Below are 57,500 nucleotides of genomic sequence, written 5' to 3'. Positions count from 1 at the left end.
CAGAGCTTGTTAGTGAGTGATATGCATAGCAACTATTGGTTTTGACAAAGAGCATCTGAAAGGCCACAGAGAGAGAGAGAGAGAGAGAGAGAGAGAGAGAGAGAGAGAGAGAGAGAGAGAGAGAGAGAGAGAGAGGGAAAGAAAGAAGGAGGATCCAAGCATATCACAAAAGATTCAACACACCCTTCTGAATCCCTGAAGTTGGAAACAGTGCCCAGATCGATCAGGGCACAAGATTAAGACAAACAATAACCGGGTAATGCTCGTGCTGACTGTGGTACATGTGGGATTACACACTGTGATTTACAGTGAACAGGGGAGGAACGCAGATCTGGGAGTAACACATTCACAAAAATATGTCCATGAAACACATATGAGCACAGAAAACACACATAAACATAGAAACAAAATCACACTGCCCAAGGTGATGCTATAAATCTATTGAGTTTGTCGTACCTGTGGACAAATGTGCGTGTGCTTGGTTCAATACTGAACACGCCTACTGGAGCTTACTTTAATCCAAGACAGCTGTCAGCACACACATTCTGATAACACCCTGTAAAGAAAGCTATTTCTAAACAAATAAAAAAATCCAAATAGTCTTGCACCGAACCATACAAACACATTGTCCGCGTTGGATCCAAGTGTATTTATTCTTTGACCTTCAAGAATTAGGCAGTGTTTACTGACTGCATAGCTGACTAGCTTACTGCAGCAAAACTGAAGCCAGGGCCATTGTTTGGAGAAAAAAAAGAATTCAAAAACGCAAACAGGTCGAATTTGTTCCACATAAATCCAGTTGTATTACTACAAAGGGTGAATTGTATGCTGCAGATATGGTCACTGAATCAATAAGCACCACCTCACTGCTGTAGAAAAAGGAGAAAGTGCACTGCAAATAGAAGGTAGGCTATATATATAATGACTATGTACCTGTTCAGTTGGTGCAACTTGAAAGATTATACATACTACAGTTATCCAATGTAATAAGTAAAAATTCATTATTTCATAAGAGCAAAACTAATTGTGCTTAAGCTGTGGTCCAAAAATAGCAAGAAGCTCCGCATGTCTTTATAACGTATGACTCTATTAACTGGTGGAGTTGAAGTGGTGTTTCTGTGAGCAGTCAGAAAACAGTTAATTCCACATTAAAGCCTTCACTTGCAATTTAATGGAACAGGATGCATTTGGTGATGTAAGCCAAATAAATTACCCCTCTGTTGTCTGGTATTAAATATAATCAAGGATTGCAACAAGCTTAAGACGACTCTCGATTCAGGATGCTTGGCTGGCAAGTGGAGAGAGCACACAAACGTAATCCAGTGATGGTAAAACAGCAACTTTTAATTATGTTACATAACTGCCACTATATAAGGCAACCCTACAGACTAAACTGAATGCGTATCGCTTGAAAAAGGAAAGCAATTTCGTAGATGACAAAGCGGCTCTTGTCTTATTACAGTCCATCATACATATTTAGAATGAATGGATCAGGAGGATGTAGTTTGTGATTTGAAAGGGAACAGATGTGCAAGTCAAAGATCTAAAAAGTTGAGGGAAGTCTCTGAAGGAAGGTGAGTTGAAAGGGAAAGAGATAAGTCAAAAGGACAACGCTGATTAGAGACTAGCACAGAATACAATCAGCCTTCAACAATAATTACAGTATATTTTCACAATAACTTCTTTGAGTTTTTTACTTTTATGTGGTACAGTGGCATCATACTTGATAGTATAAAAGTGGCCCTACACTCCACTATCTCTGCTCTCTGTTCTCCAACGATTGTTTCTGGGCTTTCCTGTGCCCTGCTCTCAACTCATTCTCATTTTTTTTCCCTTCTTTTCCTCCTTCCATGCCACTATTTTTGCTTCCCTATTCCCTTCTTCTCTTTCACTTTGCTCTGTAATTACCCTTGATTTTATCATTTGCCTTCTATTGTGTCTGTCTTCTGCTCTCCCTTTTCTTGCTACCATCTCTGACGTTTTTTTCCAGTTTTTTCCTACATGCCCTTGCGCACCCTCCTCTCACACCCTACAACCCGCTTTCCATCCACCCACTTTTATTCTATTCTCTCAGTTCACCTTTAGTTACTTGTGCTCTCTGTCTGCCGTTCCTCATTTCAGTCTTGGCACAAGTTCACTTCTTCTGGAAAGCAGAGCAACAAAACATCAACTGCTGTCAGAATGGATGGGATGGTTGAATAGGAGATCAATGGTTCAGTGGAAAGGTCGACCCTGGCCGACCCTGGGCGCCAACTTCAAAACAATGAGAGAGACAAGGAGAAAGGGAAACAAAACGCAACAGAAATACAAAATTGTGGAGACAAATACGCATCGCTGTAGTCCTAGAAAGTACATTTAAATGTAAATGATAGGAAGGGAGATGACATAAGAAGCAATTGTGTTCTAATGAGTGCTGCAGGAGGAAACAAAGACAATCTGCTGATGATATCATGATGGCCTAGAGGATATGTCCCATTCTCCAACCTACCATCACCGAGTCTTTCCTCTGGACGGACGAGTCCTGCCTCTGGCTGCTTCCACCATCATTAGCTGATGCCTGATATTCAGCAGCCGTGTAACAAGACCTAATGTCTAGCTCGTTTAGATAAACCTGTCACTATGGCGGCTCTGCAAATGTTGTGTTGTATGACTAACATTACCCTTATTGCAAAAGGTCAGCTCGTGGGCTTAAGTCTGCATTGCTCTGCTTACACAAGCTTGCCTGGCCGAGTTTAGCAAGTCATTTTCTGTGTTCTCTGCAACATCATGGCTCCAAATGGTAACATTCCCCAAGAGGGACTTCTTCTTTGTAGTAGTAGTTGCATCTAAGCACATTTGAGGTTGATGCTGTTGTTATAAGAGGCTGCTTTGTGTCTTGGTAATTTGTGTAAATCTCATGCAGTGTGCCAGAATCCCTCAGGGAAACTGTGCCGTCGTCCAATGAGGTTGAATTGAACAAAGCACAGTTCTGGAGTTATAACATCCTGCACAGAAAACACGGATGTGATAACTTCATTTTCGTTTTAGCATCTTTCAGCTCATTGTTTTGATTGTACGACCCCAAACGTCACTGTTCTGGCTGACTTTCGTGGCTCTCGTCAACCCAAATTCCATCCTCAGCTGCCAGAAGTTTTCAGTTAAAAGGGTTTGATAAAACCCCTGCACGCTACCTGCCCATCGTCAAACGGCCGACAGAAAAAGTTAAAAACTAGCTAGTGATGAAGCATGTAGAAGCTACAGAGCCAGGAATTTTGGTGGAGAGCAAAACATGGCTAAAAGGAGAGTAAATATTGGGCTTTAATTCATCGGGTGGACGAAAACAAGACTCCAAATCAATGCTAATTTTGCTCTGTTTCTGCGGGATGTAGTGACATGTTTGCCACAAAAATATGCTCATATGTAAATGTGGTTTTCATATCTTGTTTAGCTGCCGCTAAGTGGCCAAAGAAATTATTTACATCCATTTTAGGTCACAGGAGCAATACCATAGTGTAAAAATGAACGTTTTACAATGATAAGTCCTAAAGCATATTCAAAAATGTACTCCTGTTAAAATATATAAGTATTGTCAGCAAATTGAACTTGATGTGGTTGTGAATTGGATTATGCTGTGTTAAGAACGGTGATCAATGGTAAGCATTTTTGTTATTTGCCTTTTTTGTACAGCTACTTCTACATTTTGACAGTGCTGCATAAAAGTGGCCTTGGTTAAATTACCATTCATTCCTGCAAAGAACACGCTTCATGGACATACTGTTCAATTCACCTCTAAGTACTAGGAGACAAGGAGAAGTGCTGTCTTTTCTTAAAAGGGAAAGGAGGGTTTGTACTTGTGACAATAACCATCCACACAATGCTTTTGTTAAATCTCATTGTGAGCCTAAAAACGCAGATCAAGAGAAAAACGCAGTATTTGCATTTAAGGCAGAAACAATTGGGGTACAATTCATCCTGTGCCCAAGACTGGGACATGTCTCCCTTATGAGAGAAAAAGTGACAGTCACAGAGAGAGAGGACGAGAACCAGGCAGAGAGAAAGAGAAAAAGCCTCCTCTCGCTGCTCTTCTGCCAGCGAGAAGCAGCTTTATTACATAACAGTCTAAGGGCTTGGCAGCTCACATGCTTTTAAGGAAGAAGCACACGTTCCCTTGCACCTGGAATCTCATGGTAGGGTGGGAGAAGATGGAGATGAGGTGGAAGCTTGAGAGCAGAGGTGGCAAGAGAAGAAGAGTGAGGAGAAATGCAATGAGCAACAAAATACACTTGTCAGTCGAGAGATGTTTGGATTTGCACACTGATTGCATCTACGATTGCTTCTCTACTGTCAGTTAAAATAAAATAAAATAAAATAAAATAAAAATAATATAGCCTGAAGTTGTTCTACCTTTGCTTTTATCAATGTTTATGCAATGTAATCAAGAGTAGAACTATTTAGAAGATATTACATTTGTGGTAGACAGGAATTGCAAAATGAAAAAGTTGTAATGCAAACAGGGATGCAGTAAATATAGCAATGCATGCCTGCTGCCTTGTTTGAAACTTAAATAAACATCTAAATTCATCATTAGAATATCAAAGGAAAAGGCCTTGGAGAGCCCTGGCAACACTATTAGACTGTAAATGAATCTCTGGAACTTTGAACCAGTTTAATGTCTTGAAGGAGATCTACTTACGTATATTTAGTTAGGATAATACAAAAAATCAAGAGAAAGTGTCTGATTTGAGTGTGATTGATTTACAGTAAGATATATTAATACACTATGATGTAATTAATATGAGGTTGGATGGTAAGGAAAGTTAGGGTTTTAGGGAAATATTTTTTTTTACTTATTAGTATAAGTATAAGTATAAGCATCATAAACAAGGGCTCTGATGTTGAGTATATTATACTTCAAACAAAACAACAGCCACACTAGCTGTTCTGTGAGGCTCTACTTTTTGTGCGGAGGCACTTTGAGGTAAATACTAACATGCTAACACGGAATGTGTTAACATGTTGCTGTTAGGCAAGTATTATATTCATCATGTTCACCATCTTAGTGTATGTTAGCATGCTACAATTTGCTAATTGGTAATACACACAAAATGCAACAACGGCTGATGGGAATTTCCTTAGTTATGCAAGTCATAAGCCAAAGTATTCAAGAAATCGAAAATTTGATCCAATGACTTCATGGAATCATCAAGTATATGTGAGTTAGTGGGGCTAAAGGAAACGTCAGTGGATAACAAGAGTCACAGGGATTCATTGTTTGAGGACCATGCATGTTTTTACAAAAAATTGTGTTAATGTATGTGATAAATGTTTAGGTATTTTACAGGTAAACTGAACTGCTAGTGTTGCTCGAGTTAAAGTCAAGTTAAGTCTTCCTAACTTCTAGGCACCAAATGTCTGTCCAAAGTTTCATAGCGATCCATCTAGTTAGTTCTGTTTTGTCTTGAACAAAGTGGTGGACAGACTGACAAAAAAATAAAACATTTGCAACAAATGGAGTGTGAATTTGGAATAGGCCAGTTTACATTATTCTCATCAGTTGCTCTTAGTCATCATTTGCTGGTTGAATACAAGATCATGTCAGATCTGCTGCTAATTTGAGTCCGAATACACATCTATTGTATAGCGTTCTGGGACCCCTGAATCATTCAAGACTGTCCCAAATGTTTCCACTGGTTTGTGTAAATGCAGCTTTTTATTATATCATATGTTGCTTAACAAAGCCTGTTATTTGTCTTTTTTTTTAAATATTCCTTCATCTATCCAGTCAAATGTTTACAGGAAAAGCTCTTATTGAAACGTACACACATTACAGATTAAATACAGTAAAGTGATTCTGAAATTGAGACAACTTTAAATCATATGCCATGTCATTCCTACTGTTGCTACCTGCCATGTAAACTGTGCACACACAGTCATATGTTATGCTTCCTGACAGAGATCTATGTGTCTTGGTCTTAGTCTGGTCATCCATAGCACAAGGACAGAGGTATAGCCACAGATTTCAGTTGTTTTCTTTTTATTTAAAGACTAATGCAGAGAATCAGATTCTACAGGGCCATATCATAACCAAAAGAAACAAAAGAAAACATTTACAGAAGGTTCACCATTTCTACATCCATTAGAACCCAGTATCATTGGACTATCAACACATTCCTGTGTATGTATGTGGCTATGTGTGTTTGTGTGTGTTTTGAGCGTGTGTTTGTCGATGTCCATATGTAGACAGTCTCACTCTAGTTTCTCTTACCCTAATCAACTTTTGTGCTTTAGAAAATTAGTTTTTTTTTTTACATTTCAGTGAAAATCAGAACATATTTTGCTTGATAAAAATACAAGAAAAACTCCAGTAGGTATCTAGGAATAACCAAAGACTCAATGTTGAAAAGCAAGTGCTGCTGAGAACTGCAATGGACCTTGCATCAAACATAATGAAAGAAATGACGGATGTGCCTACAAATGTGATATTTACATGTATGCTCTGCATATGAATGTGAAGGTAAAAGTTGGAAGCTCATGATTGCACTGTGCCTCATATTTCACATTCTCTCTCTGGAGCATTAAATGTAGCAAAACCAGACCTGGCTCAAAAATATGTTATGGTCTATAGCATTTGTTTGATCCTGCTTGGAGTACAAGAAAGGGGCTTAGCAAAGATTTTCCAAACTGAAAAGTTTACAAAATTCACTTACTCTGTCAAAGTCAAACTCTCTTGCGCACCCTGTAATATCATTGAGCTTTGGAAAGCAAAAGATAAACAAAACGATCCATTTCGCAAAGTAACATATTCACCTGCCTCCATTTTTGTAATGACAAACAAGCTCAAGAAATGAACAGAATATTATTAACAAGTTGATCTTGTTACAGTTTTGCTCCTGTTTTTTGTTTTTTTTCAGTTCAATCACTTTATTGCATGTCTCTGGAGAAAAAGTGCAATCAACAATGAAAGCCATTTTCCCTTCAACCACCGACAAATCCAAAGCGCAAACAAAAGAGATAATCCACTGTTTTCTTTGATGTCACCCTGTATAGCCATGGTTGAAAGAAAAAAAAGCTGGTGGGTGAGCAGCTGATATAAAAGCTAAGCTTATTTTAATTTCTTTTTTTTCTTCTAATAGCTTGTAAATCTAAAACACAATGGTCAGGGAGAGAAGGTCAATGATGTGGTTCAAAGCTGCCCTTGCATAGCACAAAGCTGACTACATAAATGTAATGTTATTGTTCTTCTAAATGTGCAAAATGCATAACAATAGGTTGATAATACAAACAATATTCATCATCATCTTAGCTAATAACTTCATTAATATAATCAAATACTGTATGCATTATGTATTTTACATATGTATATATATTTTTTCTTCATGATAATAAACATACATACACTAGTTTAGAATTCAAATATCTTTATACAACTCTTCATCCTGAACTTTGCAGTTCCTTGACCCTCTGCTTGTAGGTTAAGTGGCTGTTAACAGTGGACTTGCATATGCCTGCAAAGACGTCTGTCATTAGGGGATAGGTTAAGCATTGGTCATAATGATAATGCAAATAATAACAATAGCAACAACCAGCGGTCTCTTTTTCCATACTCCTCAGGCGACAGCGTGATCTCTTCACCCCAGCGCACTAACACTCAGAGAATTCTGCAGGGTTCTTAAATGTCATTTAACCTGTTCAGTGCCCTGTAAAACATATTCAAAGAAGCACACCCAGCACCCATGATGCAATACAAGACCAAGGCTTCGGAATCCAAGATGGACACACAATGCGATGCCTGTTATCTTTGACCAAATCTAAATAATTCCTAGATTTCCATGTATATCGCTGAAACTACAAAGGGGTCAGTGTAAAGCTACAATGGTTATCAGAGTGTCAGGTTCAGGTCCTAAGAAAAGCCCTTGCTAATTAATATTGCTACATTAACATAATTTAAAATGGACTGTTCCGAAACCTCAACGTGCCACATCAGAGAAGAAGCATGTCCTTAAAATGTGTGTTGTTTTTTTTAATAAGTTAAAAGAAAAAAGAGCAAGCAATGTTCAAGACAAAACAAAAGCATTTTTTTCACATTTGCGTTAGTTTCTGTTGGGTTTTTTTCGGAAGAGGGATTGACATCATGCTACAAAAATATATTCATCTCCGTCGCTATCGTGAAACTACAAGACAAGTCCTCTGTGCGAAACACAGCGCCGGCTAAAGCAAGATTACAGTGCCACTTCAACTCACCGTCTCCTTTCTCTCTCTTTGTCTCTTTCTGTCTCTGTCCCTGTCTCTCGCTGTTGCTCACCAACAAGCAGCAACAAATGAGTCCAAACGGGCATGTGATACTGAAGGCAGTGTAGCTGGTACTTTCTGAGTGTTATGTCTCAATTTTCAACTGAAAGGAGATGGGGACTAAACAGGGTCAGGGGACACAGTGGGATGGAAAATACAAATGCGCCATCAATCAACAAAGTAGTAGCCATCACAGCTTCAACTCTGAAAATTAAAAAAAGGCACTTCTCCTCCTTCTCAATGTGCCCCACCCATCTTTAAGCGATGCCTACTGAACTTTGCTATAAATGGCGTTTTGGTCCCACCATAAATAGAACAAAACAAAAGAAGTAAATAATGTGTGATTTAATTCTAAATGTCAAATGCACTCCAGGATTCGAGATGATGTTTACATTCTTACTCATAACTAACCAATCTTACACTGTTGAGTGTGGTTGCTGTTGTTGCCGTCAGTGTGTACACAAACACACAGTTGAATAATATTTTACTTCAGTGTGAAAGCAGCTTTGAATGGAACGCGAACAGTCACTTAAGCGTGAATTAGATCAGTATATACTCTTTTTGTAGAAAGTATCATGAACCAAAACAAAAACAAATTAAATAAAAAAGTTATCTTCTCCATGTGTTCAATAAACATACCTTTTAGTTACACTTTGCAAAGCTTAAACATAATATTGACATCTCTAACTCTTGATAATATTTACAATGCGGTGAAAGAAAAATAATAATATTTTAAATGCTGAGCACAGATATGATTGAATTTTTTTTAATTTTTTTATCTCTAAATAAATGGTGTGAGACATGTTTTATTGCTATTGCAGAAACCCTAAAGTATTTTCAAGAATGACATAATTAAAACATCTACAAAGAATTTAAAATTTGACAAAGAATGAGCGTAGCATTGTTGCTGCTGATATCAAATAAACTAAGCTATGTGTAGTCAGTGTGGATCTGTATTTTGAATAAATAAACAAATAAGAAGATGCCCTGCCCATGCATATACACAAGTGCCCTTTACCGTGTCTGTGATTCCATGTTTAATTAAAATAGAAACAAACATAAAAATAAAAGCCCATGAACAGGTTTGGGCTATGTGGAGTTGTAGAATAGCATTCTCTTGGCTATATATTTATAGTAGCATTTTCTTAGTAGCATCACCCGAGACCTGAACAACATCCTTTCAAAAGTCTGTATAGCTATCTTTCTTTTTTTCTCTATTTTATTTTTTCAAAATCTTCAAACTTTAGGTAAACATAGAAGCAATGCAACAACTGGGAGTTCAAACCAGCATGGACACCATGTTTGTCTGAAAATAAAAATAAACACCTGTTTTAGGAGGAATAAGAAAGGAAATGAAAAAAAAAAAATAGACAGGTATAATTTTAAAGGAATGAAACATGGATTAGTGTGGATCCATCCCCTGCAATTTGGGCTTCTTATTCAAGTAGGTTGCCCAGTAGACCAAGTTAAAGGTTCCAAAGAGCAACGGGAAGGCTATTCTGGCAATCCTGTCTATCTTGCTCACACTGTTAAAGGTCTTCTTGGCCTCTGGAGGCTTGGGCTTTGGCTCCTCCTTAGGCTCAGTTGGGGGTGGTGGGGCGCTTTTGGCAATAGTGGCCAATCCAGGGTCCCTGGCAATATTGGGGGCGAAGGCTGTAGCAGTTGCAGCTGGATAGGCTGTAGTGTTGTTCTTCTTGAGGAGGGACTCCTTCTTCTTCTTTTGCTGATTGTGTTTGTTGGGGAAAGCATTGGGAAAAGTAAAATGAATAACGTTCAGGTTCTTTAAAGATGTATTTTATATGTTTTGCGCAATCATTGATGTGAATATGCCATTCAATATGCCATTTAGCAGCTTGGTGAACATCCAGTTGAAATATGGATATTAAGTTCAGAAATATCAATTCCTCACATCAACATATTTCAAAGCAGAAGCAATATATATACAAAAAAAATGTGGTTTCTTTAAATATATATATATATATATATTTAAAAAACAGCATAAGATTACAGAGTATGGTGCTGCTAACTGCGGCATTGAGACAGGCGTAGCAGAAAGCACAAGATGAACATTAAACTATTAATGTTCATGTCATGTTACTCAGATTGCAAATTGAGATGATCTGGGGACAACATCTTAATGTTCCCTGCCTGGCCCAGCTCCCTCAACAGTTAAGTGCTAACTATCCTGCGTCTTTCCTTCCATAGATACATGGATGTCCTTTTGTTTTGGTTAAAACAAGGGCAGACACAATAACTGAAGAAATGCCTAACGTCTAATATCTCTATTCATTATATGAGTATAAGTAATATTAGAAAAAAAAGGCTTCAAATACCTTCTCTGGCACAACACTTTTTCCATCCCAGGCGTAACCCCTCTTGGTGAAGTAGTTGACTGTGGCAAACTCAATGAGGGCCGAGAAGACGAAGGCATAGCAGACTGCGATGAACCAGTCCATAGCTGTGGCATAAGCCACTTTAGGGAGAGAGTTCCTGGCACTGATACTGAGTGTGGTCATGGTCAGGACAGTGGTCACTCCTGCAGGGAGACAAGACAAGACAGATATGTCAAATCTGATCAAATCCCTGGAAATCCAGTTGCTATGATTACTCATTTGTCTACCATAAATGTATGACAAGAAAATATGTATAGGTTAAAAGTACATCAATTAGGAGGAATTAAACACTGTACAATAAGTAACTAGAAATAAGGCATTTCCAGAGCAAACGTGTTGTGGCATGATTGTGAATTTATTGTTAATTTAAAGGTTGTGTAGGAATTCTACAGTGTAGATGGTCTATATTTGCTAAAACGGAGCAATCAACGGTAGCATCATATAGGGATTTCGCAGAGCAAGTATTATTTTTTTCCTAAAGTCAAATGAGCAAGCAGTTCATTCACATTAATCTATGTGAGCAGCTGATACAGTCTTGCAGCTCGTGCTTTTAATAGACTCCGGGAGGTTGAGATTTCCACAGATGCAGCTGGAAGATGCAGTTGGCCTCAGAGATACTGCTGCTGACTAATACCAGGCAAAATAGGCTTTCTTTCTAAATGTGACCTGTACACCGATGATAAGCAGTTACGAAGCAAAGAAAAAAGCATAAATTAATACAGTTGACGCATGTTCACAGCCAACGTGCCTCATATTAAGGAGCGCTTGTCAACCCTGGAAAACTGAATCGCTAAGCTACGACATCAGCTACTGAGAGCTGAGATGAGACACAGTCCAGAGAGGGAGAGGAACTGGGTCAGAGCATATCTAACGATGCGGTGCTCATCACAGAACAGACTACTGCAGATGTTTACACACCAAATAACATCAGCCCAAGCAGCAAACAATCCACCAAGTCAGCCTGGGCTACCATGAAGGGAGCTGAGGAACAGCTGGCTTGTACAGGAATTATGAAATATGCAGAGAGGATCCTCCCACACATGTGGAGAGAGGTGTAAAAACACACATGTACATGATACCGCCACCATCACACTTCCATGTTTAAATGATCCATCCCATGGAAGTTTCATTTCAAATTTCAAAATATGATAATCTTATCTGAATGGTCTTTTTTTTTGGAAATTGCTGAGCAAATATTCCTTTGGATGCTTATGCAAGTATACACCTAAGCAGTTTAAGTCACATCTATATCCCACCACTTTGTCAGTGGACTTCTCTTATGTTTTGGTATATATTGTTATGATGTTTAGGACTTCCTTCTCTGTAATGGTGAGTAATGGTGACTAATGTACCATTAAGTCATGCAGCAAATCTCCAGCCTCTACTGTAGTTCTTATTGACTTCAAAAAAAATAAAGTAAATACAAATATAAGACCTCTAAGAAAGCTGCTTAATACGGTTAATTATTGTTAAACGAGTTGTTTTTAAGCTGCCTTTGTAATTTTCATGCCATTGTATGGACAATTATTACTTACAAATCTAAAAAGACAGTCACAAAAAAACCCGAAAAAGTCTTATTAAGTTCAGAAGCTTCATTATGACATACGTGAATGAAAAAATGTGTTCTTCTCCCTCCTGGGTTATGATGTAAGTGCTAAGTGGTGAATCACAGACTCCTCATCCTCCCACTCTCTTTTCACATAATTTTGGCATTACTGAGTTGGTGCTGTGACATGAAGCATAAAGGCTGATTGTTGTGTTCTCATTAGTCAGAGCCAAACAAATGATTGGTCATTAGCCATAACTGAATAAGACACCGCTAATGGATTAACTGGATAGGTAAAGTTGGTATTATGGCTCCAAAGGGGACTAACAATAATAAGTAATATATTATGTAGGTCATAATTATCTGTTCGGATGTCATTTATTGTCAAATTGTATTTCTGAGCTTATCAAGAATAACACCTGCCTCATCATCACACAAGGTGTATTTGCATAGCATTTCTATGCTACAGTACGTGTGTTGATACAGTTATGTGATGTCATAAAAAATGACCCATGACCGTGTTCTGCACTGCACCCACTGCAGGGCATTGAATCGTTTGTTGATATGTTATGGGAATGCATGGCAGCAGGAGATATGGAAATATTAAATGTAGCTTAGACACAAATTCATACCGGATTTCCCTACCCTCCATTTTAACACAGAACATTTTTAAAATACAGCTAATTAGTATTAGCTAAATAACATTTTGGGGGAACATATGTTTTATTTTTAAGGAATAATAAACAAAACAAAAAACAAAACATTGTTTTCCATATTGTATTTGCTCCAGACCACATGACAACGGTAGCAATGGACTAAGTATTTGCACTTGGTTGACATAAAGGGAAGAACTGTGGTGTTGGTTATAATAAAGGAATAGTTAATGCTTAAAGGATGAGATGAAGTATGAACTGCAATTTAAAAAGTCTAAGGCTCAAGCTATAAAAACTAGGGAACTAAATGCTGCCGGTTTACCTAAATTACTGCTGCAAATTAGTTGCCTGCAAATGTAAGTTGTAGAATCCACACATACTGTGCATCACATAAAGCTGTAATTGGATTGGAAGCACCAGCTTGGTGTCACAGTTTAAATCATTTTAGGAACGAGAACAGTGTCTTGAGATTTCCAGTGGAGTGTAACTCTAACACCGAGGTGTCACTGCTTATGAGGTGGGGTGCCGGAACATTCTCCATTGGAGAACAGCCAGTGCAAAGTGATTTTGCCAGCAATCATGTGTGCTTATGGCCTTAGCAGGTGCTGGAGCACAAAGGCATGACACCTCACACTTATTGCTTCCGTGCTGAGAGCTACGGAGATACGATGGAGTGAAGGAAGACGTAGGAGGAAATATCTGTTATAGGAAACAACTAGGTAAACCAAATACATGTGTGGGAAGAGAAATATGGCCTTTAAGGATATTACAGATGTATAGGGTATAGTGGTAGGAAGGGATGAAGGCCGGTAAGGGCAGGTGGATGGGTGGCAACAGAGTGGTGCCAATCTGTCAGGTATTTTGTTTGCCAGTAAAACATTTAATGGTGTGGGGGAGGAGGAAGGCAACACCACTGGGTATTACACAAGTCCTCACAACGGCGCCCTGATGATTGGAATCATATTTTCTTTACTGTGTTTGACAAGCTCCGTTGTCATGGAAACAAGTCTTCCAACACCAACATTGTCTGTATACCACAAAAGAATAAAGAAAAAAAGAGAATAACATCTGGTGATTGAAGTTGGAATTGACTGATCGTTGATTGTTGGCTTTGTTGATGTGTTATATGTGTGCATGTAAAAGTGTCTGTGTGTGTGTGTGTGTGTGTGTGTGTGTGTGTGTGGTTTTACGAACACGGTGGACCGGTATTCGTTTCCCACCTCCAGGAAGAAGAACAGTCCTCCTTTGTGTCTGTTTGGTGTTAGGCCTACTTAGGAATAATTTAGAGCACTGGTTAGTTGATTCATTAGAATGTGATTCCAGAGCTGGTTTTAAATGACTCCATTTGACATGTTGTAACTAATAGACTTGAGGCCTTGAAGGATGTTAATGAACAAAATCACTGATCTGGAAAGTTCTAACTGGATTAATAGTGGTGTAACTCAATTCTTGAGAGTCCCTTCCACTCAATTTAGCTCAGTGTGCACAAGCGCTGACACTTGATTTATATGATACATATCTTCTAACAAGTTGTTTGCCTCTGTTTGCAGACTCTCTGTCAAATACACACAGGGTTATGGGGAAGAAAAAGTCAAGACATAGAGAAAGATGGAGTGAGAAAGCAAATTCAGGGAACTAAATTAGAGATTTAAGGTGATGAATGACAAGGTGAGGCAGACTATTTCAAGGTGGGAAGTCTGTCACTGCTGCCTCAGGCAAGGAAAAGTTGGAAATGACTTCACGCAGGCAGACAGTGCAAATGTGCATTTTTGGAAAATGTCGGGCAGATAATGTTTACCTGGTTAATAGGTTCCTGACACAGCAAGGTAAAGCTTATAGAAATTTGATTTAATGTCTATCAGGGTAATCAGTTTGATAGACAATTAGTGCTCGACTGCCTGTAAGAGGCTCCAGATTAAAAAATAAATCGTTCCAGGCATGGCTAAAAAAAAAAATGAATAGGCTTTTTGAGTTCAACTTTGTTTGTCCCTTAGCGTCAAACAATGTGTCTGCATAAGGTGCAAAGTCATTGTTTATATCCATTATGGATTTTTTTTTTTTTATGACAATTTACAGTTTGACAACCCTTGAATGACAGGCTTCAGCTAATCTGACCAATCTCAAGTCAGTGAGTTCAATACACTGCTGAGCCATTGGATCGCAGCCAAGCCACACATCTCAAAATCTCTGTGGGGGAGAATGAGCCCTGAGGAAAATGGCTGCTCTCTCTCTCTCTCTCTCTCTCTCTCTCTCTCTCTCTACTCTTATGCTCCCTCGTTCCAGGCAGAAATCTGCCTCAGACAACATTTTGACTGAGTAGGCAACCAATCAAACATGACAATCAAAATGTGGGACGAGGTCAAAAGTACTTTGTGCCTGATCACTCAAAGAATGCGCAGTCCTTTATGTGTGTGACTTAAAGCATGAATACAAGCCGGGCGCTAAAGAGGGCTTGCAATAAAGTTGCTGTTAATTAAATGTTTTACAAACCGTTCACTGGACAGTAGACACAGTACTTGCTTTATGCTTACGCCTTTAAGAAAGCTTTTAAAAGACTCTTAGGACTTGGTTTAAGGTTAAGAAATATATATTGAAATATTTCATGTCAATATCCCCTTTTGAGCTTTAAGTCAGTGTTGACTTTTTCAATATTTAACCATGACCACCGTCTTTCTGTATCCCTTACTTTAACCGAGGGCTTTGATCTGCCTAAACATAACCATAAGAACTATTCATTATTTGGTAGTTGTCTGTATTTAATATTATACGGAAACCAAATGAAACATGTCTGGATTTTGCCCCCAAAAATATAAATGCTAACGCAAGTTCTACATAAGTTAGATCATTTTAGAGTTATTTTTTCACACTTTCACACAAGGATCTTATACTAATACATTAGCGAGGGTACCACTGTTGTATAATTTGTAAAGACAGTTGTTAATGAACATGCTTTTTGTGTAGGGAGTTGTCAAACAACTTTTTATATTCCCTAAACCAGCCCCAGGAGTGGAGCTGTCTTTATTGGATGTCTATCAACATCTCCACTGTGCGTCGGCTACTTACTTATTCATGTCTTATCAATAACTGAAGCCCCGCGGGGCCTGACTCACAAACACGATCCATTCAGCATTACGACGTCACCTCGGATTTACATAAATGAAGAAATAAATTGACACGTTGATTGGCGGGTGAGTTAAATGACTGTGCCAGCACCACAGCTGTGAGAACTGTGCCACACACACAGACACACACACACACACACACACACACACACACACACACACACACACACATATATATAAATACAGTAGCTGTACTGCCTACAATATTGTCAGCTAGTAATCATGAATTTATGAGCACTGACTGGCACACAACCAGCATGTGCACATATAGCGAACAAACAAGAGTTGACACATACACACTCTTACTTGTGTACACACACAATCAAACTCAAATACACACACACACACACACACACACACACACACACACACACACACACACACACACACACACTGTCCCCCGCACACACACAAGGTGTTATTCCTTAATGAGCAGATACATTAAACAGCATCATGGGAGAACCAATAAATACTCAGCCAATCGCTTAAAGAGACAAGAAGGAAGCAAGATAATCTTCTGAGCACTGCTGTCCCTGACAGCTTAGAGACAGAGCGGAGAGAGACAGGGAGAGAGAGAGAGAGAGAGAGAGAGAGAGAGAGAGCGAGAGAGAGAGAGAGAGAGAGCACCACATCAGCACCATCAGTGACTGTTTCCTTTTCGTTTTCATTTGGACTGGCAATAAATACATTGCCAACAGTTTTCCACTCCAGCAAACTGGCTATGAACTAATCAGCCTCCTAATCGGCAGAATGATAAATAAGATAACTCTACCCACTGCTGTGTTTTTAAATTGCCAGCTACAGGGAAAGCTTTGAAGCTAAGATTTAGTGCAGAGCTGTGCTTCATAGTCATAATGTAATTTAAACAGTGACTTCAGTTTGTTCATGTTCATGGGGTTTCTGTGTCAGATTTAATCATCTGTGTCGCAAACATACACCGGGTCACATCTGTAGTAATACGAGTACACACAGAACATTTCTTTTTTTCTTAATCTTTAGTATCCATTGCACCAGTGCACCATTTGATACTTACTGAATTGGTTCTGATATGAAAACACGGAAAAGTCAAGCTGTGAATCGGTGTCTCCTGGAGGAATGCCCAATATGCATTTGTGTAATTTAGCTAATTGTTCCGTAGTAAATATAATATTAAAAACATAATATTTTTTTTACAGTTTTAAAAATGAGTTTACTCCTAGAGCCCTTTTTAGACATGGAATACGTAGCATTGCTAGCTTCATCTGTGTGTCTATTAAAATAATGTCTATTGTCATTCATTCGTACAGAGGTACGTAAATGTTCCACTTTGCTCAGACATGACAGCACTATTACGGACACAGCTATAATGCTTGTGTAATGTTTCGCACCCAGCTCCCAAGAGAGAGTGGTGGAGAACAGCTGCAGATTGAAAAGTCATGACATAATATGGAGGAAGAAGCACGTTTGAATTTTTTTTTACAGGCTGCATCGATGATGGATTTTAAAACTTATTTTACCTTTGAAGATTTAATGATCGACCATTGTGAGTTTGAGTGACACTCATTGCTACTTCTCACTGTGAACCCCCCTAATAATCCCATTAATTTCATCATTTATTATAGAATGGGGCTGCTTAATTTACAAACGAAAGTCAAGACATTACGTGCGGGTTGTCATTTTATTTAACATATATATTTCAACTTAGTTTTATTATATAACTTGCATACTTAACTATCGCTACTTACCAAGCATACTTATTAAATGTAGAAAACATACTTATTTTAATCCAAGCCCAACAAAGTACTTTTGTTGCCTAAACCTAATCAACTAAACTGGTTAACCTATTTTGGCAGTTTATTTTGAAAAGAGATTGTATGAATTTATCGAGCTGAAACTGACACTAGAGGGTTACCCAGAGCGTTATACTTTGAAGCGTAGGGCCACCGACCAAGATGAGTGGGAAGTGAGAATGTGTTCTTTGTGCATAAGAGGTTATAGTTAAGTGATACATTTAACCTACTCTTAATAAGGTGGAACAGTATGCACATTTAATATCTCTCTGTGTATTTAACCTTGGTCTCTAACAGCCTTTACATTAACATGATTGCATTCAATTTAGCCTTGTGCTGAGTTGGAAATGTTAGTGACATTACTGTCATGACTTTTTAGTAAGGTGACATGAGACATAGTGTAAAATTGGAATTTACATAATGAGGTTGGCATCTGAAAGGGACTTTAAACTACAGCACAACAAGTACTATTTGTGTTTATCAGCATTCTGTTCCTGTCAAGCCCTGAGCTGCCTGTTCTGACACCTGTCTACACCACATCATACGCATTGAATGTTTAAAGCACCATTTATGAGCCAACATAATCACTGTACACAGCCATATCAAGACACACCCCCCCCCCCCGTACACAGCAAACATGACAAGCAGTGAGACCTTAACCTCTTTCTGACATGAACATATTATCCCTGGGCTTACATTGAAATATTGGCAGGCAGCTTGTTATTTAGGTTGCATGTTGTATGTGATTCACCACGATAAAGACATACTGAATATTACACCTTCAGTGTGAAGACAGCTGAGAGTACTCTTTCATCCTAATAGCACTAAACACACGTACAATGGTTAGATATACCACATAAATCTTTGACTTAGATGATAGCCAACGGATTAAGCTGGCAATGAAAGATCCTGATTGTCTGCTATGTCTTTTTAATGACGCATTTACAGCGATATTGACATGGTAACCTCTTTGAAGAACAGCCTCATTTATCTGCTGTCTCAGGTGATGCATATTAATCACATGAATGACCTACCTAGCATACCTTGATGCTGTGCTGCTCTGCGTCTTCATGAAAGCGTGTGCACGTGCCTATTCAACTGCGATTGTGTGTGTGTGTGTGTGTGTGTGTGTGTGTGTGCGCGCGCACACTGCATGCATGTAATCTCATGAAGCAGAACCAGTAATGATAGCATGAGGGACACACACATGCCCTAGATAGTTGTTCGAATTTAATCTAGGCCATCCTCATTTCCCCTCGACACGTGACAAGCACCGCAGGTAGCTAGCTGTGACACATGAAGACACTAACAACTCACACAAACAGACACCGAAAACATTGCGGGAAGAGTAGGAAAACCTGCTTGAGACTGCAGAGTTGCAAAATCAGGGGTCTGTGTAATGTTTCTGTGAAAGCTCTTTAAGTAGTATAGGCCAGGGGGAGAGAGAGAGAGAGAGAGAGAGAGAGAGAGAGAGAGAGAGAGAGAGAGAGAGAGAGAGAGAGAGAGAGAGAGAGAGGAAAAACAAGAAGAATGAGTGTAGGCTGAGGTAACTCAAGGACATTCTGCCTGCTGCTGTGCTTTGCTGCTACAGAGCATGCTGCAGACTAGCAAGAGCTTTCCTTTTGGGCGGTATTATGTAAGACCTCAGTGTGACAGACAGTTAGATACACATACACCAGATACACTCTCACACACACACACACACACACACACACACACTGACGTACACTTACATCACACTCAGGAAGGCACAAACACACACACACACACACACACACACACACACACACACACACACACACTTGTAGGCAAACATTCAGAGCACGTAAATCTAAATTCACACTGAGCCTTGTGCTTGAAATTCTACTGCAGCCATCTACGACTGATGACAGCTCTTGTTCCCCTCATTGGTGCAGAGACAGAATAGGATAGAAGAGTTGAAATATCGTACAATGACGTTTGGACATTTTTCTTTTTACCATTTAATATCCTTGAAGGGAATAGTTTGACATTTTGGAAAATACGCTTATTAGCTCTCTTGCAGAGAATTAGATGAGAAGATTGATGCCACTCGGTTATCCCTGCGAGGTTGCCAGGTTGCTAGGCAACCAGCAGAGACACCAGGAAGATGCTGTGGCCACTGTTCATGAAATTGTTAGAGCATGTTGTCCCATTTTCTTTTCTGTTTGCGTACATATTAAACAAACAAGATACAAAATGGAAATTAGTGCGCTTTAGAGGTGTTGGCATTTGTTGAACTTTAAATTGCCTTCTGCTTGCAGCTCTTATCTGACTCTCATCAAAGAACACACACATTTCCCCGAAATGTTAACCACTTGTTTAAATGAAAGGTTTTTGTCCATATCAGAGAATGTTTCTCCAGCATCAATTAAAGCAATCATTCTCTTTGCTTTGCTATGACTGTTAATCAGACATCATCTAACTCCATCAACATACTGTGGTACCATGAGACAATCAATCAAGGACCCCATCCGTCTGGGAAGCAGCCTCCCTCCCACTGATGAATTGTCTCATGATGCAAATCTAGATGTGGTATTCACACTGTAGTAAATCCTGGCAGCAAAGACATTTTTGTTAATCTTGGCGCAAAGAAATAAAGCTGAACTCAAGGGTCACTGACAGCTGCGTGTCTTGTCAAATTGACTGGGTCAATTAATGGGTTGAATATACTTTTTAAATGAAAGCTAAATATTTTCAAACCTTATACTAAATACAGATTACACTATAGATTCAAACAAATAAGCCAAACATCAATAGGCAAGTGTGTTATTTGGATTATGGATCTGCTTTTTGTCTCATGAAGGTATCATTTTCATTTTTCTATCTACTATGACTTCTTTCAAGATGGCGGATGCTGGCGAACTTTTGGCTGCCGCTCCGTACCTGATTGTAAAGTTCTGTTGTTTAAATGGATGCCAACGCTATAATTTGGCCGATAAAGTTGAGCTGCGTGTTTGCGGCTAGATACTGTCGTCTACCATCCAATCTACACCAACAGCTTCACTGGTTTAGCCACACCAGATCAGCTTACTGTCTCCAATAGTAATAGTTAGATCAATACATAATGACATTAAGTGGCTGTATTATGTATTTGTTACAGTTAGAGGAACCTTTTCATTCATTATAACATGCTCTACTGATGATGAGTCTGCTCCAAAGAAGCCTATTCCATTCTGGGCCAAAGGTCACAATCTGCGGCAGATGATTATGAAGCAGTGCTATAACTCTCCTGATTTCTATTTCAACTTTTTCCTCGGAACAACTGAACCACTAAATCTCGAAAACATGTTTTACAAGAGCAAGCCTTGCTATTTCAAACCTCCAAATGGAAGCAAATAATGTCGGTACACTATACAGCAATATACATTGTGTGTATCTGTATCAAAGTTTATTCTTTGTTTTAATAGTCTGTTCCCAATAAAGTAATAATGCTGCTTTATTTATGTTTGTAAGCTGTTAATCAACTGCAAAATATGCAAAAGGAACAGATGGCTTTCTAAACGGGACTACTGCAGACCTCAACTCACGTTACAACAAATCTAAATGGATCTAAGAGATGTTTCTCCAGAGCCTTCGTTAACCATCTCCAACCGCTTCACGATCCTGTCGGATAATACTCCCGCCGCGTCTGCGTCTATTCCACCTGTGGCCAGCGTTGATTGGAAGACTCTCCGCTCTGCCACCGGGAAGGACCGCCGTACGTTGCTGAAGGAGGCTGTAATCAGATGCTCGGGAGGATGCCCCCGGGCTTTCCCTACTCTTAGCCCCTGCTCGTCGGCGTGGACGGAGGTAACTCAACGGTAGGAGGCAAGGCTCCTCCGGCAGCCCCCCGAGCAGCCAGGAGGCCGGGTGACTGTCCGAAAGAAGCATAAGTCTAAGGCGAGGCACACGGCTCACCACCAGCCACTTCATGTTTCAAACCAGTTTTCCCCACTCAGCGACACTTCCGCTGAGAAACCAACTCTGGTTATAGGCAGATCTATTCTGAGAAATGTGAAGTTAGCGAAACCAGAGGCCTTAGTTACATGTGTGCCCGGGGCCAGAGCGGGCGACATTGAGTCCTATTTAAAACTGCTGGCTAAGGATAACCGTAAATACAGTAAGATCGTTATTCACGAATTACACCCGACTACGGCTCTCGGAGATCACTAAAGTTAATGTGGAATCGGTGTGTACATACGCAAAAACCATGTCGGACTCCGTAGTTTTCTCTGGCCCCCTCCCGAACCTGAACAATGATGAAATGTATAGCCGCATGTCATCGTTTCACCGCTGGTGGTTTCCAGCAAACAATGTGGGCTTCGTAGACAACTGGGAGACTATTGTGGGGAAAGCCTGGTCTGCTTAGGAGATTCATCCCACTTTGGATGGAGCAGATTCTATTTCTGCAAATCTGACCCAGTTTCTTAGTGGCCCTAATCCATGACAACTCAGAGTTCAGACCAGGAAGCAGAGTTGCAGTCTTACACACTTCTCTGAGCTCCCATTAGAGCAGTTACCCACCCAAAACCATATAGAGACTGTGTCTGCCCCACGGCCACTTAAATGAATTCAATCAAAAGTAAACAGTCGAGGAGTTAAACAAAATAACCTAATCCAAGACCAACGCAACAGTGCAACAAAATAGGATGATTAAATGTGGACTCTTGAATATCAGATCTCTGTCATCTAAAGCTGTATTAGTAAATTATTTAATATCAGATAATCATATTGATTTATTTATCAAAAACAGATTTTGAAATCTTCTGGTGACAGGCTCATCAAACAGATGTTTAGAAGCAAAGGGAGCAGACAACTCACCAAAGACAGTCCTGGCAGGGACGGACTCTCTGTTGAGCCAGAAAGACACTTGGGAGAGGATGACTGTCATGATGCAAGGTAGATATGTCTGGATCACAAAGTAACCAATTTTTCTCTTCAGGTGGAAGTGGGTTGTCATCACAATATACTCTCCTGTGGTGAGCAGACAAAAGACGCAACGTCAGAAAGAATGCACAAGCTCTACACTTCAAAATATATATAGGACATCTATTTCACCCGTACCCTTAGTGCTTTTTTTCCTAAATGGTTTGTTGTGTTTTGGCTCACTTTTTTATTGTGGTTGAGATTTATTGGCATAGTTATGTGTGGCATTTGTCAACAAACTCAATACACAGACATAACCTATTTCATCAGTGCAGTTAGAGCCAGTTGCAGAGAGAAAGTGACCACTACAGCAACAGCACTGGGGTTTTATCTGGTTATAACAATATGTTGATTTTAAGGCTTTCCAGAGAAATACATAACTGGAACAAATAAAAAAAGATAGAATGCATTTAAATATCAACATTATTCAATAAAGCTTGGTAGATGCAGTCACTTGGGAGCTTGATGGAGACAGGGCAAATGATAGGGCGCTAGCACTTTCTTACTCATTTAAGGCTGTCACAAATTTTTGCCTTGATCAATAAAAAAAAGAGGAGGTGGACAAAATACGTAATCACAAGTAGGGGAATTGTGATTGTAGGGGCATGGCCTGTCGTTTGTAAAGCTACAAACTGATGCCGTTGAAGATACAGATGAACTATTGTGGTGGTGTCAAAAGCAGCTGTTTCAGACCACTTAGTTTGAAGAGAGATGAACGATGAAGACTGAATGAGCCATGAAAAGGACAATGTAACTGTGCTTGGCCTGAGCTTCAATCTTTCTCGGTAGCTTTGACTGGGTAATACAATGTGAATATTATTCCCGTCAATGAATTATTCAAAATGTAAAGATTTCCTCTACAAACATTAATATATTTCACGGTAAACTGTATCCTTCACAGCATATTGTAACCTAACTGAAACCCACCTGTGCTGGACTGCACCACACCGGAATCCACACTCTGCCCCATCAGATCGTACTGGTTTAATCTGGACCCATCCTCTGCCACCACCACAGATTGGGCAGCCCCTCTGGTCCACACATACACCACCTCTGCTTGAGTGTAGGCATCTGACAAGGACGGACAGAGTGAAAAGTTATAAATTATTTGGCTGCTGGTTGTCTGTTGTCACGTGATGCCTTGCAGGATATATTTTTAGCTATTTAGCGTGCTGCTGGGTTGAATGCCAGTTGAGAAGAAGGGAAATCTGGAATGAGGTATTCCACTCAATTCTTCTGGATTTATTGTCTCATGGTCTCTGCTTGCCTTCTTTTATCTTGTCTACTCTGCTCTCATCTCAATTCTGCCTGTCTTGTCTCATTTGCTATTTAACCATACAATTTTCTTTCACTTCGAAAGTGCATGCTAACCTTATTTCCACTGTTTTGTTACTACTTGTTACTTTTTAAGATCATTTCCCCTTTCCAACATTGTTGCTTTTCAACATGTGATGCCTTGTCATGTCACATTGTGTCATGTCATCCCTCTAAATGTAAGAAAACAAACAAACAACATCCCAACAGGACATCATGACCTTAAAACAGCCAAGTCAGTTCTGTTTTTCCCTCCGGCCACCCAACCTGTCAAAGCTGCAGTGTGGCTCGACCACTGCAGAGGAAAGGATGGCTCGACTGCAGACTGCAGCATAAGGAAGAGAGCTCATCACTGAAATATTTAGGGAGTGAGTTCAATTTAAAGGGGGGGGGGGGTGTTTGAGACTCGGTCCTCTCACTCACGTTGTGCAGCTGCCTGAAGAATGGCACAGAGACAGTGTGATGTTCACTTTTTTATCTCTTCCACTTTTGGTGTATTTTTGCTGGCTTTCTCTCCCCTCGCCCCTCCTATGTTTTTCTCCCATCTATTTCTCCTCTCATTCTATATTCTTGTCTCCAACCTCTATCTTTCTATATCTTGTTATGTCTTCTCAAGGATGATGCCGGGAAGGGGTAGCTGTCAGCGGTGAGCAGCTGGTGTGATGCTCTGGAAATGTTACAAAGAGTGCTGCCTTGGATAAACACAGGTCTGTGCGTTGCATGCCCACCAGGGTCTTGCAGGGTCTTGCAGGGCCTGGCTGGGTTGAATGGGGGGACCACAGGGGCCTTGGCGGACAGTTCCTCTGGGAGAACAGCTGTTACCACACTGTCATCCCTTATCAGGGGACGGTGCTTCGGTCGCGCTTGCAGTTGGATGAGTTAGTGACAGCGTGTCAGAGAGGCGCGTGTGTGTCTGTGTGCTGTGCATGTATGTCCATGTATGTAAGGTTGTGTGTGAGTGCAGAGGCCACTTACAGCTGCCAAACTTCAGTGGACAAGCATGGGCATCCATAGGGAAGTCTTCCAGGTGCATGGGGCATTCGGCTCTTACTGTAAGCCTATGGAGAGATTCATATAGACATTGATAGCGAATTAGAAAAAAAAAAGGAAATAATGAAAAACACAGCATATGGTAGAGCCAGGAAGAAAGAAATCATGTTGACAGTGCTGGTGGAGGGGTCAGGAAGAGGACTGTAAGAATTAAGGCACAAGAATGACAATTTAGTACAACAAGGCACCGGGAACATGTGGTGTACTGTTTTTCCCCCCCGGTCTCTCAGTACCAAACACTGTCAAACTGCAGCTACTTTTCCCCCAAAACAACAGAAACGCTCTACTTCCCTGAGCTGTGGGTTTCCATTTCCTGACAGCTTGGTGAAAAACAGCACGTCAGGCCACCCGTGACACACTAATCTCCCATCCATCCCTCATCTCGCTCATCTGTGACAGCAATATGGGCTCCGCCTCTACCCCCTCCCCCTGCTAGTAAACATGCTAAAACAAATGTTTTACAATCCTTGCCTTAGACATCTCACATGGCTTCACTCTGCGGTGTGCATCAAGGATTGTACTGTCTGTAAAGCATGTATTTACCCACAGTCTGCTGAAGGCACGACTGGTAACACGACTGGTTCTTCACCTTATCTTCCTGCTCACAACTGTCAAGCAGCATCCCCAAAGTCATAAATCATGACAGGTTAAAACTGTTTTATTTTTCCTGGTGAACACCACAATGGAAAAATGACAAATTGTAATGACATTTTTTGTGGTATACGGAACTTATAAATGGCTGACTATAATCTCTAAAGAACAATGAATAAATCAATATATAGCGAAAGAAATGGTAGCATAGGGAATAATCTTAAAACAGTAAATGTAACACAATGTTGTGTGTATTCACAGTTCAGGGGTTTACACACAGTGGTGAAGAATATACAATTCAACTGATAGATATCATCATGTAACTTCCCCAGTTGATTACTGCATTAAAGCAATTACCTGTTTGTACTACACATTTTCTGAAATGTTATGTTTAATATTAAAATTATTTTCTAAATCTCCATTGCTGTCCAAAAAAATTAAATAAAAAAATCATTGATACACCACACTGTTGGACTGGACATGTTCCTTCTTTACCATGAACATGGGCACTGCAATGTATCATGAGTAGTTTCCACATACACCATTCTGGTATTGCAAATACTTACAAGTGCACCAAATGTGCATTAATCCGCAAATGAAAATGGTCCCCCCCAAAAAAAAATCTCTATTTGCTTCAGTTTGAGTATTGTTATCATTTAATGTCAGCTCAAAAACATTGAACTCTCTGGCTAGTTCTGAGTTGCACCAGTGTAGATCCTAGTCAACCTACCTCATGGTGTACAGCAGTGTGCCTTCCTCTGTAATCCGCAGCAGCTTGTTTGGCATGGTCATGTTGTGAGCCACCGACTTCTTGCCATTGTGGAAGAAGGTGTCGGGGGTCCAGATCTTGCTGGCCATCAGGTTGTTGAGACGCAGCACGGCCATGGGTCCTTTGAACTTTAACCGCTCATCCTTCCAGCTCTGTCTGAAGAAGACATCAATGGTGTACTCCTACAGGTGGACGGTGGCAGGTAGAGAAAAAATGGAGTCAAGAGGGAGACAAACTTAAAAAGAAAATCCCCAACCTTGTAGCTGTTTTCCTTCCACCGCCATCTACTAAAGCTGGTTTGGGGAAGATGCTGAGTAATAGAACCTTATTTGAACTTTTTATCCTTTTTCGTGTTCTCACTTTTTCCCTTTTCTCTTCCTCTTGTCACTCTGACTTTCTTATGGTAGTCTTGACCTAGTTTCCCTGCTGCTAACTGTCTCTTCATGTTAAATGCTTTTGCAAATATGGAGAGGATCTAGTGGATGGCGGTGCCTAGTTTTCTGGCTGGTATCTTTTCTAAAAGATTGCCTCTGTTATAATGTTTAGTAATTGTTCTTTATCTCACTTAGTAATATGTAAGGTCATCTTTTTTATTTAATTTCATTACATATTTTACATAACTGTGGTATGGTCAGTTTAATATACTATATGCAAATGGAGCATCATTTGGTTTTGCATTGTTAGGTAAGTGCCAAAAATTATCATTGTTAGCATTTATCTTTGGGGAAACTTCTTTGTTCAGTAATCAAAATCACACTGGACACAAAAAGGAAGCGCGGGACACAAAATGAACAGGATATTTCATTTTGAAGGCAGCTAATGACTATAGCTGAGAGCAGACTCTAATGGTTCCACATGACTGCCCGGCAAAGTAAAGAGAGCCTGTAAAAATTACAGCGCAGCATGTTTTTTTGTTCTCTTTCTCTCCCCATTTCCACTTGGCCCACGTACGATAATTAGTGTGAGCTGAAACAGCTTCAAGGTAATAGAGGGGGATAGGGAAAGGCTGGAGATGGAGACAATGTTCTTGAGCTCTTCCTTCTGGCCTCAACACAGCAGCAAAATAGTCCTGGCCCGCATGTCAGCCACTGCAATTAACTGAGATTACGTCAAATAGAGTACAGCACTTCACGTGCAGATAACAGGAGCAGTTTTTGTCCAAAGGAGAGGCAGTGAGACATTTAGATGAGATTAATTGGTTTCCAGTGCAGTAAAAATCAGATGGCCATGTTTGAAAAGCCTACAGCTTTTTCTTTAGCATATTGAAGAAGATTTAAAAAAAACCATAAGCGTAATGACTCATATTTTGATGTTGCATTTTGGTTTGATGTTAAAAAACATTTCATCGTACGGTAGTGCTTATCACTTATCTCAAAATGGAATGTGGCCACAGCTTGACCTTCCATATCACATTGACATTTTAATGCAATTTAATTGCAATCCAGGAGTGAAGGAAAGATCAGCACCTTCAGTCTTCGAGTCTCACTATCCGACCGTTTATTTGCTCCATATTGTTTAGTAAAGACATATCAGCATATATGGGTATATAAATGTGAATACTCTATCACAAGCATGGCTGTTTGTATTATTCCAAAATAAATAAACAGAGTTTGGGGTCGGCGCACACAGCATACTTCGACATCCACATTAAAGTCACATGCAGTCATATTTATGAGTAGGGGTGGCATTTATGTAGAGTGGGATTACGAACCATGCACCAGAAAATACATTTCACACGTGACAGTTTTATTAACACACCAGGAGTTAATGGAATGAATCATCAAATTAATAATTACTTTCCAGCTTGGAGACCATTGTGCCCGGAGAGGTTAGAAGGCAGAGGTGAGCGTGGAGGGGCAGGAACAGGGGGAAACTAGTGACATTTACAGAGGCGAAAGGAGTCTTACCATGTCATGGTCCGAAACGGGTCCAATACTAGTCACGAAAATGTCAGTCTTGACTTCGGTTACACGCTCTGTTGAAGCAGGAAATTGCCAGAGTGAGTGACTATACGTGGCATTCATTAGCTCCTAACTACCTGTTAATACATGACCACCTGGCTATAGTCTCTGATCCATTCAATCTATTCAGCATTATTTTTAACACTTGGACACACACACACAAATTGAAAATTAAAAAAAACACCATAAAAATGCCCATTTTGGGTGTCGATAACCATTTCTGCTGGTATTGGTTTCAGTGTCGGCTCCATAACCCGGACGGTGGTTCAATCTCTTAATAAATTTGCGCATTGCTGTGTTACTGAAAATATGCCACTCTGGTCCCATAATACTGATAGCCAAAATGGGTCCACTAGGGACTGAATTGGAGGGGGTGGCAGAGGCAATATATATGCGTGTGTGTGTGTGTGTGTGTGTGTGTCTGTGTGTGTGAGGGTTCGTTCCTTTTGATTCTGAAACTGAAATAAGACAGCTTGATTTATGAATGATACCCATCGTAATCCATAATTTCTTCCCCTCGGTCGCTGAACTTCTAGCAGGCCTGGTTTTATTCGCCTGTCTGATGCCTGCTGCATCGCAGTGTGGGATCCTCGGTGTCCTTCACACACCAATTGTTACATTATCTCTCTCCCTTTTCTCTTTTACTCTCTGTTTCTTTCCATTTCTCTCATTTTCTGTTTCTGGATTTGTCTCTGAGTCTCCCTGCCATTTTGTTTCTCTCCCTCTCAAACAATGGACAGTTGACAATAGAGTGAAGGGCTGCCCACACAATAAAATGTCACTCACTATGTTATATTAGAAGTGCTGGCTTTATGCCATTTCACTGTTTCACAAAAGCAGCAGGTGAATCTCCAGTTCTTTTTTTATTTTAAATCATCACTCACATAATCTGACACTGTAAGCAAACCCACCTCCATACTATTTGATCATATGAATATTACGATGTGGAAACTAAGCTATTTTTAGGAGTCCTTCAGGAGGATATTTGCATGTTGGCAAAAAACAGAAAAAGAAAATATTCAAACAGTCACCATGAGGGACAAAAGACATTTAATGACTTGGGTTAACTGACCTCCTAGTCCTGGCCTGAGGCGATTGTCATAGCCATCCAGAAGACTGTCTAAGATCTTCGTGAACACTGTAGTGTTATCTTTCTGTTCATCTGTCATGCTGTTCTGCCCAGAGCTGGCAAAGCAAAGAAGAAGATTTAAATTCGTCACAGCTAGAGTCCAAAACCACAGTCAAAACTGCCAAAAGAGTAAGAACAAACTCTGAAAAATATATCAAAGAAAAAAACGGAGGACCTTAGTCTGTTGAAGTACATGGGCAACACAGAATGCATCATGAATCACATTGTGAAAAAACAACAAGAAAACCCAAATCCTGTATGACACTGGCGCCTTTAAGTGTCAATGCTGATTTACAATTCACACTGTGTGATCATGAGGTTTTGCATTGTATTGATATGAGAAGAATGAACAAGTGATTGTTAAGAGATAGACTGGAAAAAATATGTATAATACAAAGCCAAATGATCCTGTATTATCCCTTTGCAAAGTGTTAGAGTTATTTCATCGAAATGTAAAACTGGGCATTCAGAGCACATGCGAGTGCGCGAACACACGCCCACACGAAGGCACAATCTCACACAGAAAGAGAAAGAGGGAGAGAATAGAGGAATCATAATGCATTATTTATACCTTAATATGGTCTTTTAGACCACAAAGGCCTTGCTGAATGTGCTTTTTCAACAACATGAAACAAAATGCTCAGAGCAACGCCGAAAACAGTCATAATCAGTAATTGTAAGAGCAGAGTTTGCAGCATCTCCATGCATACATATTTGATAGCGCTCATAATCAGGAATACAGCTCCTAATTACATTGTATAAAGGTGGAGTGCGACAGGAAGGTATGTGCGTGATTGTGTGTGTTTGCGTACCTAAGTCATTGCATGCATGTACGGTAGACTCAGGGTTTAATGCACTTATGCAAGCTTGTGGACATATCCATGCATATGTTTGCATGTGCGTTAGTGCTGAAAATAATCAGATGAAACTCTCTCACAATGCATTGTATGCCTCGAAGCAATCATCCTCTCGCTCTCTTTATGCCAATAGCGTTTGGGTTGATTGCATGCTAAATAAACAAGCAAGTGTTTGGAAACAAGCTCTGTAAGCTGAACGGCTCCAAGGAGAGGGAGAGGTCATCAAGATTATTTAGCAGGGACCTGCAATGGGAGGGAAGGACAAGTAGGAGGGATGGCTGCAGGGAGAGTGGCGTCTGGAGAAACGTGCAAGGAAAGCTCCAAAGAAAAGACAGAGAGAAAAAATGGATATAATGGAGCAGGAGGAGGGGGAGATACAAGGGAGAAGAGCGAGGTTGGGAAAAGGTGAGGAAATTGTCAAGTGACACTGGGGAGTGGCGTTCAGTGAGACAGCTCACGTTCAAAGCTGTAGGATCTGCCTCAATCCCACAGCTTTGAACATGAGCTGCTGAACATTTTGCTTTCTGGACAAGGATGCCGCATCCGCGTCACACATGGATTTGTATAAAAAGGGTTAATGTGCATCTCTCTGCCACCAATTTCCCTTAATTCGCAAGCGTCCTTCTATCTGCCAAAAAAAAAAAAAAAAACTCTGAAAACCAAAGCCAGCATTAATACTGTGGAAACTGTGATGAGCAATTTTGTTTTGCATCAGTCTTGGAGGTAACAGCTTGGAAATACTCAAATTCAAAACAATAATTTATCTGTTTTGTTCAGGTTTGGAAAGCCAATTATATATAAATACAGGGAGCATAAATTGCATCCATGGGATATCAGCTGTCACTACAATAAAACACACCTCTGTTTCGATCGCTGACTAATATTCCTATTTTCCACATTTATTTAAGCATTTCCAATTTTCCAAATCAGAGAAAGACATCGGGACAGTTTTTGGTCTGCCACAAAGGTTACAGGCCTTGTGTGATAGTTTCCACCAACAGAGAAAACAAGCCAGGATGTCCCTTAGCTCTTTCAGTTAACCAATAATGAAAATGATAAATAATAGGGGGGTAATCCACCCTTACAAGTAATTATTAACCAGTGGCAGAAATAGTGAAAATTACACTCTTTAGAAAAAAAGGAAATGATCTTTCCATGGGGATACTTCTTTGACCTTGCATCTTTTTGAATGATAGTCTGCTGTATTTTACCTTGATTCAAGATACCGACAAGACAGATTTGTCATCTCAAGCGCACGTAGGAATAGATGGAGTAATATGGCGGATACATTTCTTCATGATAGACATTTTTTTGCAGTGTATATGGGGTAACACAGGCGGGGTTGGGGTTGTATGTCAAGGAAAATAAAAGAAAATGGTGAGAAAAAGGTGCTGTAGAAGAATACACATGTTTGTCAGCCAGGGGCCACTTCCTCATAAAACATTGTACACCATCCCCATCTACAGGTCATCTGAACAGCAACAGTGCCGTTCACACTCACTCGGCCAAAGTCTCTCTTTCTCTCCCGGTCTCCCTTTCTCCATTTTACTGCGCGTCTCTCTCTCACTCGCGTTCCCTCTCGTCACTCGGATATCTAATTATAAGGCAATTTCTATCGTTGGCAACATACTGTAGCAGAGTGCTAGGTCTTCCTGATTACCGTGTCTTGTTGAAATCCCCCAAGGTGTGTGTGTGTGTGTGTGTGTGTGCGTGATTCTGTATTTGACTTCAAAAAGGGGGACTGGATTATACAGTAAATCTTTGGGTGATAATTGCTTTGCAGTTTGCAGTGACAGTTCCTGAGTAAAGTAATCAGTACTTTTAGATTTCCCTCTAACGGGCTCAACATATAGCACATCAAACCCAGGAGATCAAACCCTCCATTTGCCAGTCAGTGCATCTCAAAACCTTCAGCTACCGCCGTGATTAATCAGTTACATCAAATCAGTGTGCAATAATGATGTATCGCAGCGCATCATGCATTAAAATAGAACACATCCCATCTGTGTTCTGCATGTGCTCAGGGCATGTAAGCTGAAACATGTAATGTGTATTTGTATGTATGTGTGTTTTTTGTGGTGCAGCGTCTGTTGTCACTGGCAGAGAAGCAAGCTGGACCATATCAAGTCAACACCATTCAAGTCAACTCTATGTGACAGTTCTACTGAATTATTCAACCATTCTGAAAAGCCTGATCTCTTGAGTCTCTCCAGGATTATCCAGAAGAACCACAATGGAATGAGAGCTAATATGATCTCATTCAGTTCCAACAGCTAATGAATTGTACTTATCTTTGTCTTTGTGCTTATTTACTGTAAATGTTCAATGTCAGAGCTGTCCACATTAATCCAAGGAGTGGAGTCAGATTGTGCTATTTTTAAGGTATATTGCTACGCATGGATGGCTGTCCAGCATTTGAATCACGTGGCAATTAATGCAGGTGCAGACAAATGACAGTGGATCAAATTGCTGCAACCTCTTATCCGATCATTATCTCTCTTTGTCTGCTTCTGGTTAGGTGGCATCCGACACCTCAGTGTTGACATTGAGAAGTGTGTCTGTACATCGACCCTACTATCCCCGCAGTCACTGTCAAATGACGAGTGCACACATCTGTGCCAAATATCCCGGTGCAACTCAAGTCATCTACTGTACACAGCCCAGGTGTGAAAACTGAGGAAGTAGATATTTTCCCACAAGGCCAGACAACCCCCCCCCCCCCCCTAAAAAAGAACTGTGTAACACTATGGTAATATGGATAGTGGCTATTTCAACTCCCCGTCGTTTTTTCTCTATGTTGCACTTCTCATCGCCTCTGTTCAATTATAAGCATCTGTCCTGTGGGGATGCCCCAGTTACAACCACAGTGAATATCCGTAAGGGTGTAACCCAATAACGCGAGCAATAGGCAGGAAGACATCTCAGCTGGCGTACAACTGTTTGCAGCCCTCGCTGACTGGCTGACTGATTTACTGACATATTTATTGTCCAGTTGACCATTTGGCAAGCACTGAGAACAGCATTAAAAGGTAATTGCCCGCTTCAAAAAGGTGCATTCAATATTTTGCCTAGTGCAGTGTGGGTCTTTATGTTTGTCCTCCAAATGTCACTGTGTGGAATTGCAGTGTTCCACTAATATCTTGATCATATGGGCAATATTTAGAATTCACAGAGCGTTTGTCTCAAATTCTGCGCAAGGCTTCAAAACCCAAGTCATGTGAACAATGTGAAAGATATTTGCGGCTTTCACACATTTCGAAGGGACCCAATAGAATATAGGCACATATGCAAATGTTAGATAAAGTTTGTTCTTACCTTTTCCCACCCAGTACGCTGTTGGTGACAAGCAAGCCAGCCCACAGAAAGAGAAAGGCCGTCCTGCTCTGTCCACACATAGTTGCAATATGAGGACCTTTCACTGCTGGAGGTCAAAGAGAGAGAGAGAGAGAGAGAGAGAGAGAGAGAGAGAGAGAGAGAGAGAGAATGAACAGCATTACCAAGACATATAAACCAATGGTCCACCATCAACCCAAACATTTCATCACAGCAAGAGTAAAATAAACACGTAGATGTGATAAAAACAACAACAGGCAATGTGAAGGCTTGTCCCTATAGAGATGCGGTTTTTGGTCCTGCTTCTAAACATCCCTTACAGATTCACTGACAGCACATGAATCAAACCAAATGGCCCTGCCACATGCATTGGGCCATCACATACTACTTGACACACGCACGCCTCAAAGATTTCACATCATCATTTAAAATGATGTGTCACATTGACAGAGACATACTCTACACCCTCACTAGTCTATGTGGGGGACCGAATTTTAAATAGCTGGTCAGAATGTCGATGATCAGAAAGGGACCCAGTGCTAATACGACTTTCATAAGTGACGCTCAATACACACGTATATACGATATGGCTGCATCTGTAGCGCATAATAATTAAGATGAAATAACAAGGCAACACATCATCGACCACATAACACCCTGTGTGAGCTTGTAGCACCTGTACACATCCTCCTCTGCAATGTGAAACGCTCAATACCGCAATATCAAACCAAATCCCTCTAAAAGAAGAGCATTAAGATTCCTGCTCATTCATTAAGCTATGATGTCAGCCGGGTCATAAAGTATGTAAGCAATTAGCCTGCGCTACTGTGCATGCAAAACACAATGCTCAGGTTCACGGTGCATTTTTGAAGGCATAATCGATGTGTCCACGAGAGGACCAATTACTTACTTATCTGAAAGCGCTAAACCAGTATTTCACACACGACCACAAAATCCTGCCTGTGAAGCACAGCCCACATAGAAGACAATGCCCCTGCTACTTGCTTGTGATGTTCCAAGGTGCACTGCGAGCGGATGAGAGTCGGGGGAACGTACAATGCTCTGCTAAAATGAAATAAAAATAAAAAAAAATAAATCCTTTGGTTGACAAGGATTTGACGAGGCGGGGATGATGCAGATTAACGAATGGAGGAGAAAATCCCGCACAAGCCCACTTTCTAAGTTATTCAGAGGAAATGTCTCCCTCTCCCCTACAATACGTGCATATATCTGAGCTGGGTAGACATTTAGCATGCAACTGGCATCCCTGCAAGATCGATCTAAATACATGCATGGCGATCCAATTCGTGCGTGGCGGAGTAATTAAGCAAATGTGCGTTGATGCTGTTTTATTCAGAGCGCTGTCCGTGGTGCTGAAATCAGGCGTCTCCCGTTAAAAAACATCAAACGGCTCTTGTTTGCCGTAAAATAACCCTTAAACGGTCCCAATTTCGACGGCAAACTCCCTCTTCTCCCCAATAAAACTCGTCTTCGATTCTAGCGGTGTCCAGCTACACAAACCATTCCCTTCTAAATCCGAGTGTTGCTCCCCTCTCCCCTTCTTCTGCCTGATGAAAAGGCGAGAAAAACATGGAGAAAATCACTTACAGCAGATGAGTCGGGGTATATTCGGTGTCCGCTGGCTATATCCTCAAACTTTTGAGAATATCTTTTCTTGCCGGACTGAATGAGAAAAATCCTCTGTGATCTCAGATCTGACGAATTTTAGCTTGAGGCTGGAGAAGCGGCTGCTGACGATATGCGCAGGTCTCTCTCACTGTTCATTGGTGGTGCTGTAGTGAGTTGAACTCTCTTAGTCTGTCAGCAACAAAAAAAAAAAAAAATCTACTAAACTTAAAAATCTGGTCTGTGTACCGAGGTCTCTATCCAAAATACATATTTTAGTTTATCGCTCATGCCTATAAATAAAGTGAATGGCAAACAGACTGTGTCCAAGCTCAGACCATTTAATTTTGGAATAGGCTGTACCAACCTAATATAAGGACTAGCCCGCCCATTTTACATGCAGCACAATTTAACTTCCACTGCTGTCGCCCTAATCTCTTTTCAGTGGCTGCTAAATAAAAAATCCTCTTACATTTTCAACTAGGATCCCTTGATTTTTCCCCCCATCGCGCGTTCTCTATCTCGCTCCCTGACTCCTACTGTGCGTGATGATTTCCAAGGAGATAAAATTGACATGCATCAAACGATCGTCTCGCGACCAAGACAGCTAGGGCATCTTATGGACAAGAGTAGCAGTCATAAAACGGACAGTAAGTACTTACGATGAAGCAAAAACGAGAGAGAGAGAGAGAGAGAGAGAGAGAATGAAACACGAATGGATTGCACGGCTCGGATACGCGCGCACACAAGCAAGGGGAAAGACACATCCAAAATTGTAAGAAAATCGTGTTCCCTCACCAGCTTGCACTGATGCGACGAGCCTCTCTCTGCAATAAAATCCTCCTCGAATCACTCACCGTCTCTAAAAGCCTGCGTATCGCATCGAGACAACAGCACTGTGTCTCTGTTTACAGCCAAATATTCTGCTGCTACAGCCGCGCCACTCCAGACTGAGCTCAGAACGGCGAGGAGCGCTGATCTGCGTGCATCTGCAAGGGAGGAAAAAAAAAAATTGGGCTGATGATAGCCTACCCAGCGTATATTTTTGTAGTCATCTGCGTATTTCAAGTTAAACTACAAATCAGAAGACATTTTCATCGCCAAGGACTACAGCAGGAGGCATAATAGGAAAACAAGGACATTCTTATGGGCAGTTTATAGCATATCAGTGTAATTCATGGTTGCATAAGCCCGCTATAAATCCCAGCTGTTGATTTTGGAATGCTTTTGACAGAGGAGCAACTCATTCTTTGCCTTTAGTTTTGACTGGGGGTTTATTTTCATCAGAGCAGGCAGAGTGAGCTGGCAGTGTAGTCACGTCAGTCTGGTCTGCAGTGCAACGTTTCCTCTGAGTGTGCGTGTGTGTGTGTGTGTATATGTGTGTGTTTGTTGCCTCCTCACGCGTGGTTAAAGTAGTGCATGAGCGTGATTAGTTATGAGGGACGTCATGGGCTTGTGCCTCTGTATTCAATGAGAGATCTATCGATCTATCTATCTATTTATAATACAATTGTTCGACGTTTTGTGATATGAATGTTACATAAATACCATTCTCAAAGCATCTAAATAGCTTACAACAAACAACTAATATAATGGCAAAAATGACAATAAATTAACCCAATATTTGACATGGACTTCTTCCCCATCTAATCGTGCTCTGCTTATATTTCGTCCCGATAACCTGATGCTGCAGGTGCACGCGCATAAATAATGACAACAAGAAAAACGTCCACTAAGCTCCTCTCGTAGATTGAACGCTATTGTAATGCAAGCGAGTATCATTTCAAGCTGCTTCCCTTCTCTCAAAGCAGACGCCACCGCTGCATGTGACTCGGTTCGCCTGTGTGTGTGTGTGTGTGTGTGTGTGTGTGTGTGTGTGTGTGTGTGTGTGTGTGTGTGTGTGTGTCTGTGTGTGCGCGCGTGCACATGCGGGCATGCATAACCAACACGTGCCCGTGTGCGCGTCGTGTTGGCGCGCACGCCCGAGACGGATCGTGGGGAGGAGAAAAAAAGTCCACGACTCTCGTCTCTCCAACCCGCCTCCTCACGTTTTAATAACCTTCCGTTCTACCCAAGAGGAGAATTTCTCCGTGGGCAACAAAAGACAGCTTCTCCCAAACACTGCAAGTGATCAGTTCAAACGAATATTCACTGACGACGCTCAAATAAATAAGGACAAGCATAGGCGACTTGCCTTCTCGCGGCTCCATCTCTGCAGGTGATGGGAGTGGATAGTGAGGTGTGTGTGTGTGTGTGTGTGTGTGTGTGTGTGTGTGTGTGTGTGTGTGTGTGTGTGTGTGTGTGTGCGTGCGTGTGGGGCTAAACGGAGAGAGATGGATGACGGTAATTTAGGTGAGAGATGTGCAGGTTATGGAGAAATAATCACTCTCTGGGAACAGTGCTTTTGAATTGTAAAAGAAAGGATATTGACGGACTACGCCCCCCCCCCTTTCTGTTTGTGCATCCATCATGTGGTGATAATTTGTTTCGCCTCACACAAACTTAAAGCAACAACTGCGGTGAATTGATATTCAGAAGCAATATGTGTGGCAGAGTCAGTCTGGCAGCAACTTAACATTTGTGTCAGTGTGTTTTAGTACTGTTCCTTTCCCCATCTTGTGTTTGTTAATATTTCCTTTAAGTGCACAATCAATCTTTAACATGTCAGCATGTTTTTTTGTAGTTGTCCATTTGACCTTTTGAAGTGAAGTCATTCACACTGTAGTGTATCACTGTGTTGTCATGTGTGTACACATGCCAGCGTACAACCATTTGCTCCTCGGGCAGGCCCTTTGTCCAGAGTACAATGAATCAGGCTTGTTCACTATTGGCCTTTTGAACTCTTGGGACCCTGATGTTTTTTTTTTTTTTGTTCAGTGCACACCCGCCTTTTATTGACTCTTTCACATTCTTAACACCTGCAGATTATTTTAGAGCCAGATGAAGTCTGTTTCAGTTCATTTGCAGGCAGTAAGGTACATATTAAGAGGGATAAAAGCAGGACAGTTGTGAGAGGGTTTTATTTTATTTTATTTTTTTGACTGGACCAGAGCTCTCTTGACCGTCCAGGAATGTCTTGATGTGGCATGTGATGTCACTGGATTGGAGATTCCTTGGTTAGGTCGGGTCTGCTCCTCGGTGAAGAGTTGACTCAAGACCGCTCTTTGTTCAGTACGCAACAGCAGGCAGGGCTCCCATCTGGCCTCCAACTGAGGCTGCAGGAGAGAGAGAGAGAGAGAGAGAGAGAGAGAGAGAGAGAGAGATAAACCCAAGTGCCGTACTTCAGTTCAATTACTGCAGTAAAGCTTGATTTGTGCTTGGCTTTTTTGCCCCTTGGGCTTGTGCATTTCACAGTGCCAGCGGGTTGGAAACTGTGCTACTGCTCTGTCTCTTGAACCCGGACTTGGTGCCTGCTGCTTAACAGTGTCTCATTTCCCTCCTGTTGAGCTCCTGGTTTCATCCGTTACCTCTCATCTATCCAATCTGGATGGAGCAGGCTAATTGAGACCTTCCACAGGTGTGGATGAATCCATTTTCTGTTAGGTGTTACCCATATGTGGCAGCGAGAGGAGGAGAACAACTCGCAGTAAATGAGAATGAAGGAAGGTAGGCACCAGAATGCTGCGCCAGTAGTTGATTCTGCCAAATTGCTGGGTACCTGCCCTTCTAGCAGTCTGTCTGGTGAACACAGCCACTTTGGCTGTAGCCTGTCGTTGTCTTTCTACAGAGCATTAAGAGTGACTTGTCTCAATCTGTCGTCCTGAGGAATAAATCAGGGTGTTATAAAAGACAAAAGAGGGCTTCCCCTCTGTGAGCCGCTCTCTGCAGTCAGCTATAAACTGGCCTCTCCTCTGACTCACTGTTTCAGGCCAAGTACAGTGTGTGACACACACACACACACGCACACACGCACGCACACACGCACGCACACACACACACACACACGCACACACACACACACACACACACACACACACACACACACACACACACACATTTATATATGTTTCTTGTTGAAAACAAAATAATAATACTTAAGCCAGACATTTATGTCAAGGGGGAAAGGTTTGACATAGTTATTAACCAAAGAAAGATTGGTATTACAATCTTGGTGTAATTTTTGACTAAAAACTGTTTTTAAAACATGTTGAAGTAATTAAAGAACATTGTTGTTCAGCTTAGCATATTTTAGAATTTGTTTTTTGTGTCAAAGCTGCCAATATAGAGCATTTATGAATAAATTGATCCTTTCCCATATGTTGCATTGTGCTACAACCTACCAGCAGGCTGGAGAAAACAGTCATTATGGATGTAAACAAACATTTAACTGCACTGGAAAGCATAAATGGGTGCACTTGTGTATTACAAGACCTGTCAATCACTTTAGAGGCGTTAGTAGGTTCCAGTGTTAAAAAGTCTGGGGGTGGGCATTGCAGGGTGTACTTTTAAAAACCTCATGTAAAAACCTACTTCTGTTTCACCACCGCAATAGTGTGCTGCACTTCAGAAACAACCTTCGGAGTTCTGACAAATATGGATTTGATTCAAAGTCTAGTACAGGATTTTGAATAACCTTTTCTCTCCTCTTTTATGTGACTTTGTCCCTCTTTGGTCTGAGAACATCATTACATTTTGTATATTATCTTCCATAGCAGATTAAACTGTACCCTTTGGCCACACCACATTTGGGAAATACGTTTTTTTCTGTGTAATCCACTGACCAGTGGAACTCTCTGAGAGAAGATGAATAATTCCATCCACAGGTTTTAATCTCAATCGCATCACAAACAAAAACGATGTTGAATATTATACTAATAAATTAACTAAATAAATACAATTAATCAGACACAAATCAACACAATGAGATACATACATTTTCATACATTAAATACCAAGCACATACAAATGTATCTTCCATACTATGCTATCCATACTGCACCTGCACATCATTTAGAAAGTGTAACCCTACATTTTAATGTTTTCCAGTCACTGTCGGCTGTTGCTAATAAGCAGCATACAGCTGTATTGCTGCATTTGCTACAGCCACCGGTTACTGTTACACTCACAACTGGAGATGAGTGTTACACATAAACTAAAATAGTTATTATCCTGTCAGCGATATATGAGTAACAAAAGTAAAATGTAAATCTGCATCCAAAATAATGTCCCAACTTGAAATAAAATAGTTTCAGAGTATGTTATACAGCTTCATTACACAACATACATAAGTAAGATAAACTCAAGGATGTAACCTGCAAAGTAACTAAGTACTTTTACAAAATGTTGTGTTTGCAAAAGCGCATACAAATAAATCCTGAGTGTACGCACACAGCAGACATGCATGCATACATTCAGGGTTGTGCACAAATATCCATTCATATACCACATATGTGCACTGCAGTAAAGGCTTGCAAATAAGCAAGAGCCACACACACACACACACACACACACACACACACACACACACACACACACACACACATGCTCAACACAATGTGGGACTAAAGTCGGAGGTAAATCCAAAGCTAAAGCTAGAGATAGTCTGCAAATATCTGCCGGCAACTGCGCTAAGCAACCAGTTGATCTTCTCACACTCAAATATTCATGATTGCCGGTGTAACACCATAATATATAGATACCATGCAGATGAATATCAAAATCAGTTCACCGGTCATCTCTATGTGCTAACCTGAGATTAAGAATTCAGAAGCCTCTCTGATGCATCTTGGCACCACCATGTGCACACAGTATACTATTGATTTTCTGTACACTACGACACCCAATGGACCTGCATTGTCGTACTCGTATCCATGTGAACCGTGTGGGTGTGTACATAGATACATGTATAGGCCTACCCTGTACATAAAAGTGAGTAAAAGCTTTTGACTCACAATAAGCTTGTACTTCTCAGTATGTCCACATAGTTAATCATTTTCAAAACAACTGTGTATACCTTAATATTCTCCAGGAATAGCAGACATCAGAGTGCATGGAGTTTAAGAAGGAGTTGTTTTTTTTATTAAAATGTTTCAGTGACATCGTCAGTACTTTTTCAGCAAGGTTAAATGTTACAATGCCTCTACAGGTTATACAATTCAGTAGTTGCCCACTCGCTGTTAATAAACTCTTTCAGAGCGGCCTGTGAAGTAATTTATATTTAAAGTAACAGATCAAATCTCAAGTCATAATTTACTGAATTAGCTCCCATGATAAATATGATCTGCTATTTGATATATACAATACATGTCAGGGAGCATTCTCCGTTTCAGTGTAGCACACCAATATACAGCTTTATACCCACACCCTCCTCCCAGAACCAGAGTCGTATAGTCGGAGATGTAGTTGGCTTGTTAGTATCATGGATAGATTATTGATCAAACATCTATCTATCTTTGTCCTGTTAAAAAAATAGGTATGTATTGTTATTATTTAATATTATAATATTCAAATTTGTTTATTTGTCATCAATTTATTACACTGAATAACCAGTGTAAGTAATAACAATGTATGGCTTGTTGCAGGAACAGGGGATTTAAATGTAAGTTATGTCAATCTAATTTTATTCATTATAATAATAATGTTCTCTTCTTTAAAACTGTGCCCCAGTCTTACTTACTTACGTGTTTTCATTTAATGCAAGTAGGTAACGTGTTGTTTGCTTTGGATTCCTTGATGTTGTGCCCGTTTGACGTGCTCCCAACTAAACTGCCTTGCTGTTAAATTGATCTATAGCTCCCGTGGATATGTTGGGGTTTTCCCAGTCACTTACAGTACAATGCAGCTCCTTGGAGCCAGCCTCTAGTGGCCATTAGAGGAAGCTCCTCTTTAGGCACCCTGCATATGCCTCAGCATCCAGCTATGTGGGTTGCTGCGTACATGTGATTAACTGACATTGTAGGCGTCATTCAAATGCCTGCGATGTAGAAAACGTATTTGAATTCCACAGAGTTCATTTTTTTTCTCTCTTCCTGCCTGCCTTGATCGCTCTCTCTTGGTTTCTTCATCTCATCCTTCTTGGTTCATGTCCATACTGGCTCTTCTCTTTTTTTTCCCCCTCAAAAACACTGATGTCTGCTAGTGAATACACTCTAAACACATACACACAAACAGCGCTGTGGATGCGAGCGAGTAGGGCCACTGAGCGGAGGCAGACCGCACAGCAGCAGCAGCGCTCTCACTCGCCAGTTTACATAACACTGATTATAACCCTGAGATTTATCCAACCGACGTGCAACAGTTTAGTTTGGCCTGGGCATTAAAATCTCACGGACCATCTGTTCCACTGCTTAGTTGCTTTCCTTCAAATTATTTTTCTGGGCACTGATTCTACCTAGTGAACATGTTAGCTACTGCCACTCAAACATCAGAGAGCAATACTATAAGATGACTTGTTTTTTCAAAAAAGTTAAAAAAAAAAAAAAAAAATCTTCAAATTTAGTCCTTTTTGGAAAGCATTGAGTTACTGTGCTGTACATAACTATAATTGATCATTATCAATATCAATAAAAATGGTAGTAAATAAAAAAAGATTGATTATTGATGACATACAGTATATATAAACATGCTGATTGAGAACGAGAAAGAGCTCCATTTTAGTATTCTTTTACTGCCTATATATGTTATTTATATTCCTTATTGTATCTAATGGTTGATTGAGCTTGTGATGAAATACACATGTTTCATGATAATGGATCCCTCTTCTCTTCATTTATGTTTATCCTTAGCAGACCTGTATAATGCTTGTTCTTACATCCCTATGAAACAGTCGTTAACACAGGTGTTTCATTTCAGCCATGCTGATATGTGATTTTAATTCCACAACTTCTAAACTGCATAACGATGCACATTACTTTGAAGGAGTCATTTATTACAGGGACATCTACATATTCATTCCATTTAGCAAGACATGTTTATTACATTCTGACAGGTTATCACCCTGCATATTACTTCACAGATGTCTTTGCAGCACACCTTAAGATAAGTGAATGTCATCCCAGGGATACAACCAGACAGAACCTGCAGATCTTGAAAAGTAATACTTTTCCAGCACCAACCTATGGAGGTGTTCATTTCTGTACACTTTTCTAATATTAGCTGACCCTTCAGTGAACATTTGTCTTCCCAAGGTCTATGAGACATAGTGAACAGGGATGCAGTCAAGGGTAAACCTACACCCAGTTTATCTACCTTTGTATGTCTCTCTATAACATAAGTGGACTGTAGACATCAGTGTTTGTGAAATCAAACTGTTGCAAGTGTCACAGTAAGGTTAGCGCTTCTGCTCCCTGAGAACTGATGTGAGATCATGCCAGTGGCCGTCAGTGCTATGAAGACCAACAGAATGTTATAGTTGACGAGCCCTCCACATCTGTAAACATGACTCAACCTCTGCGGTGGACCTCGCTTCCGTAGTGTCCTCCATTTGTCCGATATTTCTTCAGAGTGCAGTTTACAAGTTCACGTACGCACAGTAATGCATCATAAACTCTTATTCCTCTCCAGATGTGATGGAGAAATTGCAGTGTAGCACCATAAATGTAACTATGGCAATTACATGGAATGACAGCTTCTCTCAAACATCCCACTGATCCAAAAATAAAGACAGATAAAGAGAGAGAGAGAGAGAGAGAGAGAGAGAGAGAGAGAGAGAGAGAGAGAGAGAGAGAGAGAGAGAGAGAGGTTCTCTGATTGTTAGCACAAGGTAATGAAACACTGAAAAGGTGACATTATCAACATGTGGGCTGAGAGATTCAGTGAGACTGTTGCTGCCTCTATTTCTGGAGGTGTAGGAGTATGTGTGTGTGTGTGTGTGTGTGTGTGTGTGTGTGTGTGTGTGTGTGTGTGTGTGTGTGTGTGTGTGCATTTGTGCCTGTGTGATTGAGAGAGAAACGGATGGTGTCAGAGTGTGCATGCATGTGTTTTTTTCTATATGTGCGTGTGTGTCTGTATGTGTACGTGTGAAATAAAGAAAGTGACAGCATAAGAAACAGAAATAAAGGGAGGCAATGGAGGGAAAAAACATTTTTTTTCACACATCTCCTACCTCATTAGAGCCTATCATTCAGTCACTGAGCAAAACTGTGAATTTGTATGGAGGTGCTATTCTGGGTTGCAGCCACATACAACAAAAAGTTGCTCTTCAATTCCCACCATGCAGCCAAGACGGGGGATATTTCTTTCTGACTCGTATGATTGTGATTAATGCCTTAAGAGTTGTTCTTAGAATATCTCATTGTGTCAAATGGTGTGATTTGCAGAACAATAGCCTGCTGTACACACTTCTATATGGAATGAAGACAACATACGCTGCTTTGTCCTTCTGAAGGTCACTCTGCTGTGCCGATTTGCTTTGGAACGCTCACATATTTCCACCACCACTGATTATAGTTACAATGTGTGGAAAGTGACAGTGCTTTTGCTGTTGTGCACTGCAGTGTGCTTTGAAGTTACCCTTGCCGTTAGAAAAAAAAACTATAGGGATTAAGACACAGTTTTACTTTGCAGACACATTCAAATGTATTTAGCCTTCACTCTCTGTAAAATCCAAATCCATTGTTTATGCTGTATTCTAAAAAAAATACATAAACTGCCTACAAAATGATACAACTGTAATGGGAACACTTTTTGTTTCATTGTGCAGTGGTTAACAAACTCGGCAACACCTGAAAGTCAGGTTAAGTTATAGAGATAACCAACGAAGGGGAAGAACCAGCAGGGTGAGAGAGTCCCATATGTAGGAGTTAAACAACATAACCATCTTACATTCAATGAACAAATCACACAGACCTACATTTACCCTTCCTTGAGCAGAGTCTAGCAGGAACAGAAATGAACAAACCTGGTGGCTGCTTTTGTTTTCGCTTTTTTAACACTCATTCAGCGTCAGCCACTGCCACTCAGAATATGTTAGACTAGAGGGAGTAACAAAATAGACAAGAAGAGGAAGTCATAGAATAACAGCAAAACAAGTGTCTGCTTGTGTGTCTGCCCATCGGCTGCCAAATACAGCTGTTGGCCTTTAGCAGCCCAACAGTATTATGACATTTATTTGGATTATACTAATCAATTTTAATTGACACCCATTTTTTTCCCCCCGTCAAGTCAGCCTCTAAACGCTTCGCTAATCCAGAGACTGAAAACAATCGCCCTGGTTTCTGTTGCTAAACTCTGTGAAAACAAAAATTCTGCATAGCAGAACCAATCCATGTCAGGTATCACAAAACGACAGACAAGAACCCAATAGCACGACACAGAAAACAGTTCAGGTGTAGAAACCGGGTTTAATAACCAGCAGATGTCAAACCAGGTAGTAACCCGCGTGGCAAACAAATCCAGTGGGAGCAGGCAAAAGAGAAGGTCCAAAGTCCAAAAAGGCAGGTCAATACACGGATAATCAGGATCAGAATCGGAATGACAGGTTGCTGGATAGCAAGGGAAACACACTAGACAATCTGGCAGAGAACTGAGGGAAATGGGCCGGTACATATACACTGAGGGGCTGATTGCTGATGAGGAGCAGGTGAGTATGGAGGTGGGGCAGGCCAGGTGAAATGAAATCAGCAATTAGTGCAGAGCGGGGGGGGAGTGGCAGATTCTGAAATGACATGAGAGTTAGTGTGGCAAAACAGGAGACAGACAAATGAAAAACTAAAGCCTGGCTGAAGTTGTGACAGAACCTCCCCTTCTAGGGACGGCTCCTGACGTCCCACCGGGCTGGTCAGGATGGTCCCTATGGAAAGCTGAGATGAGGTCAGGGTCCAAGATGTTACGAGCTGGAACCCATGAGCGCTCCTCAGGGCCATAACCCTCCCAATCGACCAGGTATTGAAAACCCCTTCCCCGCGGTCGTGACTTGATGAGACAATGGACAGAGTAAGCAGGACCCCCGTCAATGAGCCGGGGGGGTGGCGGGGGTCTGGAGGAGGGCTGGAGCTGGCTCTCCTTTACGGGTTTGATCTTGGAGACATGAAAGGTGGGATGAATTCTCATGGAGCGAGGAAGGCGGAGACGGACTGCAGCAGGGTTGATGACCTTAGTGATGGAGAACGGGCCCACAAACCTTGGGGCCAACTTCCTAGACTCTACCCGGAGTGGGAGGTCATGTGTGGACAGCCAAACCTTCTGACCAGGAGTGTAGCAGGGTGCAGGGATCCGACGGCGGTTGGCATTTCTCTGGTACCGGTTGGACGAACGCAGGAGAGCAGAACGGGCCCGCCACCAGGTGCGCCGACAGCGCTGGATGAACGCCTGGACAGATGGGACCCTGGCCTCTCGCTCCTGCTCCGGGAACAGTGGAGGTTGATATCCCCGAGAGCACTGGAAAGGAGAAAGCCCTGTTGCTGAGCTTGGAAGCGTATTGTGAGCATACTCCACCCACAGAAGCTGTTTGGACCAGGAGGTCGGTGTCTGGGATGCAATGCAACGCAAGGCAGTCTCCATTTCCTGGTTCATCCGTTCCGTCTGTCCGTTGGATTGAGGATGGAACCCAGAGGATAGGCTGACCGTGGCCCCCAACAGCTGGCAAAACTCTGTCCAGAAACGAGAAGTGAACTGTGGCCCCCGGTCTGAGACAATATCACAGGGGAGGCCGTGCAGACGGAAAACATGATGTAACATAAGTTCAGCCGTTTCTTTGGCAGATGGTAATTTTGGCAACGGAACAAACTGAGCAGACTTAGAAAATCTGTCCACGATAGTCAGAATGGTGGTGTTACCCTCTGAGGGAGGCAGTCCGGTGACAAAGTCAAGTGAGACATGGGACCATGGACGATGAGGAATAGGCAGTGGCTGAAGAAGACCAGAAGGGGCATGGCGAGCAGTCTTGTGCTGAGCACAAATCTGGCAAGCGGCGATAAACTCCTTGGTGTCCTCTTCAATGGAAGCCCACCAGAAACGTTGTTTTAGCAGAGCTAGGGTGCGCCTAACCCCTGGGTGACAGGCAAGGCGAGAAGAATGTCCCCACTGGAGGACCTGAGAGCGGAGACTCACAGGCACATACAGACGATCATCAGGGCAGGCACTGGGAGCCGGGTGGTCGGCCTGGGACTGTTTTACCTTGTCCACAATGTCCCAGGTAACTGCGCCGATGACCACCTTAGTGGGGAGGATACTCTCAGGCTGTGTGGGACAGTTGTCTGACTGGAACTGACGGGACAGGGCATCTGGTTTTGACGTTCCTTGTACCTGGGCGATAAGACAGGGTAAAATCAAAACGATTAAAGAATAATGCCCATCTGGCCTGACGGGAGTTCAACCGTTTGGCTGACCGGATGTACTCCAGGTTTTTGTGGTCTGTCCACACCACAAACGGATGCTTTGCCCCCTCCAACCAGTGCCTCCACTCCTCGAGAGCCAGTTTGACAGCCAGTAACTCCCGGTTTCCGACGTCGTAATTCCTTTCTGCTGGGGACAACTTGCGGGAGAAAAAAGCACATGGGTGTAACTTTTGGTCCTCAGCTGACCGCTGAGACAGGACTGCCCCCACCCCGGAGTCTGACGCATCCACTTCCACAACAAACTGGTGTTCAGGATCTGGAAAGATGAGAATGGGAGCAGAAGAGAACCGTGATTTTAACTCCTTGAACCTCCTTTCTGCAGCAGGGGACCATTGGAAGGCTATCTTCTGGGAGGTGAGGGCTGTCAGGGGAGCTGCCACAGAACTATAGTTGCGGATAAACCTACGATAGAAATTGGCAAACCCAAGGAACTGTTGAAGCTTCTTCCGAGTGGTGGGAACCGGCCAATCCGCCACCGCTTTAACCTTGGTGGGATCCATATGAATACGTCCAACTGAAATGATGTATCCCAGGAACGACACCTCAGTGGCATGGAACTCAGACTTCTCCACTTTCACAAACAGCTGGTTCTCTAGGAGTCTCTGGAGAACACTGCGGACATGCTGCACATGTTCCCGTTCAGTCTTTGAAAAGATGAGGATATCGTCAAGATATACAAACACAAACACATTGAGAAAATCCCGGAGCACATCGTTCACTAAGGCTTGGAATATTGCAGGAGCATTAGTGAGTCCGAAAGGCATAACCAGGTACTCATAGTGGCCTCTAGGGGTGTTGAACGCTGTCTTCCACTCATCCCCCTCCCGGATGCGAACAAGGTGATAGGCATTCCTGAGATCAAGCTTGGTAAACACAGAAGACCCTTGTAACAGTTCAAATGCAGAAGAGATGAGTGGGAGGGGGTACCGGTTTTTAATGGTGACATCATTCAGACCGCGGTAATCGATGCAGGGTCGGAGGGATTTGTCCTTCTTATCCACAAAGAAAAATCCGGCTCCAGCAGGGGATGAAGAGGGACGGATGATGCCTGCTGCCAGTGAGTTGTTAATGTAGTCGTCCATGGCCTTGGTTTCAGGGGCTGACAGAGAAAAGAGTCTCCCCCTTGGCGGTGATGAGCCAGGGAGGAGGTCAATGGCACAATCGTACGGGCGGTGTGGGGGAAGCGATGTGGCCCGTACTTTGTTGAACACCTCCCTTAAGTCATAGTACTCGGATGGGACACCTGAGAGATCTGGGAGCTCATTAGAGGAAGAGGTGTTGAAGGCAGGTAGCAAAGCAGATTTCAGACAGACCGCATGACAATGTTCACTCCATTGTAGAATGGAACCAGTCCCCCAGTCAATATGTGGATTATGTTTTATTAACCAAGGAAACCCCAGGATGATTGGGTGCTGAGGAGTATTTATCAGGTGAAAGGTAAGTGATTCAGTGTGGTTACCAGATATGCCCAGATGAAGAGGAACAGTGCGGTGGGTTACTGTGCAGAGGAGGCGCCCATCCAGAGCAGTCGCCTTGATAGGCTCGACCAAGGGTTCCTGGTTAATACCCAGTTGCATGGCAAGACCACGATCCAGAAGGTTGGCATCGGCCCCGGAGTCAATGAGGACAGAGACAGCGTGTGATTGTCCATTACAGTTGAGCTGGGCGTGAAGTAGTGGACGAGAGGGCATTTCAGAGTTCATGATATGGCTCACCAGCACCCTCTGGATTCCTGGTGAGCCCTGTCTTTTACTGGACAGGAAGACACATAATGACCTCCCTGCCCACAGTACATGCAGCAGTTCTCCCTTTGGCGCCGCTGTCGTTCAGCTGCTGACAGCCTGGTCCGGCCAAGTTGCATGGGTTCAACCGGGTCTCCAGAGGCACCGGTGGGAGGAGAAAACATTGAAGTGGGAGGCGACGATGGAGGACGTGGAAGGCTCCGGGGAGTACTGATCAGCGCTCTCTCTCGTCTCCTTTCTTGGAGACGCCCGTCAATGCGGATGGCCGTGGCGACGAGCGTGTCCAAATCAGTCGGAGGATCCCGAGCCGCCAGCTCATCCTTGATGCCATCAGAAAGGCCGTTGTAGAAAGCGTCAGTCAGGGAGGAAGCGTTCCAGTCACTCTCCGCAGCAAGTGTCCGGAACTCAATGGAATAATCAGTCACTCTCCGGTTCCCCTGAACCAGGTTTAACAGTCCACGAGCAGCCTCTCGACCAGGGGTAGCGTGATCGAACACCTTCCGAAGACCCTCAGAGAAGGCAGTCACAGAAGAACAGAAAGCCGACTGCTTCTCCCACTCAGCGGTGCCCCAGTCCCGAGCCCGCCCAGTAAGCTGGGTGATCATGAAAGCCACTCTTGACCTCTCAGTGGGATATGTGAGAGGCTGAAGTTCAAAAGTCAATTTGCACAAAGTCAGAAAAGAGCGGCAGGTACCTGGAGCTCCAGAAAAGCGCTCCAGAGCACTTAAGCGGGGTTCTGGACCCAGAACAGTGGGAACAGAAGGACTGGTGGGTGGTGAAACCGCTGGCGTTTGTCTGGGCTGTATGAGCTGCTGAAGCTGATTGCGCAGAGCCTCCAAATGTTGGTTGTGGCGTGCAGAAGTCTCCTGGAGAGCCGTTGCCATAGCGGTGAATTGCTTCTCATGATGGTGTAGGGCAGCAGCTTGTGCTGCCATTTCCTGCCTTATTTTCTCCATGTCGGCTGGGTTCATTTTTGGCCAGATTGTACTGTCAGGTATCACAAAACGACAGACAAGAACCCAATAGCACGACACAGAAAACAGTTCAGGTGTAGAAACCGGGTTTAATAACCAGCAGATGTCAAACCAGGTAGTAACCCGCGTGGCAAACAAATCCAGTGGGAGCAGGCAAAAGAGAAGGTCCAAAGTCCAAAAAGGCAGGTCAATACACGGATAATCAGGATCAGAATCGGAATGACAGGTTGCTGGATAGCAAGGGAAACACACTAGACAATCTGGCAGAGAACTGAGGGAAATGGGCCGGTACATATACACTGAGGGGCTGATTGCTGATGAGGAGCAGGTGAGTATGGAGGTGGGGCAGGCCAGGTGAAATGAAATCAGCAATTAGTGCAGAGCGGGGGGGGGAGTGGCAGATTCTGAAATGACATGAGAGTTAGTGTGGCAAAACAGGAGACAGACAAATGAAAAACTAAAGCCTGGCTGAAGTTGTGACAATCCAAAGTCTTTTGGGCAGCCCTTCATATTTGGCCGTTGACATGCAAGTTGTTTCCTTGTAAACACTGTCGTACCAAAAACAAATGCACAGAACTGTCAAAACAGCTGCTCTGCTAACGTGCTAACAGGCGCACCGAGACGGTTTTCTCACTAATGCTGCTGTTCAGAGTTTAAAAAGTCAAAAATATCGGAGTTCCCCTCCTTTCAGACTTGACTTATGGTCGCTGGTCTTCATCGCTGTTATAGCATCAATTTTGCATTAAGAAATCCCCAGACAAGTCTGGTATCACAGGCCTAACGTTCCACGAAGGCTGAAGTTATTATTGTCCCTTCCCATTCGCTGCTGTGGTGGTTCCTTGTGGGGAGTGATGAGGTCAGAGCTTAGACGTCAAATATCAAAGCTGTACATATACTTCATTCACATAATTAGCCATTCCATGTCAGTTTGGTGACTGAACTAACGTGATTGGTTATTTACTGCAACAACTAATTAAGTTGGCATTAGTTGGTCAGCTGATGGAATGAATGAGTCTCTAAAAGTCACAATAAGGTAGCCTCTTCAATAGCAATCTGGGTCACTAATTGGAATCATGAAGTCATTGAGGAGACTGGACTGGAGCCTCTTGTGATTTGGAAAGTCTGAGACGTCTCAATGGACGCTCAACAAACTTACCATGGATTCCATTATAGCATGTAACGAGCCATCAACAAAATGGCTCCGGTGAAAAGTCCAATCACTAACAAATCAAATCAAAAGTAGTAGTAGCAGTAGTCTTAATAAAACATCTCAGAGCACTACCAGAGCCCATCAATAACAAAGTGCATCCCCTGCTACAGGGGGGTTTGAAAATCAGACTTAAACTTTTGATTTTGTCTGACCCTTCAAGCCCCTGTGGACAAAATTCTTGGGAGATTAGCATGAGCACCATTGCCTCATGTCAGAAAGAGCTGCCTTAATCCATGACCTTCGGACATGCAACTGTTTTGATGAGCAGGAAACAGAAGAGTCTTTTGGATAAACAGCTTACATGATGTACTGTATACCGATGAGGTACACTGCAGTACCTCTTACTAATTGTGGAGCGATCAATAACTAGTGAAAGATGCGGTCTGTAAAGTAAAAGTTCTAATAAGGTTTCGAGATGCTACACCCATTGCCGGAATATAAATAACAGCTTTTGCTCCCTAATTTGAATTTATTAGAGAGCCAGGGCCAACCAAGTGGCTGGCATATACAGAATCATAAAATACAAAACACCCAGTCTTCTTACAAGTGCTTTTGCCAGTCACATAGAGGCATCAACAATACACATATACACTAAAATAGAAATAATAAGGCAATAAAAAAGCAGTGCTGCACAGTGAACAACCAATGGACAAAATAAAAGCGTGAGCGCACAATGGCCCTCTAGCTTTGTGCTAGGTGATATCATCCATTCTTCGTCGGCCACATCCAAGGTCAAATGCTTAATGAAGATTGATGTTGGTGTGATGTGAACTTAAATTGACAGCACTGGCTGTGTGGCTGTGTGTTTGTTTGTGTGCAAACAGGCAAGAGAAGAAAATGGAAAGTGAGAATGAAAGACAGACATGGATTAAAAAGCCCAAGGGAGTTTATATATCACACAGAAACTATATCAGAAGTGTAAATTAAATTCTGATAAGATGTCATATATTTGTAAACAGTGCTTACAGGCTGTGTGTGTTTAGGCTACATTACCTAGTCCCAGTTGCTTTTTTTTTAACCCTCACCAAGCCTCCATTCAGCCTCCACAGCTAGTTGACCATGATTGATGACAGGCACTAGACCACGTTGTTGAGGGAGAGGTGACCACTGGAGCTCACAAAAGGTAATAAGGTGTGATAGTGGTTTAGATGGCTGCAGTGAATGTATTAGTGGCACATACAGTAGAATGTAGGTTCACATTCTCTTAAGCATCAATCCCATTTCAGATAAAACGCTCTGGCTGAAACGACCTTTAGTTTATGGCAGTTTGAGAGTCAGCCTTGTGGCTTTAATGTGAATGGAAAAGAATTATTCCCCAGGTTCTCAATGCACAACAGAACAACCCTGCCTCTTGCTGTTCAAAATGAAGAACGATATTTAAAATATATGACAGGGTGTCGCTGAAAAATCAGCCCATTCGAATCCCTGAGACATTCCTCATCAGGATTCGGGATAACTGGCTATGTTAACATTTCTGTAGGGTATGTGTGTCCTTTAATGTGCCTATGAGTTTCTCGTGGACCACATTTTTAACGTGTAATGATATGCGCAACGCCGACCTTTCCAATAAGGTGGTTGAAGGAATGAAAGAGGGAACCTGTGCTTGCACAGTCAAACAAGTCCGCCACAGATTATGTTAATGGAGTATGCACGGTGGCATGTAAACGGGGATATTGATGGAATATACAATTTCTTCATCAGCCATGTCAAAACATTCTCACACTAATGCATCAAATAATGCAGCTTGGTCAGTGTTCCTAAGGATCAAACTGTAATGCTCTATTAACCCTTCTAGCGTCAGCTTTGCACATCAGTGAAGACTTCAGACTTCAGTCTTCACAGGAAGTTTAGGCAAACAAAACCTTAGTTTGGTTTAGGAAAAGAGCTTGGTTGGAGGTAACTTCACTGATTAATGACTCACATGACTAGAGAGTCAGGTGACTAGCGACTGACATGATAAACTCAACTTTACTTTTAGTTTTGTACGGGACACTAACAGCGATCTCCTGGACGAAGGTCCCGTCTTTGTTTGACTCATCCACATCGGTCCCACCCTGTGTAGAATGTCATGAATTTTATTCGTCAGTAGCTCTGCCCATAATGCCATGTATGGGTGCATTGCATACACACACACACACACACACACACACACACTAAACAACAACATCGGTGTCAGACGCTGTGGAGCACTGGCCAAGCTTTGGTCTTTGGCCATGTAAACAACTTAGTAAGAATATTGGGGGTTTTTTAGGGGTTAAAAAGTTAAGTCGTTTAGAGTTAAAAACAGAATATTTTGTGCATGTAAACCTTGTCACTGACATTCTGTGTCTATATTTATGCCTGTGTAAGAATCATATGATGCATTTAAAGTGGTTTGGTAGTTCAGGGAGAGCCACCGACGTGACGACATTGTTCAGGTTAAGGTTCAGGAAGGGAAGGTATCAGTATCAGTTAAGATTAGAGGGAATGAGGCTCAATTAATTCTGTTTTTTGATTGCAAGGAGGAGTGTGGTTAATTCAATGGTTTGGGAGTTAAGCAGCAGTACATGACACACAGCGAAATGAGGACTTGTGTGTATACATGTTGTGTGTGTGTGTGTGTGTGCGAGCACATGTTCATGTCAAGAGTTCTTTTTTAGTTTGACTTGTTCTGCTATGGAATATTACACAGAACTATTTTTGTTCTCTATTTATTACTTTATGTGTTTTAAGAATGTAAGTAAACACAATTTGCATGCATGCACACTACCACACATCATACGTCTTTGCAGTGAGCATAAACTGGGCATTAAAAAGACAATCACATAAACAAAGGGTAACATCCACACCAGAAGGTAGATACCCAAAACATAATGACATTAATAAACTGTATGGATGGCATTTCTGGCAGGCTAGAACTGAATTAGCTATAGATGCCAATTGCAGATACCATTGCTTGTCATGATGCATATGTCTCTGGCACTCCTTCTTGTGTCTTACAGTCTCAAACTGTTTCAAGACATTCCTCAAAACCTGCCATTGATTTGGAACTGCAAGACCTTGTATCTGGTTGCTCGTATGGGAATAATTGAGAACGTCTATCTAAATTATGTTCTGGTATGTTGAACCTCATTTGAAAGATTTAATATTTAATTGTGTATATTTTATTGAATTAATTACACTAACCTTGAGTTGTACTTTTCATCTCATTCAAGTGGTTTTTAATGACAGATAACAGCATTAACTGGCATGATTACTGCAGTGTAGCTGTTTCTTTGAATATCGTAGATGGGGATAGTTCATACCTGTCAACATTAACAGTTTTAAAAAAGGAACATTTTCCAGTACGTCAGAGCTTTGACAATTTCAGCTTTGATCACTTGATCTGCGTCAGAAAGGTTTCTAGTTATAACTGCTGTCATTGGCACAGGATGTTTGCAGATTTGTCATCCTGGCTCACATCGCTTTTCCTTCAGTGTGATATACTAAAATCTGTGTGGCATATTTTACCAATATATGAATAAAGCATATGGGAGATTTACGTGCAATTTGAGGCAACAGGACAACAGCAGGAGAGAAGTGGAAAATACGGGAGAAAGTGCTAAAATCTAATGTTTTTAGCTAGCTACAGGCATTTTGTTAGTACGTCAGACTGTCAGCTTGGTTGCATATTGTGACGCTGATTGTCTTTATTGGTTGGTTGGAATTGGTTGGTTAAATTGAATGGTTTGAATACAGGCAATACTATTGAAATGCATTGATGCTAAATGTTCAAATATAGTCATCTGTTTTTTTCTGTTTTGTACACATTTTCCAATTTTCTGTTAAAGAATATCAGAATTCGTTGTTTTTGTTAATAATGAGAAAATGATCGAAATTAGTCATGGGATGCATAAAACGTTTTGAAACAAAATTGTTGCTGCTTTTTCAATAACAATATTGTAGATTTGAGGAAAATCTGGGCATGTGGAGAGAAATGTGTATTGCCTTTTGAGAGGGTGATTGACTCACCATATATCACATCAGCCCTGAAGGAAACACTGTAATCCTCCCCGGTTGTGTCCTGTGTGCTTCCTGCACCTGTGGCATTTCTCAAGCTATGATTTAGAATTGTCATATTAATGCTTTTTCTGACCTCCAGGGCCAAGACATCAATCTCTGAAGAGGGAATAGATTTGTGTAGGACACCTGGAGCTATTCACTCTGCTGAGATGACCTATCCACTTTACGGCGATGCCACTTGTGTCAAAGTGGGTGGTAAATTCCAGGACATGGGGGTTAGTTAAACTTCCCAGTTGATGGTCAGTATTTTTCTGAAACAGCGCTGTTGGAATCTTTCACCTCTTTATGGTGATCATAATTTGCTCTGAAATATAATTTGCTCTGAAACCTGTGCTTTTCCTACTGTCACAGTAGGAAAAGCACAGGTTTAAATACCAAAAGTAACGATGGCTGAATTCCATTTACCGTAGGTGCTTCAATTTCAGTGTCCTGGACCCAATTCCAATGTCCCCTGTAAACGACAACAACAACATATTGCATTATCTTGATGACCCCAAAAGTTTAGTTTGTTACTGCCCGAATTGAACATCTTCCAGGCTCTTGTCCTATGAGACAAGAGGTTATTGCCAATAAACATATATAAATATAACAATATATAAGAAATGGTTGATGAACAAACCAGGTTTTTAATATATATATATATATATATATATATATATATATATATATATATATATATATATATATATATACACAGTTGTGGTCAAAAGTTTACAAACACTTGTAAAGAACATAATGTCATGGCTCTCTTGAGTTTCCAGTTATTTCTACAACTCTGATTTTTCTCTGATAGAGTGATTGGAACAGATACTTCTTTGTCACAAAAAACATTCATGAAGTTTGGTTCTTTCATGACTTTATTATGGGTTAACAGAAAAAGTGACAAAATCTGCTGGGTCAAAAATATACATACAGCAACATGAATTAGCAATTTTGGTGACTTAGAAAGTTGTGTCAATGAAATGAGCTTCATAGCATGGCCTCTTAACTTCTTGTGAGTGATTATGAGTGACTACAGCTGGTGACTTCTCTGAGGCCATTTAAATAGGGCTCATTGGATACAAACGCCCACAAACGCTACAATGGGAAAGTCAAAGGAGCTCAGCATGGATCTGAAAAAGCGAATCATTGACTTGAACAAGTCAGGAAAGTCACTTGGAGCCATTTCAAAGCAGCTGCAGGTCCCAAGAGCAACAGTGCAAACAATTGTTTGTAAGTATAAAGTGCATGGCACTGTTTTGTCACTGCCACGATCAGGAAGAAAATGCAAGCTATCACCTGCTGCTGAGAGAAAATTGGTCAGGAGGGTGAAGAGTCAACCGAGAACCACCAAAAAGCAGATCTGCCAAGAATTAGAAGCTGCTGGAACACAGGTGTCAGTGTCCACAGTCAAGCGTGTTTTGCATCTCCATGGACTGAGAGGCTGCCGTGCAAGAAGGAAGCCCTTGCTCCAAAAGCGGCACCTTAAGGCTCGACTGAAGTTTGCTGCTGATCACGTGGACAAAGATAAGACCTTCTGGAGGAAAGTTCTGTGGTCAGACGAAACAAAAATCGAGCTGTTTGGCCACAATGCCCAGCAATATGTTTGGAGGAGAAAAGGTGAGGCCTTTAACCCCAAGAACACCATGCCTACCATCAAGCACGGTGGTGGTAGTATTATGCTGTGGGGCTGTTTTGCTGCCAATGGAACTGGTGCTTTACAGAGAGTAAATGGGATAATGAAGAAGGAGGATTACCTTCAAATTCTTCAAGATAACCTAAAATCATCAGCCCGAAGGTTGGGTCTTGGGTGCAGTTGGGTGTTCCAACAGGACAATGACCCCAAACACACATCAAAAGTGGTAATGGAATGGCTAAATCAGGCTAGAATTAGGGTTTTAGAATGGCCTTCCCAAAGTCCTGACTTAAATCCCATTGAGAACATGTGGACAATGCTGAAACAAGTCCATGT

The 57,500-nt window shown here is 41.6% G+C and overlaps 1 protein-coding gene and 1 pseudogene across 6 annotated transcripts; one reads left to right on the top strand and one right to left on the bottom strand.

Moving 5' to 3' along the window:
- Positions 1–5,996: 5,996 nt before the first annotated feature.
- Positions 5,997–36,298, bottom strand: gabra1 (gamma-aminobutyric acid type A receptor subunit alpha1). 6 transcript variants are annotated; one of them, XM_068715688.1, is made up of 11 exons: positions 36,106–36,251; positions 35,290–35,499; positions 33,664–33,769; positions 29,435–29,547; positions 28,309–28,376; positions 26,363–26,583; positions 24,967–25,049; positions 23,605–23,748; positions 22,573–22,725; positions 10,602–10,804; positions 5,997–9,991 (listed from the first exon to the last, which is right to left on the bottom strand). In XM_068715688.1, the coding sequence occupies exons 3-11, from the start codon at positions 33,741–33,743 to the stop codon at positions 9,671–9,673; spliced, it is 1,386 nt and encodes a 461-aa protein (XP_068571789.1). In that variant the 5' UTR covers positions 33,744–33,769; positions 35,290–35,499; positions 36,106–36,251; the 3' UTR covers positions 5,997–9,670. The 6 variants fall into 6 exon arrangements, with proteins under 6 accessions (XP_068571789.1, XP_068571792.1, XP_068571794.1 ...); XM_068715691.1 differs by having other exon boundaries at positions 33,664–33,766; XM_068715693.1 differs by lacking the exon at positions 35,290–35,499 and having other exon boundaries at positions 36,165–36,298.
- Positions 21,316–22,120, top strand: LOC137876791 (uncharacterized; annotated as a pseudogene).
- Positions 36,299–57,500: the final 21,202 nt, after the last annotated feature.

This window comes from Cebidichthys violaceus, unplaced genomic scaffold (genome assembly GCF_023349555.1).
Source record: "Cebidichthys violaceus isolate CVI_PGR_0920_01 unplaced genomic scaffold, fCebVio1.0.p SCAF_20, whole genome shotgun sequence".
In the NCBI taxonomy this organism is placed as follows: Eukaryota; Metazoa; Chordata; class Actinopteri; order Perciformes; family Stichaeidae; genus Cebidichthys; species Cebidichthys violaceus.
The sequence above is the reverse complement of the archived record's forward strand: the minus strand, read 5'-3'. Positions and strand labels throughout refer to the sequence as shown.

Coding starts and splice junctions, on each gene's coding strand:
- gabra1 (XM_068715693.1), bottom strand. CDS start 33,743: ATGTGTGGACAGAGCAGGACGGCCTTTCTCTTTCTGTGGGCTGGCTTG. Junction 29,548..33,663: donor AGCGTACTGGGTGGGAAAAG/GTAAGAACAAAC, acceptor TTGCTTTGCCAG/CTCTGGGCAGAACAGCATGA. Junction 25,050..26,362: donor ACACTGCTGTACACCATGAG/GTAGGTTGACTA, acceptor ATCTCTCCATAG/GCTTACAGTAAGAGCCGAAT.